Source organism: Rutidosis leptorrhynchoides, chromosome 1 (assembly GCF_046630445.1).
Source record: "Rutidosis leptorrhynchoides isolate AG116_Rl617_1_P2 chromosome 1, CSIRO_AGI_Rlap_v1, whole genome shotgun sequence".
In the NCBI taxonomy this organism is placed as follows: Eukaryota; Viridiplantae; Streptophyta; class Magnoliopsida; order Asterales; family Asteraceae; genus Rutidosis; species Rutidosis leptorrhynchoides.
Window position 1 is genome coordinate 176,008,590 of NC_092333.1, and position 72,089 is coordinate 176,080,678.

General features: G+C 32.8%; 2 protein-coding genes across 2 annotated transcripts; one reads left to right on the forward strand and one right to left on the reverse strand.

Moving 5' to 3' along the window:
* The first annotated feature begins 26,616 nt into the window (after nt 1–26,616).
* LOC139867151 (UDP-sugar pyrophosphorylase-like) lies at nt 26,617–33,644 on the forward strand. Its single transcript, XM_071855484.1, has 16 exons — nt 26,617–26,757; nt 26,854–26,958; nt 29,832–29,948; nt 30,040–30,180; nt 30,290–30,389; nt 30,996–31,195; nt 31,300–31,364; nt 31,530–31,590; nt 31,693–31,810; nt 31,897–32,021; nt 32,154–32,230; nt 32,342–32,447; nt 32,558–32,617; nt 32,727–32,807; nt 32,885–33,127; nt 33,232–33,644. The coding sequence occupies exons 1-16, from the start codon at nt 26,650–26,652 to the stop codon at nt 33,397–33,399; spliced, it is 1,875 nt and encodes a 624-aa protein (XP_071711585.1). The 5' UTR covers nt 26,617–26,649; the 3' UTR covers nt 33,400–33,644.
* Nucleotides 33,645–34,687: 1,043 nt separating this feature from the next.
* Nucleotides 34,688–39,024, reverse strand: LOC139867161 (uncharacterized). The gene is made up of 12 exons (XM_071855495.1): nt 38,898–39,024; nt 37,877–38,048; nt 37,719–37,781; nt 37,523–37,628; nt 37,350–37,454; nt 37,194–37,270; nt 36,979–37,108; nt 36,809–36,881; nt 36,119–36,310; nt 35,883–36,000; nt 35,295–35,519; nt 34,688–34,935 (listed from the first exon to the last, which is right to left on the reverse strand). Exons 1-12 carry the CDS (start codon nt 38,969–38,971, stop codon nt 34,882–34,884), a joined length of 1,389 nt encoding a protein of 462 aa, XP_071711596.1. The 5' UTR covers nt 38,972–39,024; the 3' UTR covers nt 34,688–34,881.
* Between the last annotated feature and the right edge of the window lie 33,065 nt (nt 39,025–72,089).

Sequence of the window (72,089 nt, forward strand, 5' to 3'; positions counted from 1 at the left end):
ATATCCTCAATATTTCTGAAGATATCTTCATAAATATTCTCGTCCGATATTAATTATCTCTCCGCACTATCTGTGATATATCATAAAGGAAACTATTTTAGTTTCTAAATTCTGAAAAATTCGAATTTAAATTTTGAATGATTTTGAAGTAGTGTTGGAAATTGATGCATGAGTTAGTATAATATAATGACACTTAATCAACGTTATTATATTACAGTAAGTCATGCTGAGTTTCTAATGGAACGTGATGATTCACAGACTATAACGTCATCATGTGCCATGTTACACAACTCTTACTTTCTATCTAATCTCCAAACATATCAAGAACATATTTTTCTGAAAATTCTATCTTTTCCCTTGAATTCCGGAATTCAACCAAGACAACGTCAAAAGTTAAGACGCACCTTATTTTCTAAATTCAACCATGACTAGTTAAAAGTTATGATGAAACTTGTCTTTCTCATTTCACTCTTTTGTGATAGCTTCATTCGTACTCTTCGAATAATCGAATTATTTCATCCTTATTACTCAATGATGATAAAACTCTATTTATCAACTTATATTCATCGTGAAAACATTTTTATTATTAGCCATGACCACCTCACTTAAATTTCGGGACGAAATTTCTTTAACGGGTAGGTACTGTGACTACTCGGGAATTTCTGACTAAATTTAAACTTAATCTTTATATGAATTCGACACGATAAGCAAAGTCTGTAAAGTTGAATCTCAAAATTTTTGAACTATTTCGTATATTTAATTGACCTTCGACCATTCTCGACGATTCACGAACCACTAATTGTAAATAGATACATAAATATTTAAACATATGAATATGAATATATATAATAACAATTTGAAATATAATTTGAAATATTATATGTTGTTGTTATTAAAGCTAATTATATAAAATAAAATAAAAATACGATATTATGATAATAAATATTTAAAAACATATCTATGTGTATAAATAATGTATATTAAAAATATATATTTTGTGATTTTGAATTTATTTCGTAAACGATGGTAAAGCTCAATTGTTATTAAATGAATAGTAAATGAGTTAAGAAGGAACTAGACAAATGTTCGTGAAGATTCCTACTTAAATTTCCTAAGTATGCTTTACAATAATTTCCTCGTGAATATTGATAAGTTAATTATTTAACTTTCATATATGTAAAAGTGAAATCAGATAAAGTAAATAATTTCGATAATGGGTGTCAACAAGATAAACCCATTTGACATGATACATTAAGATAATTTCGTACGTTTAACTATTCATGGGACTTAACCCTACGAGTCATGAAGAAATTGAAACTTAAAAACATGAAACCCGTGATACCTTATAGGTGATTTTACTTTCTTAAATAAAAAAAAAGTTTTATGTTATGACAATCTTTATTAAAACTTTTTAATAAAATGATTTTGAATAAATTGTTATTAATAGTAATATCATTACTTTCTTTATTATTATTAATGTTAATGTTAATATTAATATTAGCATTGGGATTACTAAAATTATTTTCTAACATAATATATATATATATATATATATATATATATATATATATATATATATATATATATATATATATATATATATATATATATATATATATATATATATATATATATATATATATATATATATATATATATATATATATATATATATATATATATATATATATATATATATATATATATGCATATGAAATTGAATAAATGTAACTTGTTATATCTTTTATATTACTTGTATTATTAGTTATTATCATTTAGAATCATTATAATTATTAATATAGATTATCATTATTATAAAAGTAATATAATTTATTAATATTATCATCAATAATATTGTTATTAACATTATTATTAACAATTATTATTATCTTTGTTATTAAAAGTATTATTATTATTATGACAATTATTATTAATATTAACTGCATTATTATTTTTTATTATTATTATTAATATATTATAAGTATTACTAATATTATTAATAATATTATTAATATTAATATTAATATTATTATTATTAATTACTAGTATAATTATTATTTGTAATATTATATTTATTATATAAAAAAAATAGATTTATCAAATATATACGCATATGCATATATCAGATATCTCACCTCCATTTTTATTTTATATTTCTTTCTATTCTGCTCGTGGGCGGCTGTCGACGGTTCTATACTACAAAACAAGTTTGATCATTTTTTTTGTTACTGTATTAATCATTCAAAACGCGTTTTATAGTTAACAGATTCTGCGAGTTTTAAAAAAAAAATAGAAAGGAACACCACCTATTTCTCTGTTCGTCACACTTGAAATCAAAAGCTAGAATTCGTATCAAATTTCAAATTCTGTTAATGAGGTCTTGTTAGTAATCCTTTGTTTAATCTATCTGTAAATTATTAGCCTTCAATTCCTCTTTATCAATTCAAATTTAAGAGTCAAAGTTAATTTATCAAAAAGTCAAACGAGTGTTCATAGAGAAATTCGAGCTCCGTTTGGTGTTTCCAGTTAAATTGAAGTTTTAGAAAGTTTCTAATAACTATTGTGAACAATTTTTATTTAGTAATCATAGTCTGTAACTACCTCAAATGTCGAATTCGATTTAAAGTAATATATGTTCTTATTTTGTTATTTCAGTTTTAATTTAAATAAATTTTCTACTATTTTAATCAGTCAAACACTTCTAATTGTTCTGTATAAAGTTTAAATCCTAAAATTTATTTACTAAATTCGTTGTTACTTGGATTATGCTCTCTGTTCGATTTAAGAAGATGATGAATGAGGGAAAACAAATTTAAATGGGTTAAGTAAATATAGATTCTGTTATAATCAGAAAAGGAGAATGGTTCAGACGGTTAGAGTGTTGTGTGGTTAGCAAGGGATCTCTGGTTCAATTCTGGACTGAGACATTATTTTTAGGAATCACACTTAAAGGTAGTAATTACATTTTATTTATTTTTTATTATTATTATTATTATTATTATTATTATTATTATTATTATTATTATTATTATTATGATTATGATTATTATTATTATTATTATTGTTATTAACATGATTATTATTATTATTATTATTGTTATTGATATTATAAATTGTTGTTATTATGTTAAAATTTATGTTATGATTATTATTATTATTATTATCATTTTAGTTGTTATTAAGTAATATCACTAAATATTATTATTATTATTATTATTATTATTATTATTATTATTATTATTATTATTATTATTATTAACATTATTATTTTCGTAAATATTAATAGTAGTGTCTTTTTATAGATAATAAAATTGTGAATATTAACATATGTATTATTATTGTATTATCAAGAATATTATTATTATGTAATTTCTAAGACTAGTATCATAACTACTATTAAGAGTAAAATTAATATTTTTACAAGTATTATTATTAATATCACTATTTTTATCATTAATAGAGTTATTATTAACATTATTACCTTTATTAGTTATATTAAATATTATCAATATTAACATTTTTACATGACAAATATTATTTAAGTATTATTATAATTAATAATTTCAACAGACAAAGGTTATATATACAAAAATATATTTAATATATATATATATATATATATATATATATATATATATATATATATATATATAACCTAACTATATCAATAATTGTATATATATATACAAAAGGAAAATATATATATAATGAAACTTATTAATTTATTATATATAAAATTACATCACTAATAATAACAATATATATATATATATATATATATATATATATATATATATATATATATATATTTGTTCGATTACAATTATGTGTGTTAATATATATACAAATGATATAGGTTCGTGAATCTGAGGCCAACCCTGCATTGTTCAGTATTGTCGTATGAATATTTTTACTACAAAATATTGTAGGGTGAGTTTCATTTGCCTTTTTACCCTTTATATTTTTGGGCTGAGAATACATGCGAAATCTTTATAAATGTTTTATGAAATAGACACAAGTAATCGAAACTACATTATATGGTTGAATGATCGAAGCCGAATATGCCCCTTTTGAAATGTCCCGTTCATATTGATTATAAACGTTCCATATTAATTGATTTCGTCGCAAGGTTTTGACCTCTATATGAGACGTTTTTCAAAGACTGCATTCATTTTTAAAACAATCATAACCTTTATTTTATCGATAAAGGTTTAAAAGCATTACGTAGATTATCAAATAATGATAATTTAAAATATACCGTTTACACACGACCATTACATAATAGTTTACAATAAGAATATATTACATCAAAAATAATTTTCTTGAATGCAGTTTTTACATAATATCATACAAGCATGGACTCCAAATCTTGTCCTTATTTTAGTATGCAACAGCGGAAGCTCTTAATAATCACCTGAGAATAAACATGCTTAAAACGTCAACAAAAATGTTGGTGAGTTATAGGTTTAACCTATATATTATCAAATCATAATAATAGACCACAAGATTTCATATTTCAATATACATCCCATACATAGAGATAAAAATCATTCATATGGTGAACACCTGGTAACCGAAATTAATAAGATGCATATATAAGAATATCCCCATCATTCCGGGACACCCTTCGGATATGATATAAATTTCGAAGTACTAAAGCATCCGGTACTTTGGATGGGGTTTGTTAGGCCCAATAGATCTATCTTTAGGATTCGCGTCAATTAGGGTGTCTGTTCCCTAATTCTTAGATTACCAGACTTAATTAAAAGGGGCATATTCGATTTCGATAATTCAACCATAGAATGTAGTTTCACGTACTTGTGTCTATTTTGTAAATCATTTATAAAACCTGCATGTATTCTCATCCCAAAAATATTAGATTTTAAAAGTGGGACTATAACTCACTTTCACATATTTTTACTTTATCGGGAAGTAAGACTTGGTCACTGGTCGATTCACGAACCTATAAAAATATGTACATATATATCAAAGTATATTCAAAATATATTTACAACACTTTTAATACATTTTGATGTTTTAAGTTTATTAAGTCAGCTGTCCTCGTTAGTAACCTATAACTAGTTGTCCAACGTTAGATGTACAGAAAAAAATTGATATATATTATCTTGAATCAATCCACGACCCAGTGTATACACGTCTCAGGCTAGATCACAACTCAAAGTATATATATTTTTTGGAATCAACCTCAACCTTGTATGCTAACTCCCACATTACTGCATATAGAGTATCTATGGTTGTTCCAAATAATATATACACATGGGTCGATATGATATGCTAAAATATTTACATATGTGTCTATGGTATCCCAAGATTACATAATATATTAGAATACATGTATAATACAATATAAGTTAGCTAGGATATGATTAATATAGATTTGTTACCAATTTTCACGTTGCTACAACAAGAAAAATTATCCAATCTTGTTTTACCCATAACTTCTTCATTTTAAATCCGTTTTGAGTGAATCAAATTGCTATGGTTTCATATTGAACTCTATTTTATGAATCTAAATAGAAAAAGTATAGGTTTATAGTCGGAAATATAAGTTACAAGTCGTTTTTGTAAAGGTAGTCATTTCAGTCGAAAGAACGACGTCTAGATGACCATTTTAGAAAACAAACTTCCACTTTGAGTTTAACCATGATTTTTGGATATAGTTTCATGTTCATAAGAAAAATCATTTTCCCATAATAACAACTTTTAAATCAAAGTTTATCATAGTTTTTAATTAACTAACCCAAAACAGCCCGCGGTGTTACTACGACGGCGTATGTCCGGTTTTACAGTGTTCTTCGTGTTTCCAGGTTTTAAATCATTAAGTTAGCATATCATATAGATATAGAACATGTGTTTAGTTGATTTTAAAAGTCAAGTTAGAAGGATTAACTTTTGTTTGCGAACAAGTTTAGAATTAACTAAACTATGTTCTAGTGATTACAAGTTTAAACCTTCGAATAAGATAGCTTTATATTTATGAATCGAATGATGTTATGAACATCATTACTACCTCAAGTATTCTGGATAAAGCTACTGGAAATGAGAAAAATGGATCTAGCTTCAAAGGATCCTTGGATGGCTTGAAAGTTCTTGAAACAGAATCATGACACGAAAACAAGTTCAAGTAAGATTTTCACTCGAAATAAGATTGTTATAGTTATAGAAATTGAATCAAAGTTTGAATATGAGTATTACCTTGTATTAGAAAGATATCTTACTGTAAATAATAAAGATTTCTTGAGGTTGGATGATCACTCTACAAGATTGGAAGTAAGCTAGCAAACTTGGAAGTATTCTTGATTTTATGAAACTAGAACTTGTAGAATTTATGAAGAACACTTAGAGCTTGAAGATAGAACTTGAGAGAGATTAATTAGATGAAGAAAATTGAAGAATGAAAGTGTTTGTAGGTGTTTTTGGTCGTTGGTATATGGATTAGATATAAAGGATGTGTAATTTTGTTTACATGTAAATAAGTCATGAATGATTACTCATATTTTTATAATTTTATGAGATATTTCATGCTAGTTGCCAAATGATGCTTCCCACATATGTTAGGTGACTCACATGGGCTACTAAGAGCTGATCATTGGAGTGTATATACCAATAATACATACATCTAAAAGCTGTGTATTGTACGAGTACGAATACGGGTGCATACGAGTAGAATTGTTGATGAAACTGAATGAGGATGTAATTTTAAGAATTTTTGTTAAGTAGAAGTATTTTGATAAGTGTATTGAAGTCTTTCAAAAGTGTATGAATACATATTAAAACACTACATTAATATGTATTCATACATTTTAACTGAGTCGTTAAGTCATCGTTAGTCGTTATATGTAAGTGTTGTTTTGAAACCTTTAGGTTAACGATCTTGTTAAATGTTGTTAACCCATTGTTTATTAAATCAAATGAGATGTTAAATTATTACATTATCATGATATCATGATGTATTAATATATCTTAATATGATATATATACATTAAATGTCGTTACAACGATAATCGTTACATATATGTCTCGTTTCAAAATCATTAAGTTAGTAGTCTTGTTTTTACATATGTAGTTCATTGTTAATATACTTAATGATATGTTTACTTATCATAATATCATGTTAACTATATATATATATATATATATATATATATATATATATATATATATATATATATATATATATATATATATATATATATATATATATATATATATCCATATATGTCATCATATAGTTTTTACAAGTTTTAACGTTCGTGAATCGCCGGTCAACTTGGGTGGTCAATTGTCTATATGAAACCTATTTCAATTAATCAAGTCTTAACAAGTTTGATTGCTTAACATGTTGGAAACATTTAATCATGTAAATATCAATTTCATTTAATATATAAAAACATGAAAAAGTTCGGGTCACTACAGTACCTACCCGTTAAATAAATTTCGTCCCGAAATTCTAAGCTGTTGAAAGTGTTGACGAATCTTCTGGAAATAGATGCGGGTATTTCTTCTTCATCTGATCTTCACGCTCCCAGGTGAACTCGGGTCCTCTACGAGCATTCCATCGAACCTTAACAATCGGTATCTTGTTTTGTTTAAGTCTCTTAACCTCACGATCCATTATTTCGACGGGTTCTTCAATGAATTTAAGTTTTTCATTGATTTAGATTTCGTCCAACGCAATAGTGAGATCTTCTTTAGTAAAACGTTTCTTCAAATTCGAGACGTGGAAAGTGTTATGTACATTCGCAAGTTATTGAGGTAACTCAAGTCGGTAAGCTACTGGTCCGACACGATCAATAATCTTGAATTGTCCAATATACCTTGGATTTAATTTCCCCCATTTACCAAATCGAACAACACCTTTCCAAGGTGCAACCTTAAGCATGACCATTTCTCCAATTTCAAATTCTATGTCTTTTCTTTTAATGTCGGCGTAGCTCTTTTGTCGACTTTGGGCGGTTTTCAACCGTTGTTAAATTTGGATGATCTTCTCGGTAGTTTCTTGTATTATCTCCGGACTCGTAATCTGTCTATCCCCCACTTCACTCCAACAAATCGGAGACCTGCACTTTCTACCATAAAGTGCTTCAAATGGCGCCATCTCAATGCTTGAATGATAGCTGTTGTTGTAGGAAAATTCTACTAACGGTAGATGTCGATCCCAACTGTTTCCGAAATCAATAACACATGCTCGTAGCATGTCTTCAAGCGTTTGTATCGTCCTTTCGCTCTGCCCATCAGTTTGTGGATGATAGGCAGTACTCATGTCTAGACGAGTTCCTAATGCTTGCTGTAATGTCTGCCAGAATCTTGAAATAAATCTGCCATCCCTATCAGAGATGATAGAGATTGGTATTCCATGTCTGGAGACGACTTCCTTCAAATATAGTCGTGCTAACTTCTCCATCTTGTCATCTTCTCTTATTGGCAGAAAGTGTGCTGACTTGGTGAGACGATCAACTATTACCCAAATAGTATCATAACCACTTGCAGTCCTTGGCAATTTAGTAATGAAATCCATGGTAATGTTTTCCCATTTCCATTCCGGGATTTCAGGTTGTTGTAGTAGACCTGATGGTTTCTGATGTTCAGCTTTGACCTTAGAATACGTCAAACATTCTCCTACATATTTAGCAATATCGGCTTTCATACCTGGCCACCAAAAATATTTCTTAAGATCCTTGTACATCTTCCCCGTTCCAGGATGTATTGAGTATCTGGTTTTATGAGCTTCTCTAAGTACCATTTCTCTCATATCTCCAAATTTTGGTACCCAAATTCTTTCAGCCCTATACCGGGTTCCGTCTTCCCGAATATTAAGATGCTTCTTCGATCCTTTGGGTATTTCATCCTTTAAATTTTCCTCTTTTAAAACTCCTTGTTGCGCCTCCTTTATTTGAGTAGTAAGGTTAGTGTGAATCATTATATTCATAGATTTTACTCGAATGGGTTCTCTGTCCTTTCTGCTCAAGGCGTCGGCTACCACATTTGCCTTCCCCGGGTGGTAACGAATCTTAAAGTCGTAATCATTCAACAATTCAATCCACCTACGCTGCCTCATATTCAGTTGTTTCTGATTAAATATGTGTTGAAGACTTTTGTGGTCGGTATATATAATACTTTTGACCCCATATAAGCAGTGCCTCCAAGTCTTTAATGCAAAAACAACCGCACCTAATTCCAAATCATGCGTCGTATAATTTTGCTCGTGAATCTTCAATTGTCTAGACTCATAAGCAATCACCTTCGTCCGTTGCATTAATACACAACCGAGACCTTGCTTTGATGCCTCACAATAAATCACAAAATCATCATTCCCTTCAGGAAATGACAATATAGGTGCCGTAGTTAGCTTTTTCTTCAATAATTGAAACGCCTTCTCTTGTTCATCCTTCCATTCAAATTTCTTCCCTTTATGCGTTAATGCAGTCAAGGGTTTTGCTATTTTGGAGAAATCTTGGATGAATCTTCTGTAGTAACCAGCCAATTCTAAAAATTGACGTATATGCTTCGGAGTTTTTGGAGTTTCCCACTTTTCAACGGTTTCGATCTTTGTCGGGTCCACCTGGATACCTTCTTTGTTCACTATGTGACCGAGGAATTGAACTTCTTCCAACCAAAATGCACACTTTGAAAACTTAGCGTACAGTTTTTCTTTCCTCAATACTTCTAGCACTTTTCTCAAATGTTCTTCGTGCTCTTGATCATTCTTTGAGTAAATAATTATGTCATCGATGAAAACAATGACAAACTTGTCAAGATATAGCCCACACACTCGGTTCATAAGGTCCATGAACACAGCTGGTGCGTTAGTCAATCCAAACGGCATAACCATAAACTCGTAATGACCATAACGCGTCCTAAAAGCAGTTTTTGAAGTATCATCCTCCTTTACTCGCATTTGATGATATCCAGAACGTAAATCAATCTTCGAATAAACCGACGAGCCTTGTAGTTGATCAAATAAGTCGTCAATTCTCGGCAGTGGATAACGGTTTTTGATGGTAACTTTGTTCAACTCTCTGTAGCCAATACATAACCTAAATGTACCATCCTTCTTCTTGACAAACAAAACAGGAGCTCCCCATGGTGATGTGCTTGGTTGAATGAAACCACATTCTAATAGTTCTTGCAGTTGGCTTTGCAGTTCTTTCATCTCACTGGGTGCGAGTCTATAAGGAGCACGAGCTATTGGTGCAGCTCCTGGTACAAGATCTATTTGAAATTCAACAGATCGATGTGGAGGTAGTCCCGGTAATTCTTTCGGAAATACATCGGGAAATTCTTTTGTGACGGGAACATCATTGATGCTCTTTTCTTTAGTTTGTACTTTCTCGACGTGTGCTAGAGTAGCATAGCAACCTTTTCTTATTAGTTTTTGTGCCTTCAAATTACTAATAAGATGTAGCTTCATGTTGCCCTTTTCTCCGTACACCATTAAGGGTTCTCCTTCTTCTCGTACAATGCGAATTGCATTTTTATAACATACAATCTCTGCTTTCACCTTCTTCAGCCAGTCCATGTCAACTATTACATCAAAACTCCCTAACTCTACTGGTATCAAATCAATCTTAAATATTTCGCTACCCCATTTAATTTCTCGATTCCGGTATATATTATCTGCTGAAATTAATTTACCGTTTGCTAATTCGAGTAAAAATTTACTATCCAACGGCGTCAATGGACAACTTAATTTAGCACAAAAATCTCTACTCATATAGCTTCTATCCGCACCCGAATCAAATAAAACGTAGGCAGATTTATTGTCAATAAGAAACGTACCCGTAACAAGCTCCGGGTCTTCCTGTGCCTCTGCCGCATTAATATTGAAAACTCTTCTGCGGCCTTGTCCATTCATGTTCTCCTGGTTCGGGTAATTTCTAATAATGTGGCTCGGTTTTCCACATTTATAACAAACTACATTGGCATAACTTGCTCCGACACTACTTGCTCCGCTATTACTCATTCCGACACCATTTGTTCCTTTCGTTCTGTTAACCCCTGGTCCGTAGACCTCACACTTCACCGCGCTATGACCATTTCTTTTATACTTGTTGCAAAATTTGGTGCAGAACCCCGAGTGATACTTTTCACACCTTTGGCATAGCTGCTTCTGATTGTTGTTGTTGTTGCGGTTGTTATTATTGTTGGGATGATTGTTGTAGTTGTTGTTGTTGTTGTTGTTGGGCCGTTTGTTGTAGTTGCGATTGATGTTGCGATTGTTGGGATAGTTGTTGCGATTATTGTTGTAATTGCTGTTGTTGTTGTATTGGTGATTCTTATCACCATTTTCCTCCCACTTTCTTTTGACTTGCTTCACATTGGCTTCTTCAGCAGCCTGTTCTTTAATTCTTTCCTCAATCTGGTTCACTAGTTTGTGAGCCATTCTACATGCCTATTGTATGGAGGCGGGCTCGTGTGAACTTATATCTTCTTGAATTCTTTCCGGTAGTCCTTTCACAAACGCGTCGATCTTCTCTTCCTCATCTTCGAACGCTCTCGGACACAATAGGTACAATTCTGTGAATCGTCTTTCGTACGTGGTAATATCAAATCCTTGGGTTCGTAACCCTCTAAGTTCTGTCTTGAGCTTATTGACCTCGGTTCTGGGACGGTACTTCTCGTTCATCAAGTGCTTGAATGCTGACCACGGTAGTGCGTAAGCATCATCTTGTCCCACTTGCTCTAGATAGGTATTCCACCATGTTAACGCAGTACCTGTGAAGGTATGCGTAGCGTACTTCACTTTGTCCTCTTCAGTACACTTACTTATGGAAAACACCGATTCGACCTTCTCGGTCCACCGTTTCAATCCGATCGGTCCTTCGGTTCCATCAAATTCCAAAAGTTTGCAGGCAGTGAATTCTTTGTAGGTGCATCCTACACGATTTCTTGCGCCGTTAGCTGCATTGCTAGATTCGGAGTTATTGTTGGTATGTAGCGCAGCCTGTACTGCGGCTATGTTTGAACCAAGAAAGGCACGAAATTCCTCTTCGCTCATATTTAAGGTGTGTCGAGTAGTCGGTGCCATTTCCTTCAAAATAGTCAAATGAAACAAGTTAATCATACAGAATATTAAGAGTAGTCAATAGTATCTCGTAGCATAATATGAACTCATTTATAAAAGCTTTTTCTTCATATTAGCGTTTTATACTCTTTAATTCGGGTAGTACCTACCCGTTAAGTTCATACTTAGTAGCTAACATACCATTTCAACTACTACAATTCTATATGAAAAACTAATCACAAAAAAAAAAATATCATATTCAAACCTTTATACAATAACTTGCAAACTTACAATACCGCTTTTTTTACATATAGCATGAAATATAGCACATAAAACTTTGATACAAAGTAGTTGCGAAGATAATTCTAGTTAATAAATAAGGCGTTCAGCAAAGGCAATAAAGACACATAATTCATACGTCCAGAAACAAGTCATGCATTCTAGTTTTACTAATACCACTTCCCATCCTTGGTTTTGTGGAACATAACCATTGTGACCGATAGTAAGACAATGTGTTGTAACGTCGTCAAAAGGATGAAGGTTACGTAATGACCAACAGTGTCGTAATAACCTAAAAACCTCATTTCTTACCCCAATTACCGACTCCGTCACTTGTGGGAACGTTTTGTTTAATAGTTGTAGCCCGATGTTCTTGTTCTCACTTTGGTGAGAAGCGAACATTACTAACCCGTAAGCATAACACGCTTCTTTATGTTGCATGTTAGCCGCTTTTTCTAAATCACGAAGTCCTATATTCGGATATATTGAGTCAAAATAATTTCTTAACCCGTTGCGTAAAATAGCATTTGGGTTCCCCGCAATATATGCGTCAAAGTAAACACATCGTAACTTATGGATTTCCCAATGTGATATCCCCCATCTTTCGAACGAAAGCCTTTTATAAATCAAGGCATTCTTGGAACGTTCTTCGAATGTCTTACAAACTGATCTCGCCTTAAATAGTTGTGCCGAGGAATTCTGACCGACTCTAGACAAGATTTCATCAATCATGTCTCCGGGTAGGTCTCTTAAAATATTGGGTTATCTATCCATTTTGTGTTTTTATACTGTAAAATAGACAAGAGTTAGATTCATAAAAAAATACTTATTAATACAAGCAATTTTTACATATATCATAAAGCATAAGCACACTATATTACATATATTACACCACACGAATACAACTATCTTATTCTGACTCGCTCGTTTCTTCTTCTTCGGTTTTGGTTCGTTTTGCCAAGTTTCTAGGGATATATGATGTTCCCCTAATACGAGCCGTCGTTTTTCACATTGGTTTAGAAAAACCTGGTAGTTTAGGGGTTCCCGGGTTATTGTCACAACTTAAGAAATACGGGTGTTGACGATACATATAAAGTTCATCGTGTTTGGAATCAAATTTCTCTATTTTTATGCCCTTTCCCTTATTGTTCTCTTTTGCCTTATTAAATTGTGTTGGGGTAATTTCTATAACATCATCGAAATCCTTGTCGGAATCCGATTCATCGGAGAATTGGTAATCCTCCCAATACTTTACTTCCTTGGCGGAAACACCATTGACCATAATTAACTTTGGTCGGTTGGTTGAGGATTTTCTTCTACTTAACCGTTTTATTATTTCCCCCACTGGTTTTATTTCTTCTTCCAGTTCCGATTCTTCTTCCGGTTCCTCTTCGGGAACTTGTGAATCAGTCCACGAATCATTCCAATTTACATTTGACTCTTCATTATTATTAGGTGAGTCAATGAGACTTGTTCTAGAGGTAGACATCTATCACATAATATCAAACACGTTAAGAGATTAATATATCACATAATATTCACATGTTAAAAATATATAGTTTCCAACAAAAATGTTAAGCAATCATTTTTAAAGAAAACACGGTCGAAGTCCAGACTCACTAATGCATCCTAACAAACTCGATAAGACATACTAATGCAAATTTTCTGGTTCTCTAAGACCAACGCTCTGATACCAACTGAAATGTCCCGTTCATATTGATTATAAACTTCCATATTAATTGATTTTGTAGCGAGGTTTTGACCTCTATATGAGACGTTTTTCAAAGACTGCATTCATTTTTAAAACAACCATAACCTTTATTTTATCGATAAAGGTTTAAAAGCATTACGTAGATTATCAAATAATGATAATCTAAAATATACCGTTTACACACGACCATTACATAATGGTTTACAATAAGAATATATTACATCAAAAATAATTTTCTTGAATGCAGTTTTTACATAATATCATACAAGCATGAACTCCAAATCTTGTCCTTATTTTAGTATGCAATAGCGGAAGCTCTTAATAATCACCTGAGAATAAACATGCTTAAAACGTCAACAAAAATGTTGGTGAGTTATAGGTTTAACCTATATATTATCAAATCATAATAATAGACCACAAGATTTCATATTTCAATATACATCCCATACATAGAGATAAAAATCATTCATATGGTGAACACCTGGTAATCGACATTAACAAGATGCATATATAAGAATATCCCCATCATTTCGGGACACCCTTCGGATATGATATAAATTTTGAAGTACTAAAGCATCCGGTACTTTGGATGGGGTTTGTTAGGCCCAATAGATATATCTTCAGAATTCGCGTCAATTAGGGTGTCTGTTCCCTAATTCTTAGATTACCAGACTTAAAAAAAAGGGGCATATTCGATTTCGATAATTCAACAATAGAATGTACTTTCACGTACTTGTGTCTATTTTGTAAATCATTTATAAAACCTGCATGTATTCTCATCCCAAAAATATTAGATTTTAAAAGTGGGACTATAACTCACTTTCACATATTTTTACTTCGTCGGGAAGTAAGACTTGGCCACTGGTCGATTCATGAACCTATAATAAATATGTACATATATATCAAAGTATATTCAAAATATATTTACAACACTTTTAATACATTTTGATGTTTTAAGTTTATTAAGTCAGCTGTCCTCGTTAGTAACCTACAACTAGTTGTCCACCGTTAGATGTACAGAAAAAAATTGATATATATTATCTTGAATCAATCCACGACCCAGTGTATACACATCTCAGGCTAGATCACAACTCAAAGTATATATATTTTTTGGAATCAACCTCAACCCTGTATAGCTAACTCCCACATTACTGCATATAGAGTGTCTATGGTTGTTCCAAATAATATATATACATGGGTTGATATGATATGTCAAAACATTTGCATACGTGTCTATGGTATCCCAAGATTACATAATATATTATAATACATGTATAATACAATATAAGTTAGCTAGGATATGATTAATATAGATTTGTTACCAATTTTCACGTTGCTACAATAAGAAAAATTATCCAATCTTGTTTTACCCATAACTTCTTCATTTTAAATCCGTTTTGAGTGAATCAAATTGCTATGGTTTCATATTGAACTCTATTTTATGAATCTAAACAGAAAAAGTATAGGTTTATAGTTAGAAATATAAGTTACAAGTCATTTTTGTAAAGGTAGTTATTTCAGTCGAAAGAACGACGTCTAGATGACCATTTTAGAAAACATACTTTCACTTTGAGTTTAACCATGATTTTTGGATATAGTTTCATGCTCATAAGAAAAATCATTTTCCCAGAAGAACAACTTTTAAATCAAAGTTTATCATAGCTTTTAATTAACTAACCCAAAATAGCCCGGGTTTTACTACGACGGCGTATGTCCGATTTTACAGTGTTCTTCGTGTTTCCATGATTTAAATCATTAAGTTAGCATATCATATAGATATAGAACATGTGTTTAGTTGATTTTAAAAGTCAAGTTATAAGGATTAACTTTTGTTTGCGAACAAGTTTAGAATTAACTAAACTATGTTCTAGTGATTACAAGTTTAAACCTTCGAATAAGATAGCTTTATATGTATGAATCGAATGATGTTATGAACATCATTACTACCTCAAGTTTTCTGGATAAAGCTACTGGAAATGAGAAAAATGGATCTAGCTTCAAAGGATCCTTGGATGGCTTGAAAGTTCTTGAAGCAGAATCATGACACGAAAACAAGTTCAAGTAAGATTTCCACTCGAAATAAGATTGTTATAGTTATAGAAATTGAATCAAAGTTTGAATATGAGTATTACCTTGTATTAGAAAGATATCTTACTGTAAATAATAAAGATTTCTTGAGGTTGGATGATCACTCTACAAGATTGGAAGTAAGCTAGCAAACTTGGAAGTATTCTTGATTTTATGAAACTAGAACTTGTAGAATTTATGAAGAACACTTAGAACTTGAAGATAGAACTTGAGAGAGATTAATTAGATGAAGAAAATTGAAGAATGAAAGTGTTTGTAGGTGTTTTTGGTCGTTGGTATATGGATTAGATATAAAGGATGTGTAATTTTGTTTACATGTAAATAAGTCATGAATGATTACTCATATTTTTGTAATTTTATGAGATATTTTATGCTAGTTGCCAAATGATGGTTCCCACATGTGTTAGGTGACTCACATGGGCTGCTAAGAGCTGATCATTGGAGTGTATATACCAATAGTACATACATCTAAAAGCTGTGTATTGTACGAGTACGAATACGGATGCATACGAGTAGAATTGTTGATGAAACTGAACGAGGATGTAATTATAAGCATTTTTATTAAGTAGAAGTATTTTGATAAGTGTCTTGAAGTCTTTCAAAAGTGTATGAATACATATTAAAACACTACATGTATATACATTTTAACTGAGTCGTTAAGTCATCGTTAGTCGTTATATGTAAGTGTTGTTTTGAAACCTTTAGGTTAACGATCTTGTTAAATATTGTTAACCCATTGTTTATTAAATCAAATGAGATGTTAAATTATTACATTATCATGATATCATGATGTATTAATATATCTTAATATGATATATATACATTAAATGTCGTTACAACGATAATCGTTACATATATGTCTCGTTTCAAAATCATTAAGTTAGTAGTCTTGTTTTTACATATGTAGTTCATTGTTAATATACTTAATGATATGTTTACTTATCATAATAACATGTTAACTATATATATATATATATATATATATATATATATATATATATATATATATATATATATATATATATATATATATATATATATATATCCATATATCTGTCATCATATAGTTTTTACAAGTTTTAACGTTCGTGAATCGTCGGTCAACTTGGGTGGTCAATTGTCTATATGAAACCATTTTCAATTAATCAAGTCTAAACAAGTTTGATTGCTTAACATGTTAGAAACATTTAATCATGTAAATATCAATTTCATTTAATATATAAAAATATGGAAAAGTTCGGGTCACTACACCTTTTAGCTTGGTAGCCTAAGAATTAGGGAACAGACCCCCTAATTGACGTGAATCCTAAAGATAGATCTATCGGGCCCAACAAGCCACATTCTGGAATTTGGAATGCTTTAGTACTTCAAAATTATCATGTCCGATGGGTGTCCCTGAATGATGGGGATATTCTATATGCATCTTGTTAATGTCGGTTACCAGGTGTTCAATCCATATGAATGATTTTATCTCTATGCATGGGACGTATACTGAAATATGAAATCTTGTGGTCTATTAAAATTATGAAATGATTATTATGATAAAGTAATGAACTCACCAACCTTTTGGTTGACACTTGAAAGCATGTTTATTCTCAGGTATGAAAGAAATCTTCCGCTGTGCATTTGCTCATTTTAGAGATATTACTTGGAGTCATTCATGATATATTTCAAAAGATGTTGCATTCGAGTCGTTGAGTTCATCAAGATTATTATTAAGTCATTCATAGTTTGGATATATTATGAAAGGATATGCATATCTGTCAACTTTCGATGTAATGGAAGTTTGTCTTTTAAAAACGAATGCAATGTTTGTAAAATGTATCATATAGAGGTCAAATACCTTGCGATGTAATCATATGTTATTGTATTCGTCCTTATGGATTAGGACGGGTCGCTTCAATCTTGGGATACCATAGACACGAATACAATGTTTTGACATATCATATCGACCCATCTATATATATATTTCGGAACAACCATAGACACTCTATATGCAGTAATGTTGGAGTTAGCTATACAGGGTTGAGGTTGATTCCAAAATATTATATATACTTTGAGTTGTGATCTAGCCTGAGGCTTGTATACACGAGGTCGTGGATTGATTCGAGATAATATATATTGCTTTATTTTCTGTACATCTAACTGTGGACAACTAGTTGTAGGTTACTAACGAGGACAGCTGACTTAATAAACTTAAAACATTAAAACGTATTAAAAATGTTGTAAATATATTTTGAACATACTTTGATATATATGTACATATTTGTTATAGGTTCGTGAATCGACCAGTGGCCAAGTCTTACTTCCCGACGAAGTAAAAATCTGTGAAAGTGAGTTATAGTCCCACTTTTAAAATCTAATATTTTGGGATGAGAATACATGCAGTTTTGAAAATGATTTACAAAATAGACACAAGTATTGAAACTACATTCTATGTTGAATCGTTATACCGGATATCGCCCTTGTTGAACTTGGTAACCTAAGAATTGGTGTTTATTATAATTGCCACCAATTGACGCGAATCCTAAAGATAGATCTATGGGCCATTGACAAGCCCCAGTCAGAGAATTTGAACTGCTTTAATACTTCGATATTTATATATGGGGATATTCTAGATGCATTTGTTAATGTCGGTTACCAGGTATTCAACCATACGAATGATTTTTATGCAGATTGCATGTTATTGAAAGATGAAATCTTGTGGTCTATTATTACAATTTGATATATAGGTTAAACCTATAACTCACCAACATTTTTATTGACGTTTAAAGCATGTTTATTTTCAGGTGATTATTAAGAGCTTCCGCTGTTGCATGCTAATATATGGACAAGATTTGGTGCCAGCATTCTTGTATAATATTGTTTAAAACTGCATTCGAGATTTACTTTGTTGTAACATATTAATATTGTAAACCAATATATATTGGTAGTGTGTAAGTGTGATATTTTTAGATTATCATTTCTGATAATCTAGGTGGTGTCCTTTTAACCTTGTCGATAAAATAAAGGTTATGGTTTATTTTAAAAACGAATGCAGTCTTTGAAAAACGTCTCATATAGAGGTCAAAACCTCGCAACGAAATCAATTAATATGGAACGTTTATAATCAATATGAACGGGACATTTCATGTTGGTATCAGAGCGTTGGTCTTAGAGAACCAGAAATTTGCATTAGTGTGTCTTATCGAGTTTGTTAGGATACATTAGTGAGTTTGGACTTCGACCGTGTTTTCTTTAAAAACGATTGCTTAACACTTTTGTTGGAAACTATATGTAATTATTATGTGATATATTAACCTCTTAATATGTTTGATATTGTGTGATAGATGTCTACCACTAGTACAAATCCCATCGACTCACCTAATAGTAATGAAGAGTCGAATATACTTTGGGAAGATTCACAAATTCCCGAAGAGGAACCAGAAGAGGAGGAACACTTCATGTTGGTACTTGATGACCATCTTAAGAATATCTAGATAAGTTTTAAGATCACAAGTTGTTGATTAACACTTATGTGTTATGCCTAATCATGGTGTGATGACCCGAAAATTTTCGACCAAATTTAAACTGAATCTTTATATTTTTCCGACACGATAAGCAAAGTCTGTAATGTTGAAGTCTCAAAAATTTTGAACCGTGTTCATATATTCAATTACCCTTCGACTGTTCTCAACGATTCACGAACAACTATTTGTAAATAGATATGTGTGTATATATATAAATAATAATTGGAAGTATAATTTGAAATATTAAATATTGTTGTTAAGAAATATGATATATTAATAATTATTATTTAAAACATATCTATATATACATAAAAGTATATTAAAAATAAATATTAAAAGATTGTAATACTCGTTTGATGTTCCGATTGATATTAGAGAAGTTTAATTCAAACTTATATGATTTTAAAATAAACGGCGATACGAAAATGAGTTTTATAAATTTTAGGCTTATTAATAATATATTTAAAAGTTGTTGTCAAATTTTAAAACTTTTTATATTTTACTTGGGGGATGAGAGTGAATAATTAATGTAATTTTTATTTAATAATTTATGATTGAATCTTATACCATAATGACTAAAATAAATAAAGATAGTCACTATAAAAATTTGAGATTTTTCCGAATACTTTTATTCGCCACTAATTATCAATGGAGCCCGATTTAACAGTCCCTACTAGAACCATCGGTATAAGAAAACAATTAGAGGGCGGCTTTACTATTATATACAGTTTTAATTGTTTGCTTTATGATAAAATATTAATATTATTAATCATTGTTAGTGTTATAATTTTATGATATATAATATCATATGCCTATAGCATATACACACACAAACCATCTCGTTGACATTACTATCTAGTTCAGTCTTGTTTATGATCGACACCATCTCCAAACTACCACCACAACCACCATTAAATCACCATCCTCTACCACCACAACAACCCCTCGTGATCTTGCTTCTGCTACTGATTGGCAGTATAAACTTCATCCCAAAATTTGAAACCAACATCACCTTAATCATTTTAATGATGCTCGAAAAACTACTACTTTTATGTCGAGAACACAACCAAACCAAAATCATCACAAGCTGCTGCTATACGGTTTAGTTTATCACTACAAACACCATTGAACCACCAACACAAACAATCTTAACCCATTTATTCGGTTTCGTTTTCCACCTGCAAAAACCCTCACTTCCATCACCAAAACAATCATCACCTTGATCTCATTGAACAACACCACTATGGTCTGCTACTATTGACAGCCATCAACCACCACCATCGATCACCCTTAAACCCATGCTGTTGTACGTATGTTCTCTACTCTGAAAACCCTTGCAAACCTGCTGCAAAGTCTTTGCTATTCGTTGCTGCTCCTGCTGCTGGTACCTGTTTCGATCAGACCAATTATACATTAGGTTATTGCTGCTTATTCATGATCACTGTTAGAACTATTATTTGATTCTTGATTGATAGAGTACAATCAAACCAAACACTATTGTTATAAATTTTTTCTTTCTTCTTCTCGAACTTGTACCTATTACTGCAGACCCGAGATCACAAAACCGAAACCCAGATGCAGTTCCAAGAAAATCACTATCAACACAAACTTGATGCACCTATAGCTGCTATGTGATTTGTTGTTATCTGAGAACCATTAACACCATTCTATTACCACAAAACAAACGTTACCTGATCAAACCGATTCAATTATATTATTAGTATTATCGTTCTGTTTTGATATAACAATCAAACACCTACTACTACTTGGGTTCAATAATTATTACTGCTCTGGATCTATTTTGACTCACCATTCGAACACCACTAATTCTCATCATTTTTCTCTCGATTATCATCATCAAACCCACCAAGAACATCATTAATTAATGATTTTGTTCAAATCAAATAAGAACACAGAAAATATAGAGGAATTAAAGAAATTAAGAGAACTTTATTGAACTGATTACTTACTCGATCAATTGATGGATGGATTTCTTAATCGATTGATGATGGTGACGATTAACGATGATGATAGAGACTGATGATGACATTGAACGATGATGATGATGATGAATCGATGGCCTACTAAACATTGATCGATTGTTTGATTGATGAATCGAAGAACACATGAACCATGATCTTTCTCCTGACGTGTTTGCTTCTGCTATCCTCGATCTACTTTTGGAGCCTACAACTGAAAGAGCACAATCTAACCTGTTAACCAGATTTTGTACTGGACTCTTGTTTGATTAGTTGTGCCGTGTTTATTGATGTAGTTGGGCCGAGTTTATCTTGGGCCGGAACAAGCCCAGTTCATTTAAAGAATAAGGGGAGAACAGGAAACAGATTTTATTTATTTGGGTTATGTGATTAATTCAGAAAAACTGAGATAGAGAGATGGTTAAGTGCGTTGTTGGGTTTCGAGAGGTCACGGGTTCAAGCCCTGGTAGAGGCGTTTAATTTTTTTTAAGGGCTACTTCTTTGAGGTAGTATTACTATTACCATTACTATTATTATTATCGTATCATTATTATTATTATTATTATTATTATTATTATTATTATTATTATTATTATTATTATTATTATTATTATTATTATTATTATTATTATTAATTTATCATTTTATGAATTAATAAAAATATGTATCATTATTATTTTATTATTATTATTATTATTATTATTATTATTATTATTATTATTATTATTATTATTATTATTAGTATTATTATTACTAAGTATTACGAATATTATTGTTATTATTATTATTAACATTACTATTAATATTATCATCATTATTACTTTTAGCATTAAAATTATTATTTTTTTACATTATTATTATTATTATTATCATTTTTATCAAAATCTATATTATTATTAGAATTATCATTTAGATTATTATTAGTATCAATATTATTATTATTATTAACAATATTATTATAACAAATAAATATTTTCTATATAAGAGTATATTATGTACAAACTACCTCAATACATCTAATTATATATATTAAGATTATTTATATAAATATTTACATATAACAAATTGTTGATTTTTGATATAATATTAATCATATGTATATATAAAACTATATAATCATTAACTATAATAAATATATACAAATTAAATATATAAGATATATAATTTAGGATATAATATATAAAATTTATTCGATTACGATGATATGTATTAATATACATATGAATGATATAGGTTCGTGAATCCAAGGCCAACCCTACACTTGTTCAATTGTCGTCATATGTATTTTTACTACAAAATACAGAATCGTGAGTTTCATTACTCCCTTTTTAAATGCTTTTGCAATATATATTTTTGGGACTGAGAATACATGCGCTGTTTTTATAACTGTTTTACGAAATAGACACAAGTAATTGAAATTACATTATATGGTTGAATGGATCGAAGCCGAATATGCCCCTTTTAGCCTGGTAATCTAAGAATTAGGGAACATCACTAATTTTGAGAATTAGTGCACCCCTAATTGACGCGAATCCTAAAGATAGATCTATTGGGCCCAACAAACCCCATCCGTTGTAGCGGATGCTTTAGTACTTCGAGTTTTTATATCATGTTCGAAGGATGTCCCGGAATGATGGGGATATTCTTATATGCATCTTGTTAATGTCGGTTACCAGGTGTTCAATCCATATGCATGATTTTTGTCTCTATGCATGGGACGTATATTTATGAGAAATGAAAATGAAAATCTTGTGGTCTATTAAAATGATGAAAATGATCGATTATGATAAACTAATGAACTCACCAATCTTTTGGTTGACACTTTTAAGCATGTTTATTCTCAGGTATGAAAGAAATCTTCCGCTGTGCATTTGCTCATTTTAGAGATATTACTTGGAGTCAGTCATGACATATTTCAAAGGACGTTGCATTCGAGTCGTTGAGTTCATCAAGATTATTATTAAGTCAATTATAGTTGGATATATTATGAAATGATATGCATGTCGTCAACTTTCGATGAAATGAAAGTTTGTCTTTTAAAAACGAATGCAATGTTTATAAAATGTATCATATAGAGGTCAAGTACCTCGCAATGTAATCATATGTTATTGTATTCGTTCTTATGGATTAGGACGGGTCTTTACACATGATTAGTTTGTCATTAAGATGTAATTAAGCGTAATTAACCAAGATTAGTGTTTTTATGACCAAAACTCAATTGAGTATGGAGAGGGCATCTATTATAAGCGTGTTAAGAAAGGTTTCATTAAGTATAGATGTCGGGAACTAGTCAAACTAAATTTGATCAAAAATGGTGACAGAGAAATCTGCGGTCGCACTGCGGTTGACCGTGGTGGCGACCGTGCAACTTGTTTTCACAAAACTACGTTGCAATTCAGTCTGGGCTTCTACGGCTGGGTATGCGGTCGACCGTACTTTGACCATGTACTTTGCTGATCTTTATTTTTAAGTTTTGTTTGACTTGGTCATTTGCAAGATCAAGTATGGATTAGTGACCTTGCGTGTTTTATGTTAAGATGTCGATCATCACTTATGCATATGTATGTGTCATCATCAAAACATATTCTTTAGTTAAGAATCATACTTAACTTTGTCGGTTAGTCCATTAACCAACATTCAACCAACAGATTCCAAAAAACCTAGCCCAATATCCGAAGAACCCCATTTGACTTCTCACCATCCTTATCTTGAACCGATAAGCAACCACGAGCAAATGTATCTTCTACCATTGGCCATTTTTTTTCTTGTCTAAAGTCGCTTTAATGTGATGCGAGGGAGCAACATGATGCACATTTGACCGAGAAACAGATGGGTAAAACAACTCCGGGCACGCACATTCAACATGATCATTTTCGATAACCACCAAATCAACTCGATCTAATAAAATATTAGGCAATTCCAAATCATCATCAACTTCTTTATTACGTAAATTGTGATTAATACCAACACCCTTATCTTTTATGTTTCCTTCCAAACTATTTCTTTTAACAACTAAATCATCAACGTCCTTTTTCAAATGAATTAAACCCAACAACACATTTATCTATTATCTTGTCTTGCAACTTATTACCTTAAGGACAGATTCATCAAAATCTTTATCAAATGAAATGGAACTAATAAAAACACCTTATTCGTTCTCATGCCTTCCAACTTGCAGGGCCGGGCCTAGTGCCGGGCGGAGTGGGCGGCGGCACCTGGCATCACTCATGCAGGGGGCATCAAGTGTGAGGTAGTCAAAATTGATATATAATATATCTGCCAATCGTGCCCAGTTTAACAAATCATGTGGTGTTTTTTTAGCGAAAATACTATGTTTTATATAATCTATAATCATTTTGTAGCAATTATAAAGGGAAAAATAACTCCGGTTTATTCGCAAAAATGGAGAACAATGTAGAATATGATCCAGATCTTTTTCTTGATAAAGAAGAAGACAAACATTTTTTTTTTTATCCTTACACCATATTAGAAAGTACAATTTCAACCCCCTGAGTGTTTAAAATTATTAATTCCTACCCGTATATATGTTTACCTTCAATCCGAAGGAAGAAATATGAAGCAATTAAATTATTATTCGGTAAAATCTTATTCACAACTTGTATTATATTTCACAAAAATAAATTTTTTAGCTTTGTTGAAATCGTTAGTTTAACCTTATAAAATTTTAATTTTAAAGTAAGGAAACTAACTAAAAGATTGTAAGCAAATAAATATAAACAAAAATTCTTGAGTGAAAGTTACAATTAAGGATGACATCGGGTCGGGTTTGGACCTAGTCTAGGTAATTCCGGACTCAAACCCCGGTTAAAAAACCTTGTCTCAAATCCGAACTCATATCCTTTGGATCCCCATTTACTTAATAACCGACGGGTTATCGGGTTTTCCCACGGGTTAACGGGATCTTGCTTTACTTACTAACCCTCGGGTTACCAAGATTTTCTTGTGAGTATCAAATACACCATTCATCTATTTCAATTTTTGTTTCAATAATGCTATTATGATGAGTACTAAAAAGTAAATGGCTACATATAAATATCGAACAATTGTACAATGACACATTATTGTAACTTATATTATTATTATTATTAAATTTATTAAAATTGTTATTAATGAAATTAAAATCCCCTTTGGGATGGGTATACGAGTATACGGGCCAGGTATGCGAGTTTGTATCTAACCATCCCCATACCCGAACCCTCAAAAAAAAAATTAAAACTATACCCATACCCGGCCCGTGACCCGAATACTCGAACCCACACCCGACCCAAAGTGTCGGGTTTCAGGTTTAACCATCGGGTACGGCTCCTTTTACCATCTATAGCACTTACAGTTATTATGTTGTGTATTAACTTAAGTGGGCATTTCATTATAATCTCGCCGAGGGCATCAAATACGTTCGGACCGGCCCTGCCAACTTGTAAGACCATACGTAACGATCAAATACCCACGACGTGAAAATCTATGTGGCACAAAAGTCACGGCTTAAAACCAAGTAACAAGGGGTGGGATTGGGTTTTGAGCGAGGTGTTAGTTTCTTTTCAACGGCTAAACTCACTAACGTTGTTTAATTTCATTCGTCAGTTTTTCTTTTTCCTTTCTATTTTTATCCAACTTTTTACTCAACTTTCAATTTCATCACATTACTACAATATTTTTCACACATAAATCAACCCATATCATTATTACTTCACATTTTAAACCCACAAACAACCTTTAGAAATATTCTAACATGTAACAACCACCTTCTAGGCATGCCACATTTTAATTTTAATGACCCGACCGTCTAATTAGCGTATCAATAGGAATATGCTTCTCAACCAAAACTAACCAAATCCAGAACAACGTACAACACTTAATTACATAAGGTACAACCAATAATTAACAACTATTCTGAAATTTAAAATTAGTTCTCTGTAAATAGTAAGAATGTTCCAGCATATAAATTCAGGATTCCAACCCCGTTCACTTCATCATCTTCTTCTTAGTTGTCCCCCCTGTCAAATTTTACTGTAACGAACATTGAGATCTATCGATTTGATGACGCCATCAGTAATTGATAAACTCGCAAATGTTCAAATCAATGAACTGGCCACATCATCTTCTCCAAATCTCCAGAAAAATCTTTCAATTTTATCTCCAGATCAGGTATGCGTGGATAATTTTTTGTCTTTCTATTTTATTTTATACAATAAATCTGTTTTAATTTGAACTATAAATGTACATAATTAATTTAATATACAGATTGAGCTAGCGAAAATGTTGTTGGAGATGGGACAAGATCACTTGTTTGAAAATTGGCGTGATCCTGGTGTTGAGGATAATGAGAAAATAGCGTTTTTAGATCAGGTGAACTCTTGATTTTTTTATTTTTATTTTTAATTTTAAGTGCGTTGTTTTTAATTCGTACTGTGAGATCATATAAATAATTGATGTGATATTAACTAGATTGACATGTTAATACTGAATTTTATTTGAACCTGCATTAGGTAAATGTGTAACTGTAAGTGAATTCTGTTAATTTGATTTTTAATTTCTGAGCGATTTTAAATTCTTTAGGGATCTGTTAAAAGTACAAAACCTTTTACAGACGTATTTATTAAAATAAAGTATCTGGCCAACCATGGTTTTTCGAATTGTGATCTAAAATACCTTCACAATTTGGATTATAGAATATGAAAGTTTGGAATTCAAGTGGAGTGTCCGGTTTCAAATTCGGGTATAATGCTAAAGCAGTCTCATATAGTTAATTACTTATTAATAAATGCTCACATGAAGGTTTTAGTTCCTGAGGTGAGCTAGATGTCCAATTTTTTTTTTTTTTTTTTTTTTTTTTTTTTTTTTTTTTTTTTTTTGGAAAAGCAATATATTCATATAGTAAAAACTCGAGTAGCAGTACATATGGGGCACTCTTTGTCACCCCATTCTCAAAACTACAATGCTAAGTTGCTAAGCTAGTAACTATACATTGTACGCACATAGATTTTATGTTCTAGTTCACGTTACAAAACTTCTCGGATTATGCAACCAAGTATGCCAATCGATGTTTTTTGTTTTGTATCTCTTCGCGATCCATTCAAAACTCGTAACTTGAATTTCGTTAAGTGCCACCGGAGGGTTCCATCGACTTTTGCGTTCCGATTTTTCCATATGAGATACCCACAAGTCCATTCAACCGCTTGCCAAATCTTCGTTCCTATTTCCGTCATTCTTACATTTGAGTTACCACGAAAGGCCTCGCCAATGCTTAAATTCGAAGCATTCCCGAATCCCCACCAACTATACACTTTATTCCATACTTCGTACGATACTTTACAAAGGATTAAGGAGTGATCCACCGACTCGAGATCGTCATCACAAATTGGACAACGAACGGAGTGGAGATCGATGCCCCCTTTTATCTAATTCCAATAACACCGGTAGTCGTTTCCTTCTAGCATGCCACATGAATACCTCAATCTTTTTGGGTACCGAGTTATTCCTCAAAGTTTCATTACAATTGGGGGACGGATGTAGTAGCTTCGAATCAATCTCATGTGCAAGTATTTTTGTAGTAAAAGGACCATTTGAATTTAGCCACCAGCACCATTTGTCTGGGATATCGACCACCAACTTGACCAAATTGATTAAGACAGCGAGCTCGCTGCTGTTCTGCCGGTTGGTGCTCGCAACCATTCCCACGTACCTGTACAAAACGATCCATTCCACCCTACTCGATCTTTAACTGTTGCCTGCGGGTTTGATTCCAAACGGGCCAAACGGTTGAATTTATTGCTAAGTATCCCACATGGAAGCCACGGTTCGCTCCAGAATAAAGTTGTTCCTCCGTTGCCTATTTCTATCGCAAACGAGTCTGTGAAGTTTAGTCCCATATCATCAATGCTTCGACCTGTTTTAACAATGTTTAACCGCGCACTATAACAAGAAGCCGCAAGTGAGTTGTCACCCAACCCCATCCCACCCTAAGACCCATAAATACTTGAGATAACTTTGACCCACAAGGAGGTGGGTTCGGTTTTAAACCTCCACCACCACTTGCCGTTCAAAGCTAAAATTTTTACTTTTCAATGAGCCCAAATTTAGTCCACCCTCCTCATAGGGGAGAAGGGTATCATCCCATTTAACCCACGACATTTTTTTATCGTTTCCCGCCCCGCCTCAAAAGAAGGAACGCCTTACACACTCAAGTTTTTCAAGGATACAAGGTGGAGCACGGAAGAGCGAGAAGTAATACAACGACAAACTATTTAACACTGATTTAACGAGAGTCAAGTGTCCACCAAAAGACATCGTACACGCCTTCCAATCCGCGAGTCTTTTTTCAAACTTATCCACAACCGGTTTCCAACTTTGTGATTTGTTCATATTCGCCCTGATTGGAAGTCCAAGATATGTGAATGGGAGCGAACCAACTTTACATCCGAATATACCAGCCGTCTGCTCAATCTCACATTTCTCGACCCCTATTCCAAATAAATTACTTTTGTTGTAATTCACTTTGAGACCGGACGTTTCCTCGAAAAATTTAAGAAGAAGCATGAGGTTGTTGATATTTTCCAAACTCCATGACCGAAAAAAAATCTTATCGTCCGCGTATTGGAGATGGGAAATAGGGATTTTGTCATTTCCCACTTCAATCCCTTTGAACATATTATGTCTAACCGCCGCTTTCGTTAATAAATTTAAGCCCTCTGCCGCTTGGATAAAAAGAAAGGGTGACAACGAGTCGCCTTGTCTCACCCCTCGTTGGAGTTTAAATTCATTAGTAGGCGAGCCGTTGAATATGGAGATGGTCGCGGATTCGAGACACGATGAGATCCATTTCCTCCATTTTGGACCGAACCCCATCATTTCCATTACTTCCGAAGAAAGTTCCAATTCAAGCAATCAAAGGCCTTCTCGAAATCTACCTTGAATGATAGGGCTTTTTATTCTCCAATATCTTAAATTAATAGTTGAGAATTTTTTGTGCAATTTGCCTTAAATTTATTTAAAACGTGAATACAGAATGAGAATGCATCAACGAGGATACTTATAATAACTAGTAGCTTGCATCATTAATTTAAAGGCTAAATATTTCACATTATCGTGTGGATCGTTGCTCATTTGCGCTCATATGGAGATAGCGGAAAGTTATAGGCCACTAACTGAAAGTTAGCGTATTTCCACGAAAAATTAATAAAAACATTTGAACATTTTTAACATGTGCATAGTTCTTTTAGGTTGCACTTTTAAATTCAAGCTATCCTGGTGGGTTGACATCATATATCAAGACTGCAAGAGAACTTTTAGCAGATTCAAAGGCCGGAAAGAATCCGTTTGATGGATTCAAACCTTCTGTAAGTTGCAACACTATCTTTGTTTTTCTCGATCTTTCACATATACTTGTATATATCTCCAGTTTGAAGTTTTTAAGCTTCACTTATGCAGGTCCCATCAGGTGAAAATTTGACATTTGGTGACGATAATTTTATCAAATACGAGGAAACTGGTGTCGAGCAAGTTCAAAAGGCTGTGTTTGTTCTTGTTGCAGGAGGGCTAGGGGAACGTCTTGGATACAATGGAATAAAGGTTTGGCACATTGTTAATACATGTATCTTTAATCTTTTGATATTTGATTATGTGATTATTTGTTAATTTTTTTAATAATACTTGATGATAAATTTCACCATTTTTGCAGGTAGCACTTCCATTGGAAATGACTACAGGAACGTGTTTCTTACAACATTACATCGAGTCCATCTTATGCTTAGCTGAAGCTAGCTGTAAACAGACTCAAGGTTTTTTACTTTCTTATGAAATTAAGGTTGAAAAACACTCGAGACGGAGACAGAGACGAGTCGGTCAGGACCTTGAAAAGTCGAGTCGAGATGGATGTTGACCAACGTTGACTTTTAAATAAAAAATACATAAACTATAAATATTTCAAAAATAAATGATTTACAAATAAGATGATATGGTGTTACTTCAAATGATATATTGGATTTTTATAATGTTTCTATAATTATAGTGTATTTATTAATTTATCTTCAAGGGATACTACGCAAGTCAGTGTTTTTCTCAGTTAATTTTTTAATCGGTTTGGATTTTTTCGTTTACACTAGAACAAGGCCAAACAAAAGTCGCATTTTGGCCAACGTTGACCGACTTTGACCCGTCTTTTAGTGTTGACCAACTAATTAGATGTTTTTGGGCGAAATAGTACGGGCTAGTCACCAAACCGCCACAACAATGTATATTGTAGAAACCAATAGAAAGTCGATGCTTTTAGGTTTTTATTTTATTTTATATTATGCAGTTGTAAGTCAAAATGAAGATATAAAAAACTGGAAAATTTGCTACATGGTCAATGAAGTCAATTTTCACCGGTAGTTTTTGAATTGCAGGTGAATGTCGTAGAGATGTACCTCTTGTGATAATGACTTCAGACGACACACATGCGCGCACGTTACAACTCCTGGAATCAAATGCTTATTTTGGAATGAAACCGACACAAGTAAAACTATTAAAACAGGAAAAAGTTGCTTGCTTGGCTGATAATGATGCTAGGCTTGCTTTAGACCCAAATAATATGTACAGAATACAGGTTAGCATTCTAAAGTACTAACGTATATAGTTTTGTAGTTTTAAATTTTCTTTTAATCTTACTCATGAATTGCTTATATTCTCAATTATAATGTCTTGTATCAGACAAAACCGCATGGCCATGGTGATGTTCATTCGCTTCTTTATTCAAGTGGCCTTCTTAAAGAATGGTATGTTGTGCCTATTCTCGGTCATGGTTTTTATTAGTATTTTTATTTTTAAATATTGTACTTTCACCCTTTCATGTTTATTTTTTAATTTATAATGTTATTTATTTTTTTGTTATTTATTTATGTATATCTTGGTTATGACGTTACTGGAACATTCATTTTCAGGAAAGATGCTGGTTTCAGATGGGTCACGTTTTTTCAAGATACGAATGGACTTCTTTTTAAGGTTCGTCATCAATATTATAATTTAAAGATTTTTAAATCCTAGAGAGATTTTGATATATATCTAAATATCTAAATTTTTATTTTATGATTTTTTAATTTTCAGGTAATTCCAGCAGCTTTAGGGGTTAGTGCAACTAAAAATTATCATGTTAATTCTCTTGCCGTTCCTCGCAAAGCCAAAGAAGCCATTGGAGGCATTACAAGGCTTACTCATGCTGATGGTACATTTTGTTAACCACTAAGGCACTAAATGATCTCATTATATTTTAATATATAGTTTTTAACTCCATAAAAATGTTACTTGCAGGTAGAGAAATGGTGATTAATGTGGAATATAATCAACTCGATCCTCTTCTTAGAGCGACAGGTCATCCTGATGGTGATGTTAACTGTGAAACTGGCTATTCCCCGTACCCTGGAAACATAAACCAAGTATAAAATTTTTTTTGCCACTTACAAATTTTTAATTTCCTTTTTATTTCATTACAAACTACAACATTGTTCTTGTATTGTGTTATTTTCCTTTTACGGTGTTGATTTTTAATGATTAAATTCCATTTTCAGTTAATTCTAGAGCTCGGTCCATATATTGATGAGTTATCAAAGACAGGTGGTGCTATAAAGGAATTCGTTAACCCCAAGTAAAAAAAATTCTTCAAAAAAGTTATTCATTCCATTTATCTTATTTATATCAATTTAATAGCATGAGATGTTGATAGTCTAGTTTTTTACTCACTTGTTTTGGATGAAAGATACAAGGATTCAACAAAAACTGCATTCAAGTCCTCTACTCGATTAGAATGTATGATGCAAGATTATCCTAAAACATTGCCCCCATCAGCCCGGGTTGGATTTACAGTAAGTACAGTTTCATTTGTTGTTGTTGTTAAGTGTGAACTACGCTTTAATTTTTCAGTTTTTTTAATCGGATACACACATTTGTTGTTAACCACCTTCTCACTTATTAGGTGACTGATCCATGGCTTGCATATGCACCTGTTAAGAACAATCCTGATGATGCTGCAAAGGTACATGTATAAATGGGTCGAAATAGCCACCTCTACTGAGTCCCAAATTCCAACTGTTTCTGCTAGGATCAATTTGTAATATATTTGCTAACCGTTTTATGAATTATAGGTACCCAAGGGAAACCCATATCACAGTGCCACTTCTGGAGAAACGGCAATATATCGATGTAACAGCATGATTCTAAGAAAGGTTAGTACAACTTTAAATCGAATGCGTCAGTATCATATATTCTAACCGGTTTAAGTATTTTTTTTGTTTGTGTCCAGGCGGGTGTTAAAATAGACGATCCAGTTTCAGAGGTATTTAACGGTCAAGAGGTGGAGGTTTGGTCCCGTGTTGTGTGGAAACCAAAGTGGGCTGCTACATATGCTGATGTTAAAAGAAAAGTGAGCGGAAACAACAACTATATTTCTCAGAAATCTACGTTAGTTATTAACGGTCGTGATGTTCATATCGAAGATTTCTCACTGGATGGAACCCTCGTTATCGATTCAGTAGATGATGCAGAGGTATGTTATATCTTTTACATTCATCCTTTGTAAAAAGTTTCTCTAATAATCAGTTAATAATTCCAGTAGAGGTGGCTATTTTGACCCATTCTTTGGTTATTCAGGTGAAAGTGGGAGGTTTGGTGCAAAATAACGGATGGACGATCGAAAGTGTGGACAAAGACGACACCACTTTGCCTGAGGAAGTGAGGATCAGGGGTTTCAAAATTAACAAGGTTGAGCAATTGGAAAAATGTTACAGCAAACCTGGAAAATACTCCTTGAATCCATGAATAAAGTTAAACCTCATGACGATGATTCAATTTGTTTATATCCAAAAAAATAAATTTTCAATTTCCATTTATTAATTTTAATATATATAATATAAATATATTATATATTATATATATAATATATAAATATAAGTTGTTAATTTATTACACAAACTAGAACTACTCTGGTCTTCTCATTTTGATGTCGAGTGGAGTTTCCTTGTAAGACTGGATCTTTTCGGTAGCTTTATGTGATGGTTGATCTAATGACATTCTTTTGATATGTTTTTGTTCGTATCGTTCTTGTTGCTGGACCATCTTAATGCATCTTGAAGTTTTCAATCTCAAACAAGTTCTCTTTTTTTGGTTCATGTTCTTGTGATCTGAATTTAGCTGACTGTCATCTCACACAACCTCTACATGCACAATGTTTGTTAGTTAATACATCAGTGCAGACTAGCACCTAGCATCGAGTTCCGTTTATCCTGGTTATTAGTTGATACTCCGTATGTATAATAATCTAAGTTAAGGCTGCAAACTAACTGCTAAACATAAAAACACAATTTGGTTTACACAATGACATGACATACAATTTGGTTTACTCATTTGACATGGTTCGCTGATATTTTTGAGTTATGCTACAATCACACGATAACTTTCACGCGGTGACATGGCATATACCAATAACCAATCAAATTCATTTTTTATCTCTCTCGTCATTATCATTTTGCAATTTATTGGTCCACCACATCATTGTGCAGTTAACTTTGTGTAAAAATTGTGTGAACATATCATTTCTCTTAATTTGACATGTTATAGATTAACCGCAAACCAAATCGACTTACGGCATAATCAGAGGGGTCATAAGTGCAGCCTCTAGTGCAACTCATTAACTAGTTCAATTCATATTTGTTTAGCTTTGTGTTTCGCTTGTTAGTGATTTCAAACTGCACGCCTCTACTCGTTAAAATTGGGCGTTGTTTGTTTCCTTCAGTTTCATTTCATGTATCACTTGAACTTTTCGTCTTTTGATGAAAAGTTCACATATTTATCTAATTTTCTTGTTTTTCAAAATATAAAAACTACAAAACGGTCAAATTGTATTCCTCTGTTAACTTTTTGTTCTCAACTAGTTTCAAAGGAGGAAATTGCTGCATAAATAAGAGGCACAAGTTAGTCATAAAAGAACTAAAGTTTTGATAATTAAACAAAAGACAAGCCTCTTGCTTTGTAACAAATACATTTTGATGCATATGTTTGCTTCCAGTTCGTTTAATGTAATTTTCTTTATATAATTCTCTCCGATTAAAAAGATCTCATTGTTGGCTTTTTGCAATCTACAAAATAAACAGGACACCATCAACGAGAATAAATCAACAACAAAGGTCAAACCATTTGCTAAATGCACGACAAAAACATACACAAACTAAGCGAGTTCAAGATCACAAACTAAACACACTTCAACAGATTAACACAAAGATTTTGTGCATGTGATGATTAAACCTAAAGTAATTTGTCACTGTTGCCTTGAAGTAGATAAGAAGCTTTGCTGCGGACCTGCATTTAGTACAACAAATCAGAATTTTAGGTATTTCATTCTAGGGGGAAAAAAACTTTTTTACTGGATTGAGTCGTTTCAAATAAATGTTCCAGTTAAAGTTCATATAGGTAAAACCGAAAAACACATCGAAAAGTCACCCAAAGTGCAAATTCAATGCATCAAACTCATATTGTTCTGTATTTAACTCAAACTTTTGTAAGAAAATTGGACCAAAAAGAATTTCAAGTCAACCCAAAGGTTTCAATGTTCAACCCATACCAAAACAAAATTTACTTTTTTACCCATATTGACCTGTTACGGACCTATGGTGTTACCACAACCCGTTATACCACCTCTAAGAAAGTTATGTACGCACCTTTGAAGCGTAAGACCTAGGGTCTGTAATGTTGATTTGGCAAGAGCAGTTGCGTAGGTACAGGGCCCACATTTCGTTTAGCAGAGGCCTGTCTTTTAATGCGGTGTTATATAAAAACCAGTTTTCGGTCAACACCAGGTAAACGTACACTTTGAAAAGATCACAGCTTTTGTCTTTTAAATTGATCAATGTAAGCTCCCTTATCACCTCTTCTTCATCCTCTACCTTCAAAAAAAAGAGTTTTTTTTTTTTTTTACCAAATATCATAAACAAGCTTATTGAATAATTACATAATCATACATTGTCACATTGATACAGAGTTAAAATAAAAAAACGTACCCAAAGTTGCAAAAATCGCTACTCAGGGAGTACTCGGTCGGCACTTTTTAGGGAGTACTCGGATGTTGACTAAGTTTGACTTTGACCAATTTTAGCCGACTTTGACCAATTTTGACTGATTTTTCGAGTTTTGACCGATTTCCCGAGTACTCGCGAGTGTTAGCCGGGTTTGACCGATTTTTGACTGAGTTTGACCAAGTTTGACTGAGTTTGACCAAGTAATTCCGAGTTCTGCAATACTGGACGTACCTTGTCAAAATAACGAAGAAGAATTTGGAAAGCGACTGCACTTCTGAGAGATTTGGTGGGCCCACAAACGGCAGGGATACACTCAACAGCTCTCAAGCTATTGATGTCCATAGGAATTCTGATTTCAGAAAGTAATGAAGAATTGGGGATTTGATTAGCAGTTACAAGCAACAGTTTTAAAGCAATATTAGTTAAGATTAATTGTGTGTAAAAAAGTAAAAAAAGGTAGTGAGGACCTTAAGGCAACAGATTTTGCTATTTTTGCACAGCTTGAACTCCATTCCTCATCTGTGAAGAAACTAAGTAATGATTGAATACATGCATTCAAATCTAGAGACAAGCCCAGTAGTTGTCGATCCAGTAACAGAGAGATTGTGATAATCACCAGCTCTTCGGCTTCAGATGTGGAGAAAATAACATGCATATTCCTATAAAATAAACAAACTTATCAAATTGTGCAGATTGCAGGAAATTGAAATGGGATGTTATTTTATGTTTTGGTAGAGGTGCATGGGCAAAAACGGGCTCAAGTTGAAATGGATCGTTTTGGTATGGATTGTAACAAGCCAGCCGGCCAGGTTGACTCAGACACCAATTTGTCCATTCATTGATGATTTTCCAATAGTTAGAGCATGGGGAAAATATATTCAATAACAATCTAAAAAGCTAAATTGAATGTTAAAAATTGTGTTAAAAGTACACTTTAGAAGATTTTCGAGTTTCTACCCCTTCAACCTGTTACAAAAAAAAAAAAAAAAAAAAAAAAAAAAAACATAGCCCAAATCAACCCATTCATAGGTCAATATGTTCCGGCTGACATCATGCAACAACAACATTACCCAATCCGGCTGACATCATGCCTGTTTATTAAAAGAAAAATGGATTTTTTAAAATTGCCACATCTAGTATATGCCATTTGAACTAACCCTGTTTGGCTACAAGCAGTCGCAAACTTGATCCACGCTCTAATATTTTGAGGCGGTCCCGAGCATTTAGAATCTGATAAAAGGTGTCAACGATTTAGGTAAGTAACCCAAATACAGTTAATAAGTGGAGGATAATCATGCAGCTAATGGAAGCATAACAGTCACATTACCATCACAAAACATCTCAGCATCAGAATAGTTTTTCATAGGAACATGCAATAAGAACCCATAAGTTTCAAGAGCACCTACGAGTTCCAAATAGCTCGGTAGCCAATCAATCTTTAACGACAATGAGTCTCCCTAATTAAGACATGCCAATAAACTCAATTAAGTAAATAAACAGGACACGATAACTTAATCCATAAATAACACAACGACATCACACCTCATTTTTCAGCAATAATATGCCACACCAAAATTCAACCGCAGCACTTCTTAACAGTTCCTTCGATGAGTATAGCACTGTAAACAACAAATACTGTCATAAAAAAACATAATATCAAATAATACTTTAGCAAATGATATGATATAGTCGACATACTCAAGTGAAATGTCCATTTTGCTATGAACTTATCTACTTTGCCGCATTTGCAGACCAATTTCAATAGCCACCCGTTGGTCAACAAACCTTCAAAGAACGTTTCTCCTACATAACAAAATCAGAATTCAATAAAGTGAATATAAAGAAAACCTTCTTTTAGAACAGACACTGACCTGATTCTGTACTAAGCTCAACCAATGAATTAACTTCATTGCACACAAAAGAATTAAAGAGTGAGCAGCTTGAAAGATCGCCAAATTCAAATGATGGAAAGGCTTTCTGTAAGTTTCAAAGGAAACAAAATGTGTTATAATGTTTAGTTAAAGTCAAGAGCTTTATCGACAATTGGTTGGTTAAAAAAAGGTAAACCTGGTTCCCAAAAACTTGAAGACCCCAACTGGATACATCATCCTCGTCACTTAGTTGAGTCATCTATAGATGACAGATCATTATAGGGCATGAAAATACAACTAATGTCCAAAATAAAAAAAAAAAAAAAATTAAAATAAAATAGTTATCATGTAAACCTTCTCGTGACAGTCATCCACATATTTAGACAGTTTAGCAACTCTGCCATCCTCTTCATCATCGGAAGTATAACTTTTTTTTGTTTTGCCCAATTCTGATTCCCGCTTGATTATTCTATTTTTCTCCTTGAAATGATCCAGTAGTAAATCATCCAAACCAATCACCTTTTTCCTGCAAAGTTACATGAAACTGCATTACATTTTAAGCAGAAGTATTTGTTAATTCTATACCATTCCCAAAGAGAACAAGTCACATATTCTGCTTAGCTGAAAGGAATAATCCCATATGAAAACCACATCTATTTCCATAAAAAGTCAATATGATGTGCATACTTATCTTCAATACACAATACACATGATCATTGATGTTATAGTTTTCGTTGGAGTGTGCTTTTATAAACTACTCAACTAGTGACCGTTATTCACATTAGAAAAAATACTACAGAGTATGTGGAAGCCACTATGATGCCACATGTGTACCAAACTGACACCTAGCATGTGATGCCGCCTGAATAACACACACACACACCTTGTCATCAAGAAAAAAAAACTATGTGACATGACGCCTAGACGCCACAGATGTGTCGTGTCATCGAAAAATCAAGTCGGGATAATGCATTGCACTTATCGACCAAAGCAGTTAATTTAATACTATGAGGACTGTAATAGATTTTTTGAGATTATGCTTTGCACTTATTGACCAAACTGCAATAGCCAAGATTAGATAATCACATTCAAAATAGTTAAAATCTGGTTCTGTTAAGACCAATATTCGACCTAATTTCAGAAATATTTATCCAATAGTCTATAATATATTAATTCTCAGCGAAATTAATACTATATCATAAGTTTTAACCTCAACCTTTAACCTAAGGAAATATAGAACAACAGTGCCCTAACAATTTAAATTAAGGTTACAAAAGCAACAGTTACGAAAATATAATATGAAACAAAAAGCATGACATAACTAAACAATTCGAAATTTAATCATAAAAGGAAATTAGGGTTTCAATGACGTCACCTTCGTTTAGGAGCGACAACTGGTGACGTTGCTAGTAAACTATCCGACTCGAAATCAAAAGGATCGTCTTCCATTTTCTGAAATATTTTGTATAATTTTATCTGATTTTCGAGTATATACTATTTATTTATCAACGGAATTGAAATTGAATTGAAATTAAAAAACAAGATATAATAATAGGTCATCCACCGCGCCAAATTTGGGGATGAAAACCTATTTGATTTGCTAGATTCAGATATTTTGACCCGAATACGAATAGGTCTGTCCTGTTAGATTGTTGGGCTTTAAGTCGTTAATTGGGCTTGCAGAGTGAAGCGATTTCACGCTTCATGGGCCTATGATTATTCAAAGTGAAGTAATACATGTTTGAGTTTGAAAAATGTAAAATTGATACTGATTATTAGTTTTTTTTTTTTTTTTTTACAGCAAAGAAACTTTATTATATATTGAATAACAATAAGACATTTACAAGCTCCATGTTCTATCAAAACGAGAAAATTACAATTAGAAAAACGATAAAACAAGATCTAACAGCTAAAAAACGAAAGATATAAGCTCACCATTATAGTAGGAAAACGCCTCGGTCCGTTCATTATCATTAAAGAGGAGATTTTACTTGAGAAGATTTGATGAGATGGAACGAAGCACAGTGTTGGCAATTCAACAACAAAGCAACCCGAACCATCCCAATTTCTCCCCTCCAAAATGACTACTCCGGGAGTGGGGCAAAAAACTTACATGGAGGGTATATCTATTAGCCAATACCGGATACATCCGGATTTGGAAAATCTACATGGAGGATATACCTATTAACCAATTTCAGAGCGCCTAAAAACATTCGCCAACGAGGAAAAGGGACATGAAACCTGTGATGACCCGGAAATTTCTGACCAAATTTAAACTTTATCTTTAAATGATTTAATGTTTTTGACACGATAAGCAAAGTTTGTAAAGTTGAATCTCAAAATTTTTGAACTATCCAATTACCTTTCGATTGTTCTCAACGATTCGCGAACAATTATAGGTAAATAGATACATATATATACCATAACTTGAAAACGTAACAAAGTGTTGAGTATATGATACTGTGCATTAAACTTATTGGTTTGATTATCTGATTGATATATTTAGATACAGAGTTAAAAGATTATGCCAAACGATTGAATTAAAAGATAATTATTGAGTCCCTTAAGGATTATGATATTATTACGGGTCTCTGTTGTAAGGTCCACGTTGATTTGGGAAATCATTCATTCTTAACGGTATTCGGAATAAATGGTAAAGTGTTTGTTTAAATAACGTAATTTGGACACATACAATAATAAGGAATATCAACTGATGGAATTAGGTATATGAATAACTTGCGATATGTATTTTAAAACGTGTTTATTAATATCGAAAATATATATTTAACAATACGATAAAATATAATATTAACTTGGTCATAAAAACAAATTGTTATTATATATATATTAACAAATAGCGAGACGATGATTTATAGAAGTAAATGATCAAAATACTCGAAAGTTTAAGATATACTTTGAGTGGTATAGTTTAGGGATAATTTAAGGCTATATTTTGACAAAGGTACGTGATACGAAATGTAAAATACAAGTTTTCTCAGCGTACGAAAGGACATTTGAAAAACCGGAACCGGGACATAAGTCAATGATGACGTACGACTTATCGGAACAAAAATTACAAGTCAACTATGCATGTGAATTTAATATAATATATAATTAATTATATAAATTAAATATATTATATATATTATATAAAATTATGTCGAAAAACAAAAAGTTAAAAGTTTGTGAGCTGGATCAGAGGGCCATGCGATCGCATGGCCTTGAAGCACAAATACCATGCGATCGCATGGGGTGCTTTTTCAGAAAAGGTACTATAAATTCAATTGTTTTGCTCGAACAATCACACACACTTACACAGATATAGATATATACTCCGTAATATTTATATTATTTATATTATTATTATTTAATTATTATTAATATTATTATTATAATTATTATAATTATTATTATTATTATTATTAAAGATTACTATTAATATTAATCTTATTATTATCAGTAGTATTAATATTATTTTTATTAGTATTATACATAAAATACTATGACGAGGTCATGTTCAAACGATTTCAAAAATGATTTTCGAGTGAATTAAAGCTAAGGATATTATGGGTTATTGCCAAGGAGGTTATGGGTAATGTTCGAGGGTATAATTGTGAATCAAACTTAGTGTTTATCATCTCCGTTACGTCTACGTACTTTTCTACAATATTGAATATCAATATTAATACGTAAGCATTTATATTTTATATTTTATAAATTAATAGTGTATACATACTAGTGCTCGAGTGTATATATTTATACATGCTTGTATGCTAAATTTCGTCGTTAAACAGTTTATAATAAATCACGAATTAAATACATATATTACGGGTAAAAGGTATATGATATACATGTTTTCAGAAAGCTGGCGAAAAATCAATAACTTTTCATTTAGATATCGAATAGTTTCGAGGAACGAATCAAAAGATATGGTCAACTGAATTATAATTGACATTAATTGGAATTGCTTTTTGAATCTGCAATTAATACTTAAACAACTTGTTTATGAGATTGATAAAATGGATTTTTGAATATTTCCAACCGAGTAAATGAATCCTTATATAAGGTACGTCTCGTTTGTTGAACTATTGTCAAAATTGACTTTTTGAAACAACTTTGAATAACTTTTGTATGTTAATTTCGAGCATTAGGATTGTGATACACTATGACCTGACCTAGCTTGATAGACATTTATTGACCAACATATGTTCTCTAGGTTGAGATCTACGATTATTTGATATACCGAGTTTCGGTCACATTACGATGAACAACTTTATGTGCTGCTAAGGTGAGTTTCATTGATCCCTTTTTAATTGCTTTTGCAATATATATTTTTGGACTGAGAATACATGCAATTTATTTTAAACACAATGGATACAAGTACATACTAAATTCTACACTGAGTTTGAACCGAAAATCCCTTAGCTTTGGTAACTAGTAACTGCCGGTTATAAGAACTGGTGGGCGCGAGTAGTAGTATATGGATCCATAGGGCTTGATATCCCCGTCCGAGCTAGAGCACTAGCCTTTTAACGGACGTATGCTATTTGAGAAGCGTACACGTTGGTTTGCGTGTATTATTAAGATGATTATACAAAGGGTACAAATTATATATACGTTAAGTTTAGTTACCAGGGTGCTCAATTTTGTAGAATATTTTGATAAACGTTTCTGGATGAAACAACTGAAATCTTGTGATCCATCTTTATATACAGATTATGTGAAACATACAAACTATGAAATCACCAACCTTTGTGTTGACACTTGTTAGCATGTTTATTCTCAGGTTCCCAAGAAGTCTTCCGCTGTTTGCTTAAATGTTAGACAAGCTATGTGCATGGAGTATTACATGGCATATTTTTTTCAAGGAAACGTTGCATTCACCAAATCATCACCATGTATCTTATTTTGACTGCATTGTCAACGAAAGTACTATTGTAAACTATTATTACGGTGATTATCTATGTGTAGAAATCATCAGATGTCGAAAACCTTTGATTTAAATATACATTTTTGGTATGCCTTTTCAAAAGAATGCAATGTTTACAAAACGTATCATATAGAGGTCAAATACCTCGCAATGAAATCGATGAATGGCGTATTGTCCATATGGATTTGGAGCGATCGTCACAGTTGGTATCAGAGCTGGTTTAAGCTGTGTCGTCGGCTTAATCGTAGAGGGGGTTCTCACAGTGTTACCTGTGATGAAGCATTGGCTCTTACTCCTCGCGGTCCGAATATGGTTGGCTTTGCCGAGAGGCATGGCCGTAAAATCAGTGTCTGAGGTACGCTCAGTGGTCACCAAGCGGTTAGCTGGGAAGGCACTGAGTGGGATGCTTCCCCAACTTTCAGTTGGTATCAGAGTGTTGGTCCTAGCGAACCAGGTCTTGCATGAGTGTGTCTAACTGATAGTTGTTAGGATGCATTAGTAAGTCTGGACTTCGACCGTGTCTGCATGTCAAAAGTTTTGCTTATCATTTTTTGTCAAAAATTACCTACTTATCATTCCTAGTCTAGACACGTTTTACTGCATTGATTGCATGAATAGTGTATAGACAAAATTCATATCTTAGCGTATCTGTTACTGTAAACTTTTCCTGACATCTTCCGAAAATTTCTCCGTGATTTATGGAATTTGGTATTATATATACATATGTAAATTATGTATTGAAGAATACCAAACTAAATTCTATAATCTAATTCATATCAAAAATCATCTCCCTAATTATACAAGATGGATCCCGTATCTAGTTCAAATTCCTTAAACTCTGACAGCTATTCCGATATGGATATTCACCTGAATTCTGAAGACAGTGTAACCAGAATGGATCAACCAATTAGCTATCATCTATTCTGGATGAATTGGGGATGGGTTCGTAGCCTGCTTAATTATTGGAGACAAGAAGAAGGTGATCCCTTCCATCCACCACATTGCCCTCTTGGTGAAGAACCTGAAGCACTTACCGGCGAACCTGTTCGTAATACCATTTTCTCTCTCATCTCTAGAATATCTCGTCATGACCATATACTCTCTCAAATTCTGGATCTTATTCATCCGCTAGTCCGAACCGCCAATCATCCTGGTGTAGTAGAAGAAGTCAACGAGCTTCGCGCTCGGGTAGTGGCTTTGGAGAATATGGTGCAAGGGTTACAAGCACCAGCAGAATCACCGGCATCAACAGTACCACCGACAACAACACCAACAGTACCATTACCACCACCAACAACATCCGCACCGCAAGCCTCAACATCACAATATGTACCTTGAACATCAACGTCATACGCATCGTAGTTACCAAGAAATACCAGCAACAATAACCGATGAAGTATTAACTCATTTTCCCTGAAGAACTTTTATGTATATTTAATATATATGAATTTTGAAATCAAAATAAATCTTTTCGTGCTAAGCTATTACGTGTGAATCTTAACTGGTAGGTACTACTTGGTTAGTTCATATTACTAGTATGCTATGATGTACATCCTTCGTTAATGACTTAACCATCGTTAACTACAATCTCTGTTTTCAACTCAATGAATTCCATTTCATAATAAACTAAGTATATTATTCAATTATATGGTTGATTTTATACTTTCATCTTCGATGTATTCGAAACTTTCTATAAAACATCATTCGTACCTTGCGAAGTTAGCAAGAGTTCCATGAGCACCAACATGATTCACTGAGAAAATATCAATAAAACTGAGTATTGATTACATTAGTGAAATACTCCGTAAAGATTATTAAATCTTTAATGTTTTAGAGATTATTCATTTCTAATTCAAGTCAAAAATCAAATGAGCTTAATATAATATTAACTCATCAAATCTGTATTACATCTGAAGAAAATATACATACATATATTTTCATAAAGACGGTAATAAAAATTCTTTTGTACAAAATATTACTTGTGAAATCTTTAACGGGTAGGTAATTCCCGGGAAATATATAAGTTCACAATTAATATGTTATACTGTACATTCTTCAACTTTGATTCAAAAATTATTAACTATGCTCACAGCGATATACAATCGTTTCCATACAAATTCAATTACATATTCTGATATTGACGGATCAGAATCCAAGTCAAGATTTAACGGGTGACATCATTCTTAGATCTCTACATCTTTCAAAGCTATACTTTGACTTCAAAAATGTGAAAGATCCTTTAGCATTGTTATTACTGAAAATAACCTTGCAATTTCTTTTCAAAGTATCCAGTATTATCAACCGTTCAACCAGTCAACGACGACCTTTCAGACTTGTAACTTTGGCATATACGTTTTTGTTATCGGGGAATCTTTCATGTTCCACCACATTAGCAGTAAATTTACCAACAACTTCATTGATCTTTGACCTTCCGAAAAATCCTTATACTCATTGAAACCGTATCATGTACTCATCCACATCTTTTAACGGCAATTGCCATACCAACTATCGGGAATTAGCAATCAGTATTTTGAAATCTTGTAGCACGTCTACGCCAACAGTTATATGTTTACATATAACGTTTACCTCCTGGACTTACATACTTCGAATGTGAAGTTTCTGAAAAACACCCCAAACTACGAAACTAGTTCTCTGAATTTTGAAAAAATGTTGATGAAGCAGCAAAAACTGTAAACGACCTTAACAGTCAAAAGTTTGAAGATAAAGAATAGTATGGTGGTAAAGCTGAGAAAAAGAGAAGGTTTGGAACTGGAAAACGGATTGAGCAGACCATGAAGGAGGCTGTGGACAAATCACAAAGACGAAATCTACCTTCAAAGAATCCAAATGATTCAGTGTCTGCTGAAACCATTAGTAAGAACCTTACTTCTTATTCTAAACCTTCGCAGACCGATTTTCCGCATCATCCTCTGATATTAGAAATTCTAAGATATCATCGTATCTTCCATTATAAATATCCTCCATATTTCTGAAGATATTTTCATAACTATTCTTATCTGAAATCATTTATCTCTTCACGCTATCTTTGTTACATCATAAAAGAAACTATTTTAGTTTCTAAAATCTGAAAAATTCGAAAAATGGATGTTTTGAAGTAATGTTGGGAACTGAAGCATGAATTAGTATAATATAATGACACTTGATCAACGTGATTATATTACAGTAAGTCATGCTGAGTTTCTAATGGAACGTGATAAAGGTTCACAGATCACACCCTCATCATGAACCATGTTACATAACTCTTTCATTCTATTTAATCTTTAAATATATCAAGAAAATACTTTTCTTGATGATTCGGTCTTTTCCAGATATTCTGGTAATTTGACAAATCAAGATCGTGTCATTTCAATTTCTTTCTTAGAACATTAACTATGTTCATTCCGAAATGTATAGCTACGAATTCTGGACCATTATCCGCTTGACTTAAGGTCGGGAAGAGAAAACGAAAGCATGAAGCTCCGAAATATAATGGAGAATATAAAGCCCGATAACAACCCCGAAATTACAAACCGTGTATATCAATGCGTATAGCAATATAAAGACACGGGAGAATGAAAAATACTATAACCCCAAGGTAATAGTAGAAGAAAATAACTTCCTCTGGTGGCAGATGAAAAAGAAGAATGAAGGATACGATAGCCAAGAAAATATCAAGAATCAGAACTGGATTAAGCATTTCACAATCTTTTGGAAGTATGAAATAAGGAAGAAGATGTAGGAGTGGTGAAAATAATGAAACGGAAGTGGTTAATTTATAGCGAAATATCAGACATAACAATCGAGGCAGATTACGCATTTAAAGGAAATCTTAATTTCCTTAAATTTCGAAGAATCAAATCTTATTTAGATTATAAAGATTTTCTATTCCTTAAATTCCGAAAATCAATCGTAACTACGTCAAAAGTTAAGATGAATCTCTATTTTTTCATTTCACTCTTTTACGATAACTTCTCTCATACGCTTCGAGAAATCGGATTGTTTTATCCATATTATTCAACGGTGATAAAATTCTATTTATCAACTCATATTCGTCATGAAAACATTTTTATTGTTAGCTATGATGACCTCACTTAAATTTCGGGACGACATTTCTTTAACGGGTAGGTACTGTGATGACCCGGAAATTTCTGACCAAATTTAAACTTTATCTTTAAATGATTTAATGTTTTTGACACGATAAGCAAAGTTTGTAAAGTTGAATCTCAAAATTTTTGAACTATCCAATTACCTTTCGATTGTTCTCAACGATTCGCGAACAATTATAGGTAAATAGATACATATATATACCATAACTTGAAAACGTAACAAAGTGTTGAGTATATGATACTGTGCATTAAACTTATTGGTTTGATTATCTGATTGATATATTTAGATACAGAGTTAAAAGATTATGCCAAACGATTGAATTAAAAGATAATTATTGAGTCCCTTAAGGATTATGATATTATTACGGGTCTCTGTTGTAAGGTCCACGTTGATTTGGAAAATCATTCATTCTTAACGGTATTCGGAATAAATGGCAAAGTGTTTGTTTAAATAACATAATTTGGACACATACAATAATAAGGAATATCAACTGCTGGAATTAGGTATATGAATAACTTGCGATATGTATTTTAAAACGTGTTTATTAATATCGAAAATATATATTTAACAATACGATAAAATATAATATTAACTTGGTCATAAAAACAAATTGTTATTATATATATATATTAACAAATAGCGAGACGATGATTTATAGAAGTAAATGATCAAAATACTCGAAAGTTTAAGATATACTTTGAGTGGTATAGTTTAGGGATAATTTAAGGCTATATTTTGACAAAGGTACGTGACACGAAATGTAAAATACAAGTTTTCTCAGCGTACGAAAGGACATTTGAAAAACCGGAACCGGGACATAAGTCGAATGATGACGTACGACTTATCGGAACAAAAATTACAAGTCAACTATGCATGTGAATTTAATATAATATATAATTAATTATATAAATTAAATATATTATATAAAATTATGTCGACAAACAAAAAGTTAAAAGTTTGTGAGCTGGATCAGAGGGCCATGCGATCGCATGGCCTTGAAGCACAAATACCATGCGATCGCATGGGGTGCTTTTTCAGAAAAGGTACTATAAATTCAATTGTTTTGCTCGAACAATCACACACACTTACACAGATATAGATATATACTCCGTAATATTTATATTATTTATATTATTATTATTTAATTATTATTAATATTATTATTATTATAATTATTATAATTATTATTATTAAAGATTAATATTAATATTAATCTTATTATTATCAGTAGTATTAATATTATTTTTATTAGTATTATACATAAAATACTACGACGAGGTCATGTTCAAACGATTTCAAAAATGATTTTCGAGTGAATTAAAGCTAAGGATATTATGGGTTATTGCCAAGGAGGTTATGGGTAATGTTCGGGGGTATAATTGTGAATCAAACTTAGTGTTTATCATCTCCGTTACGTCTACGTACTTGTCTACAATATTGAATCTCAATATTAATACGTAAGCATTTATATTTTATAAATTAATAGTGTATACATACTAGTGCTCGAGTGTATATATTTATACATGCTTGTATGCTAAATTTCGTCGTTAAACAGTTTATAATAAATCACGAATTAAATACATATATTACGGGTAAAAGGTATATGATATACATGTTTTCAGAAAGCTGGCGAAAAATCAATAACTTTTCATTTAGATATCGAATAGTTTCGAGGAACGAATCAAAAGATATGGTCAACTGAATTATAATTGACATTAATTGGAATTGCTTTTTGAATCTGCAATTAATACTTAAACAACTTGTTTATGAGATTGATAAAATAGATTTTTGAATATTTCCAACCGAGTAAATGAATCCTTATATAAGGTACGTCTCGTTTGTTGAACTATTGTCAAAATTGACTTTTTGAAACAACTTTGAATAACTTTTGTATGTTAATTTCGAGCATTAGGATTGTGATACACTATGACCTGACCTAGCTTGATAGACATTTATTGACCAACATATGTTCTCTAGGTTGAGATCTACGATTATTTGATATACCGAGTTTCGGTCACATTACGATGAACAACTTTATGTGCTGCTAAGGTGAGTTTCATTGATCCCTTTTTAATTGCTTTTGCAATATATATTTTTGGACTGAGAATACATGCAATTTATTTTAAACACAATGGATACAAGTACATACTAAATTCTACACTGAGTTTGAACCGAAAATCCCTTAGCTTTGGTAACTAGTAACTGCCGGTTATAAGAACTGGTGGGCGCGAGTAGTAGTATATGGATCCATAGGGCTTGATATCCCCGTCCGAGCTAGAGCACTAGCCTTTTAACGGACGTATGCTATTTGAGAAGCGTACACGTTGGTTTGCGTGTATTATTAAGATGATTATACAAATGGTACAAATTATATATACGTTAAGTTTAGTTACCAGGGTGCTCAATTTCGTAGAATATTTTGATAAACGTTTCTGGATGAAACAACTGAAATCTTGTGATCCATCTTTATATACAGATTATGTGAAACATGCAAACTATGAAATCACCAACCTTTGTGTTGACACTTGTTAGCATGTTTATTCTCAGGTTCCCAAGAAGTCTTCCGCTGTTTGCTTAAATGTTAGACAAGCTATGTGCATGGAGTATTACATGGCATATTTTTTTCAAGGAAACGTTGCATTCACCAAATCATCACCATGTATCTTATTTTGACTGCATTGTCAACGAAAGTACTATTGTAAACTATTATTACGGTGATTATCTATGTGTAGAAATCATCAGATGTCGAAAACCTTTGATTTAAATATACATTTTTGGTATGCCTTTTCAAAAGAATGCAATGTTTACAAAACGTATCATATAGAGGTCAAATACCTCACAATGAAATCGATGAATGACGTATTGTCCATATGGATTTGGAGCGATCGTCACAAAACCCAACGATCCCACTCAAGATTGATGTACTTACATCTGTTAGATATCCAATCGAAGCTTTTGAGCTGAATTTCTTTGAAGACTAAATCACTAATGAGCTTGGATTTTGAGAAATTGCAATTATTTCGATTTTCTCCAAATCATGTAACCCGTGATCCATTCCGTTGCTTGCCAAAGTTGTTTACTTTATGGGTGGGAAAACGCGTGGCCTGGCCACCATGGCCTAAAAACACATCCGCCAAATTCGTGAAGGAGGCGGGATAAAACCCCACCACTTTAAGACAAGAGACCAAATATCATTGGCCACTTTGCAAGAAATGATCGAATGTTCAACCGTCTCCAAACCATCATCACGGATTGGACACCGAATCGAACCTAAATCAATACCGCGTTTGTCTAGTTCCACTATCGCTAGGAGCCGATTATGTCTAGCTCGCCACACAAACAGTTCAACTTTTAAAGGTACTAGACGGTTACGAATAGTTGAGACAGTATGGGGTAAAGTAGCCAAATCTGCGCGTGTGAGGAGGTCCGTGAGCTTTTTAACCGAGAAAACGCCGTTGAGGCTTAGCGACCAATACCAGCCTTCGGTACCTGAGCTGCAAGGGACAAAACTAGCCAAAACATTAGTAAGATTGGTGATGTCTCCTAGCAATCTCGCTGAGATGCTACGAGACCAACACCAATTAGTTTTAATTTTAATTTGATGCAATTGTTCTCTATGAATTTCTGTAAACTTATCCCTTACAATTATCCTTAACACATAAAGATATTATACAAAACAATACATACAATATACAATACAATATACAATTAAATAATTGTCACAATAAAATTAATATGTTCAATAATACTTCACACATGTTAATGACCATTCTAATGCTGTTTCTAAAAATCAAAAAGTAATAATGAAAAAAAAAAAGTCAAACAATAAGCACGAATCTTTTTAATGAGAGAGTTATACCAGAACTATGTTGTTTACTCGAATTTTATAACTTGGTAAATAATTGATGTATTGTTGATTATTGAAAAGTTTATACCACAATATTTCATTTCTTAGATCCTAGCAATTTCTTAGGTATGGTTCCATCCTAGACACGACACATGGTATTATTGCATGTGCCCGTGATTTTATTCTGTCTACACACAAATTCTTGTTTTTTTTCCTTGATTGAGTCCGATGAAACCGTGAACAATATTACTTCAAATGGCTATATTTAAATCTGCTTATTATTTTCTAACATTTCATCTCAAATTGATTATACCCCCATAAACAAGATACTCAAACTTAAGATCGTGTACGAACACACTTAATTCGATGGTTGGTTCAAGATTACGCATCATCGACAAATACTAATGTACCGAAAGTTTCTATATGGGCAGATCGCAAAACTCGTCTTGTACATAAGTTCTCTTGAATTTGCTGTCCTCATTATGAATTCCATAAGTAATGTTTTATGAACTATCATTGAAGAATTAAATGGTGTATGTATATATGTATATGTATATGTATGTATTGGTTCTTAGGAACCAAGTTTATGCAAACTTTTTGTCAAGTGTCAAGAATATACATACACAAGGGGACATGACTCACATGAGGCTTAATAATGCACAACAACAAGTCATGTGCTTTCACAGCTCATGTAAGTAGAGTCAATGTCTGCATAACTCTAACTTTAGGACACCCTTTATGGGGTACCCTTTGGCCTGACCATTTGTGCCCACTTTTGTGCCTTTTATTGATTAAGTGTTGGGAAAAGGACATGAGACCCTACTTGGCCAGCTTGGTCATTCTGATGTGGCAACAATTATTAATACAAAGTTAATGTTGAAGAAATTTTGTTTGATAAAACTAGGCCTACCCACCAAAAGGAATGAAATCATTGGCTAAATAGGACAATCACAAAGAGGCCTTGTGTGTTTCTTAAAGTTTTTTGGCTCTCTTGTGGCTTATTTTTCATAGGATAGGTTGTACTGCATCCACTTTATGTTTGAGTTACTTATTATAAGTACTAGAGTATATAATTAAAAGTGTATTTGTAAAAATAAAAAGTGTTGTAATGATAATTATGTGTGATATTAATTGTCTAATCATTAACATTAGGGGTTAAGTTTGCTATCTCATATGGAAAAACCGCAATCAAAAGGTTTTTGCAAATAAGACTTGGAATGCACCGGTTGCCTTAAACAAGATTCAAGTTAAAAGTTACGAGTGGATCGCGAAGAGGAGCAAAGACAAAGCTATCGATTGACACAATTGGATCCATTATCCTCATACTTTTTTATAGATTTTGTGTGTTGCATGGTTAAGTTGCCATCTTGTCACCTTAGCCTTGCTTGGTTGTAATGTATATTAGAATTCGCGAATTGTGTGCTTGAGAACAATTTTGTACTTGTGATATTTGAGATCAATAAAACTTTACTGCTTTTCAAAAAAAAAAAAAAAAAAAAACAAAAAAAACATTATGTTGGTTTATTTTGGCTAGTAGAAGATATGTGTATCCCACATAGGTGGGAGGAAGATGTGAGGGGTGAGTGACTTGGTTATATAAGAGGGGCTAAGTCTTCATTCCAAATCGCACCAATCAATACACTTTAAGTATTTGATTATTTCTTTCTTTCTTACCCTTGTTTGAGAGTTGTATTAGTTAAATATTTTGGAGAGTGTAGTTGGCTTAAGAGAGTCGTCTATATCATTGTAACAATTTGTGATATAGTGTATTTTCTCTTTTTGGGGGCCGGTGGTTTTTCTCCTGTTTTGGAGTTTCCACGTTAAATCTTGTGTTGTGTATTGTTCTTATTTCTTTACTATTATTGTTGGGCTGGGTGGTGGGAATTAGTGAGACCGTAATTTCCCAACAACTGGTATCAGAGCGTCAGGTTTGACGGGGGTCTCGGTTATAGGAGTCGGAGTATGCTCTGTGGTTGCCACGGGAGTGGATCGTCCACATCAGAAACGAGTTCTATTGATCGTATAGAGTATCTGGTTAGACAATATTTTTTCTGATTCGTAGTAATAGTTGGATTTATTAGTGGCGAGTTGTGGATTTCCGATTTAAAGGGTCCTGGCTACCTGCTACATCTTTTGGCTATTCGAAACGTGAGCAAAATCAGAGAAAGTGTTGTTTATAGGATACGTATACGATGTCGAAGTTCAGTCCAATGAGGTTTGATGTAGAGAAATTTGATGGGAGGATCAATTTTGGCTTATGGCAGGTTCAAGTCAAGGATGTGTTGATTCAGTCCGGGTTACACAAGGCATTGAAAGGTAAACCCACCTTTGTTTCCGGCAGTGATTCTAGCAGTAAGTTCGATGAAGAAGAATGGGATGATATGGATTTGAGGGCAGCAAGTGCGATTCGTTTGTGTCTTGCAAAGAACGTGCTTGCAAATGTGCACGGGTTATCAACGGCAAAGGAGCTTTGGGTTAAACTAGAGCAGTTGTACCAGGGCAAGGGCATCTCAAATCGGTTGTGTCTTAAAGAACAATTTCATACTCTGCGTATGGATGGGGGTTCAAAGATTTCAGATCATCTAAGTATTCTTAACGGTATTGTTTCGGAACTGGATGCTATTGGAGTTAAAACGGATGATGAAGATAAAGCTTTGAGGTTGATATTATCTTTATCATCGTCCTATGAGCACATGAAACCTATTCTAATGTACGGGAAAGAAACGTTGAAGTTTGAAGATGTTACTAGCAAGCTCCTATCCGAGGAGAAAAGATTGGAAGGTAACGGGGTCTCGTCATCAGAAGCTACGGTACTGTTGTGTTCGGATAGGCAGAAGAGAAACTCTAGAAAGAATCTGACATGCTGGAAGTGCGGGAAGACTGGGCATGTAAGGGTTAATTGTCCCGGTGGAGCTAATCCGGCAAATGGCTCCAAAGATGCTAACATTGTCTCCGTTGTTACAGAGAGTGACGAATTCCTCTGAAGTCACGTCATCCTCATGGTGTGTCCGCGCCACCATGGAAAGGGATGTTTGTTAGCGGTTCCACAATTACACATGGGCATTGGTTTGGCATTTATGCAGGTTGTGTGGTGGAAACTGATGTTGTAGCTGATGGGACTTTCGGGAAAGCCAAACAGGGAAGTTGCACCATAAAGTTTCAGCTGGTTGTTCAACAACATGTGCCGAGGTGAAATGCTTGGAATGTGATATTCTAAGTGCTATACTCTTAATGGTGGAGTATGATAATTCTGTTAAGAGTTATGATTGTCTGTGATGACAATGATTGTCGGGTATTGACAATGTTTGATGAAGATGCAAATTTTATTTCTTGGGTTAGAGATAATGTCAACGGCATGAAGATGAGGATCTTGAAGTTGTCGTCGAGGAAGCATCTACGTCGGTTATCTTCGCAATGTGGAAGTATGGTTATCTTCTTCTATCCAAAAGGTGGAGATTTGTTGGTTTATTTTGGCTAGTAGAAGTTATGTGTATCCCACATAGGTGGGAGGAAGATGTGAGGGGTGAGTGACTTGGTTATATAAGAGGGGCTAAGTCTTCATTCCAAATCGCACCAATCAATACACTTTAAGTATTTGATTATTTCTTTCTTTCTTACCCTTGTTTGAGAGTTGTATTAGTTAAATATTTTGGAGAGTGTAGTTGGCTTAAGAGAGTCGTCTATATCATTGTAACAATTTGTGATATAGTGTATTTTCTCTCTTTGGGGGCCGGTGGTTTTTCTCCTGTTTTGAAGTTTCCACGTTAAATCTTGTGTTGTGTATTGTTCTTATTTCTTTACTATTATTGTTGGGCTGGGTGGTGAGAATTAGTGAGACCGTAATTTCCCAACACATTAGGGGTTAAGTATTTACTTGCTACGTTATATGAAGAACATACATGTTTGACTCGGATCTACGCAACGTGTTGAAGTATTCTCATTACCGCTTTCAAATTCAATTGTGACATCGCTTTCAAATTCATTTGTGACTATTGAATTTCAACCCTAACTATTGTGAGAAAATTATTTCCATGAAACTTCTGTTTATCTTTTAAGACAAGATATGTGCACTTATAAAAGTTATGTTCAAGCTATGGTAATCATCATATCGTTCGGTTTTTCTAACATATACTAACTTCGTATAAGTGTTTACTATTAATTTTTAAAAATATTTAATTATCAACTTTGACTGTAAATATTTTTTATTTATGTTATATAATATTTAATAAAAAATATATGAATGAATTGAGTTTTAAATATATTTGCATTCGTATAATTTTCATCAAATATTATTAAACACAAATAATAATATTTACAATCAAAGTTGATAAAAAAATTTTGAAAGTTAATGATGAACACTTATAGTGAGATGGAGTGAGTAACTCACAACAGTTAACTTATTTTCAAATATTGAATATTTGTGTTTTAGGGTGCGTTTGATAAAACTGAATAATTTAGCGCTGAATGGTTCATAATCTGAATGATTCAAAGTCTCTGAATAAAGTTTGTTCTGAATGAAAATATGTTGTTTGATAATCATTTAGAATGAATGATATAAATTGAGTAAAAGTACCTTATCAAAGTGTAACATGAATAAAATATTCAATATACTTGTTAGTTAAGTGTTCAGAATATGATTTGAGGAGAAAATTACAGAAAATTTAGGCTCTTCATGGTTAAGAGAGTGTTTCATCTCTGAATGGTTCAGCAGTGAATTCTGAACCATTCAGCATCATATGTCATTCAGAGGTCAGAAACAAACGCACTGAATGCTGAATGGTTCAGCATTCAGCACTGAACCATTCCATTAAGAGGCAAACAAACGCACCCTTAGTTATGAAAGAAAACACTTCAATCAATGATTCAATTTTCGAATGTAAAAGCTTTTTGTTATTCGGCCAAATGTCATATATGTAATTTCTATGGGAGTTGATCCGTACACCACCTTGTTTTTGCCATACACCACCAAAATAATTATTTAGACAGTTTTACCCTTCCTTTGAGAAGTTAAGGGGAGTTGGTGGTGAACAAAAGGAAGGGTATAAATGTCCAAAAAATTTATTTAGTGGTGTATGGCAAAATAGAGGTGGTGTATGGATCACCTCCCAATTTCTATTACGACTTTGCATTAAAATAGAAAAGTAAGAGACCCCTATGACCTCCATTGTCCAATAATATTAAGACACTTTTATCACAAAGCTATGTAAGTGGTGGTAACATTTGACAATTATATACAAAAATAACTATAGAAGGTGATATACTTTAAAAAGAGTACTCACCCAGCCAAACAAAGTTCCCAATCCTATTCAAACTCATGTGCGACTAAAATTGAAAGAGACGGTTTTTTTTACATATATAAATTTTATTTTATGTTGTTAACTCAAAAATCCTACATATGAATATTTTAACTTAAATGTATATCTAGGATCTAATTGTGCTATCTTGTACGTTTGATTTTTATTATCTTTTTTATTATTATTATTATTTTTTTTTTTACAATTACCTTGGAGAAGATTGTAATATATTACTCCGCAATTGACTAAATATGTCTATCTAATTTTAATTTTAGTTTATATTAAAGGTATGTGTCTATATATACTTCATTAATTTAATTTTTTTATTAGTTATTCTTCTGGTATATAGTTTCTATAATAAACTAATAAAACTTCATATGTACCTATGTATACATGAGTTTTAAGAGTGGTTATAAGTACATAAAGTAGAGACGACGTAAGTTCTAGAATAAAATATACCGAGTATGACATTAATTAGAACAAATAAAATGATATTAGGTTAGAGTCAGTGACGAGGATCTACTTGTACTCCATATATCATCATTTATCATTTATAATAATATATACTAATATATTTATATTTATTGTCATTTAGTACAGAAAAACAATCAAAGTTGATACGTAAAGGGTTCATTTGGCCTTTTTTATGTCCCATCTGAAACGAGGTTTTTGAGCACGCGTGATCGCCAAATTTGTATTTCGTAATTAATTGTTTTATATCAGTACAATACCTATTGATCTTTATGTATTTTATTATTGTTACTAATATAAAAAAAGGTTAAAAGGCAGCCACGTACCTACACAAATAATCCGTATGTAGTAACCGTACTAGTAATAAACATATAAAAATGGGTAGTGATATATACACAGCCAATTTTTACAAATACACAACCAAACATGTTTTACAGTGTTGTACTGTACAACACTGTAAAGCATATTTGATTGTGTATTTGTAAAAATTTGTTGTGTATATATCATCACCCTATAAAAATAGGTCGAATAATTTGAGATATTGGGTCTGTAGATTTATGTCTATGTCATTGTCATTACCTAAATGAATGTGTTTGATGAATGAATAATAAAGGTGAAGACTTGCTTAAGTTTTAAGATAAATATATTTTTGTGTATCCTGAAAGCTTAAAATAAACATTTTTTCTTAAACAATTAAATAGTGCATGTCTATCCATGTGAATTAATGATCAAATACGTCTTTGATAACAAAATAAATTTAGCTCTTTTGGTCATCATAAAGTACGAGTAATAATTTTTTTATAGAAATGTAAAAACAAATTGCTTAAAGCGAGAAACATTTTTTAGCAGAAAATTGCTTAAAGCGAGAAACATTTTTTAGCAACCACCGCATCCGAATTAGCGTCTGTGAAACAACCTATTGTATCTGGAATAAAGGGCCGCACATCACCTATCCATATTGTTATATAATATATAAATTCGAGACATACCGAATACGAGCAGCGGAAACGAGTAGGATCGACGTTTAGATCACCGGTCGGGAAAGCGATCACCAATAGGAAGGCTTTCTAGTTTCACGGCCTAAGTTCCTTCTACGGTTTGCAATGTTCCACTTGAACAACTATACTTACAATTTTACTACTTACTAGTGTATGATTTTCTCAATGATTTGTTGTGTGTTACTTGTGTTTTTTTGTGTGTCTTACAAGAAGAGTTTAACTCTCTATTTATAGATACAAAGAGAGTACTTATTACCATGTACTACCAAAAGTACATAGTACTTATTACCTTTGTAAGTGTACTATCAAAGGATAAATTGTACTTATTACCATTTGTGTACTATCAAAGGGTAAACGGTACTTATTACCATTAGTGTACTACTCATTAATAGTGGGTCAAACACAATGAGTTTGTGGGTGTACCACAAATAATTTCCAACATCTCCCACTCGCACACAAACGAATTTTGATATACTCATATATCTTGAAAAACATACCGTGTAGTACGCAAACCATTCATACTAGGAACTAGGCTGTGCGACCGGCATACTTTGAGAGCTCAATTACTATACATCTGTTAGGAATATATAGCATCTCAATAATCTTGGAAAGAGTAGATTTAGTATGCAATGTCCTAGATCATTAATCACATTAGTAACTCGCATGATCTCAGTTTTACTCATAAAACCCTTTTGTATTCACAATTATCATTTATCACTAAGACTTGTCACTAAAACAAAAGATAATTGGTCGACCGGTGAATACAAGTTAGTGTGAACTTCAAATGATCTTCCCTTCTCTTAGAATCCATTGGCCTTAGCTCAACTTGCTTTTCTAAGAACGTCCAGTCAGGTTGAATCACTCATAACCCTTAAGCAACGCCTTAAGATAGCAAACATTAAACTAAGCTTCAAGAGGTAAGAAAAGGTCATAAGGATATTAATTGAGGTTACTAATACCTCAAGGGACTCACATAACATAGAAGTAGAGATCGTTTCTTCTATTTCCCTTTTTTGGTCGTCTTGATCACATGTGGTATGAATCACATGCTGCAACATTTCTGCTTCACAATGGAGGTATGTCTTCAAATCAATGTTGCACAGATGATAGTTCAAACATACACAATGTTCAAAACTCGAGTTCACTTATCTACTCATAAAACTCTGAAGAACTCACATCTGGATACTCATGACAGATAAGGTGAATTGTGAAAATTCACATAATATTTGTACACTTACAAATGTGGCGTCTAATTATCTCAATCTTGAGCTCTCAATTGTCACTAAAACAATATACTTAATATACACCACTTTTCCATTTGTCACATGAAATGGAATTGATTGCCCATGTGAGTGGGCTAATCTTATATCTGTCCGACATTCTTTTCTCGATTCGCAGCACAAAGAGCGAACAATAAAACAATGATTTAAAAGGAAACTTATTGCATTGGATATAAACTTAAACTTGTAAGTACATTTATTAAAATAGTACATTCATTACAATCTACGCAATCCTTGAGACCTAACATGCTTAATAAATGCATCTCTAGGTATAGGTTTTGTCAAAGGATCTGCTACCATATCATGCGTAGATATGTACTCCATACTTACTTTCTTTCTTGCAACCTTGTCCTTCATATAATTGAACTTTATGTCAATGTGCTTTGTTTTACAATGGAACTTGGGGTCTTTTGAATATGCAATGGCAGCCTCATTATCAGAGTATATCAATGCTCAATCAATGGTATTGCCAACAACCCCCAAACTACTCAAAAATCGATTAAGCCACACAGCTTCTTGTACAGCAGCTGAAAATGCCACAAATTCAGCTTCCATTGTAGACAATGCTATACATGATTGCTTCTTGCTACTCCAAGATATAGCACCTTTGTTTAACAGAAAAACAAAACCAGAGGTGGATTTTCTTTCATCCATATCTCTTCCCCAATCAGCATCAGTATAGCCTCTCATTTGCAGATCATTTCCTTCGTAGCACAAAGAGTAATGACTAGTACCCTTAAGATACCTAAGTATCCTTTTCACGGCTTTCCAATGGGTTAAACCTGGATTGGATTGGTATCGGCTTACCATGCCAACAGCAAAGCAGATATCCGGTCTCGTACACATCATAGCATACATGAGACTTCCAACCGCTCTAGCATAAGGAACATTTTTCATTTTCTGTTTCTCTTGTGGAGTTTGCGGACACTCTCTAATGCTCAACATATCACCAATCGCCATAGGAGTGTCTATGGGGTTACATTTATTCATGTTAAAACGTTCAAGAATTTTGTTGATATAAGTCTCTTGAGAAAGAGCCAACAATTTCCTTGAACGATCCCTTGAAATCTTAACTCCAAGGATATATTCAGCTTCACCCATATCCTTCATTTCAAAGTTAGATGATAACCTTCTTTTAACCTTGAAAACATACTCCTTGTCATTTCCAGCAATTAATATATCATCAACATATAATGACAATATGACTAGTTTTCCTTTAGACCTTTTGGTATAAACGCAATTATCTTCATTGACTGCATTGAAGCCATGTGAAGTGATCACATTGTGAAAATGTATATACCATTGTCTTGATGACTGCTTGAGGCCATATATTGATTTAAGCAATCTACAAACCTTATGTTCGTGACCTTCTTTAATGAAACCCGTCGGCTGTTCTATATAGATTTCTTCATCTAAATTTCCATTGAGAAAAGCAGTCTTTACATCCATTTGATGTAATTCAAGGTTCATACTTGTCACTATTGCTAGAATCAAACGAATTGATGTGAGTCTTACAACAGGTGAAAATGTTTCCTCATAGTCAATCCCTTCCTGTTGATTATAGCCTTTTGCCACAAGTCGAGCTTTGTATCTTTCAATACTACCATCAGCTTTACGCTTTATTTTGAGAATCCACTTACTCCCAATGGCTTTTCTTCCTTCTAGAAGCTCAACCAATTCCTAAACGTTGTTGGATCTCATAGATTTCATCTCTTCTTCCATTGCTTTGAACCATTCATTCTTTGCAGGACAAGTGAGAGCTTCATTTATATTTCTTGGTTCATCCTCTTCTAGTTGAACCATAAAAGTATAACCATCTTCGATCTCATACCGAAGTGGAGGTTTACTTTGAGGACTACTTCGTCGTGGTTGGTTATCCATTGAAACAGATTCTTGGTTTACCAAATTGCTCCCACTTGGATCAGAATTATGCTCGGTAGCAACGGGTTGAGATTCTTCAGAAACATGTTCTTGGTTTGCTATATTGCTCCTACTCGGATCAGAATTATCTTCATTCGCAATAGGTTGAGGAGTTATATCCAAAGAAACAAATTCTTCATCTTCACTCCTCAAATTTCTCCCACTCGAATGAGGTAATTCTGTAGTCTCAAATAAAGACCAATCTTTATCAAGATCCCCTTATTTTGGAAACTCATTTTCCAAGAATGTAACATCTTGAGATTCAAATTCAGTTATGCTCCCACTTTCGTGTTCACCCAAAAACACATAAACTTTTGATTGTTCAGAGTATCTTATGAAAACAGATTTCTTTCCTCTTGGACCTAATTTTCCATATTTGTGTGAGGAATCCAAAGTATACGCTGCACAACCCCAAGGTCTTAACATATTCAAGTCAGGTTTGCGACCTCTCCATAACTCATATGGTGTGGAAGTTACTGATTTTGTAGGCACACGATTAAGTACAAATGTGGCAGTTAACAAAGCATCACCCCAAAAGGTGATAGGTAAATTTGCTTGTGCCATCATTGACCTAACCATTTCAAGAAGCGTTCTATTCCGCCTTTCTGCAACACCATTTTGTTGCGGAGTCCTAGGAGTAGTTAATTGACGTTGAATACCTTTAGCATCACATAGAGCTTTGAACGAATCAGATAGGTACTCACGTCCTCGATCGGTTCTTATTGCTTTAATCTTACGTTCTAATTGATTCTCAACAAAATTCATATAACTTTAAAAACAATCTAACGCTTCGGATTTGTGAGAGATCAAGTAGACGTAACCGAATCGAGAATAATCATCAATGAATGTGATGAAATAATACGCTCCATGCCTTGCTTGGACGTTCATAGGACCACATATATCCGAATGTATTAGTTGCAATGGATAATCAGCACGAGTTCCTTTTCCAAATGGTTTTCTCGCAGTTTTTCCTGCCAGACAGTGCTCACAAGTGGACAATTCCACTTTATCAATATTAGCCAGTAAACCATCTCTAGCTAATCTATTCATTCTTTGTTGGCCGATATGACCAAGTCTAGCATGCCAATTGTTTACATCATTATCAAACTTATTAGAAGATGCAACTAAGGAAAAACATGGTTTATTATCAACATAATCAACATCCATTACGATAAAACCGTTAAGGACATAACCAAAACCATAAGAGTTTGTTCCCAAAGACAACTCAATAACATTATCATGAAAGTACCAATGAAAACCAAGTCTTAACAAAACCAAAACAGAAATCAAATTTCGACGAATTTGAGGAGCATATAAAACATCATGTAGGATTAGGGTTCGTCCTTCACGCATGACTAACTTGCATGACCCAATCCCTTCAACTGGAACTCTTGAGTTGTTTCCTACATAAATCCACATAGCTCCATGAGAAACTCGCCGAAATTCTACAAAGGTGTCTTTATCCTTAGCTACATGGTCTGTTGCTCCTGAGTCTACAATCCACAAAGGTTGAGATTCAGTTAAGAAAACAGAACTAGCAACACAAAGTTTGCTAACATAAGCATCGTAAGAATATACCTTTTTAGGCTGAGGACAATCACGAGCAAAATGCCCTTTGTTGCTACAATTGTAGCATTTTACCTTTGCAATGTTTACTTTCTTGGAGGGACGTGTTCCCTTACCACGATGATTGGTGTTTGGCCTTTTGTTAGACTTATAAGTTTCTTTACCCTTATGGTGATGAAACTTGCGCTTATGCCCAAAAGCATTTTTAGAGCTTGTTGCCATATTCACCTCAGTGATTGACCTACCGGCCTCAATCCGATCTTCTTCTAGCTCTAAATGGCGTGCACAGTCCTCAAAAGTCTTGATGTTCTCATTGTGTGTGAGATGCATTTTCATTTGCTCCCAACTTTGAGGCAAGGAACGGATCATCATCAGTAAGAACATGACCTGCGTTTCTCAATTCACTTATCATGCTTGACATTTGTCTGACATGCTTTTTCATGGTATGATCAGACTTCTTTTTATATTGGTCAAACTTGATAGTGAGAGATCTTAGTTTGGTCACCGAGGTTGCACCAAACTTGTCAGCCAATGCTTTCCACATATCTTTTGCTAGTTCATACTTGCAAAAATCACGCATGATGTCATCATCCATGCTGCTCAGCAACGTAATGCGAGCAATGGTGTTCTTATGTTTCCAAGCGATGTACACTTCAGCATCCTTTTTATGTTGTTCTGTATCACCCACCTCAGGTACTTCCATTGATTGAGTAAGAGCAACAAGAGCCTCTTGCTCTTCCAACACATATTTGAGTTTCATGCTCCATATTTCGTAGTTGTCACCATTCAACTTAACACCCTTGTTAAGTTCAGCAACAATGTTCTTTGATGCGGAAGCCATGATTGAATACTAAGTCATTATTAAAGATAATTATGCAAGGTTAGTTATATCCGTCCAAATATGCAATCGTCTTTCTACTATATTATTTTATTAATAATAGGTCATCATAGGCTATAGAGAAAAAGGGCACTATGTTTCCAATTATCATCTATAAAACCTATTTATGAAACTATCACTAACGCAATAATATATATAAGATTATAAATTCCTATAAATCCGAATTGGCACTACTTTTTGGTACAACAAAATGTAAGAAAAAATCAATTCAAATCAGTGTTCTCATAAACATTGATGTATGCAATAAATAATACATACTTCTTCATAGAAATATACTTATGCACATATAAAAGTGTAGTACAAGATATTTATGACATAGTGATTATTATTATTATTAATTTTTTTTTATCTAAGACATGTGTAATGTGATGTTCCAAAAAAAAAAATCATTAACAGTGTGCAATATTAATTAATCAAGTCCCAAAAGTAAAACATGTACGCATGCATTTCAGTTAGGAATGAGAATATTAAAGATAATCATATATTAATATCTTAATTAAATTAATATATTAGGCCAAATGTTTTTGACAAACAAAAAAATATTTGTCTTTTCATGAGAAAATAAATGGTATGTGCATATCTTATTTCATGTATCAAGTGTCGGTTACATATTATCATCAAAAAGGCATCTCATTAAAAAACCATTTTTATACTAATGATCATTCATTCACCAAATCAAAAAAAAATTACACTAACAGATGCATATCGAATATGATTATTTCTTTTAAATTGGAAGATCATGAATACAAAACTCAAGAAGTCCATATGAATTAATTAAAATTGACAGTAGTATATTCCCAACAATTAAACAACACTACTCTTATATATACACACAAATTTTTTTTAGCACTGATCATAATCTATTTCCAACTAAAATAATTAAATCATGCATTCTTTATCATAAAATAGTTAAATCATGATATTATCAATAAAAGTTTATGGTTGTCAAACCGAAAATTTGATACAGAATTCGAAACAATATATAATACACATGTTATATATTAAATATTTTTAAACACTTGATTGAACCATGTATAAACTTCCGATAATGATAATGATTTAACTATATAAAAGAAATATAAATATAATTCATGCAACATCAAGTACCATGAAAGGAAACTTAGCATGTTAACCGGAAAATAAACTTCAAGGCTCTTGATGCCAATGTTATATAATATATAAATTCGCGACATACCGAATACGAGCAGCGGAAACGAGTAGGATCTACGTTTAGATCACCGGTCGGGAAAGCGATCACCAATAGGAAGGCTTTCTAGTTTCACGGCCTAAGTTCCTTTTACGGTTTGCAATGTTCCACTTGAACAACTATACTTACAATTTTACTACTTACTAGTGTATGATTTTCTCAATGATTTGTTGTGTGTTACTTGTGTTTTTTTGTGTGTCTTACAAGAAGAGTTTAACTCTCTATTTATAGATACAAAGAGAGTACTTATTACCATGTACTACCAAAAGTACATAGTACTTATTACCTTTGTAAGTGTACTATAAAAGGGTAAATGGTACTTATTAACATTAGTGTACTATCAAAGGGTAAACGGTACTTATTACCATTAGTGTACTACTCATTAATAGTGGGTCAAACACAATGAGTTTGTGGGTGTACCACAAATAATTTCCAACACATATATCACGCCAAAACCGAATTAACTTGAGTTTATGGTCTTCATATAACTTAAAGATCTAAGCTTTATGCTTCAAGGTCTTCAAGAACACTAAAGGTTCAAGCTTTCTAGCTTTGTGACCTTATAACTTGTGTGAAAAGGATCCAAGCTCTCTAGCTTAGGGTTTCATCACTTCATTTAACTTAGATTATGTTCATACTTGCTTGATTGAAGTAAAGTTTGTAGCTTTAGTTGTAAATGCAACTTGTAATTGTGTTAAGACTAAGGATATGATGTAACCTTGGTTCATCATCCATCTAAGACTCTTAAATGATTTGTTTTCTTACTTGGTCTTAACATATTGTGTGTTGATGGTAGAATCTTGGTCAAGGTGATGCTAACCCATCAATGAGTTGTACACTTGAAACTACAAGCATCAAGGATGAGAACCGTGATGAGCATCAAGCACTAAGAATCCCACCGGAGCACCTTGCTTACTGTTTTCGGGATCTGATCAGACCACCTGGGCTACTGGAAAGTTAATTTTCAGTTAGTTCGGCTCTAGTAGATAATTTTCCGTTTAGACCTCGTCTTAATCCGAGTTACGGTTTAGGATTTATGGCCTTCCGAAAGTCACTACACCCTATTAACGTTGTGCTGAAATTTATGACCTACTCGCACTTAAACCGTCACCACGGTTAAACAAAGATGAGTTTGGTTCTGGAAATTGTTCAGAAACTAGAGGACTCCCATACGAAGCCATGGCCACTGATTACGCGTCTTTTCGATTTACGTAGAGGCCGTAGCAGCTGATCAAAGTTAGCCTATTGTTTCGACCTCTATACATGTTAAACTTACTTAACTTTTACAATGATAAATGATGATGATGATGACACTTAAACTTATTTTATGCACTATTAGAACTTATGAGGACAACCTACTGACCTAGTAACCTTTGACTTAGGTTGACGACCTTTCGGACCGACTTACTACTTGCATACTTTCATTATCGACTTTACCGCTCTTATCACTGTGAGTTATAGCATCCCTTTTTTACTTTAACTATTTTGGGACTGAGAATACATGCGCTTTTTACGTTTTACATACTAGGCATGAGTACTTAAACTTTATATATGTGTGGGTTATACAATGGCATAAACTTTCCCCTTAGCTCGGTAATGTTTTGTCATTGGTTTTTGAACCGGTGAACACGAATCTTAGATATGGATCCATAGGATTTGACATCCCCACTCGGGCTAGTCGCGCTAGCATTTAAAGGGTGTTTAATACTTCGTAAACATACGCACTCGCCAAGTGTACTTTTAGGGGGTTATAAACGTTAAGTTAGTTACCAAGTGCCCACGGTTAAACATGTACTTTTCATACTGTTTTGAAACACTGAAATCTCGTGGCCTACCTTACATTACTGTTACAACTTAAACTATAGCTCACCAACATTATTGTTGACGTTTTTAAGCATGTTTTCTCAGGTGTTTAGAGGTTTGTCGCTTCCGCTGTTTAGACTTGCTGTCTTGGTATTAGACTTGCTGTTAAGGACCTGCTGTGCTAGAATTCCGCTGCATTACTTAGAGATGTGTCAATCATGGAACTTTTCTTTTGCATTCGTAATTTATGTTATTTTCAAATAATGACTTTGTAACGACCTTTGTGTCACGTTATCTTTTGTAAACGCTATCTTTTTATGAATGCAAAACTGGTTTTCAAACAGTATATAGTGTTTGACCTTGTAATGATCCTGTTGTTGATGATCCGTACACGATGGTTTTGTACGGGGCGTCACATTAAATGCGTTTAAACTCCAAATGTTAAATGCCATGTTGCTAATAGACTTGAAAATGACCAAAGGGTTTGGTGTTGGAATCGAGTCGATATTGGTTGCCGAAATTCTTCTATGCTAGAAAACTTCCTAGCCGATTTTATGATGTGCAACTTTTCCAACATGAATATTATTGGAGGTGGTCACTACCCGGTGATGGGATGTTTTCGGTTCGATCTACTCTTGAACACTTAAATCGGCTCTTGTTACCCTCGATCACACAAGCTGCATTTTGGAAGGGTTTTTCTTCCAGTAAAAATTAATATTTTTTTTTGGCCATTCATCATTATAGATTAAACCTTTCGAGAAGGGGTTTAGATATCGAATCTATCTGTTGTGCTATTTTCCAACTAGGTGTGGAGAGTAGCGTTGGTAATGGATTGAATATGGATCGGGTGATGCCGTTTCCATATCCTTATTCATTTAATTTTGTTCATCCATATCCATATCCATATCCATTTAATTTCAGTTCGTCCATCCATATCCATATCCATATCCATATCCATATCCATATCCATATCTGAAGTTAAAGCGAAGGGGTATAAAATACTATTAATTTTTACAAGGAAATACTATTAAATATGATACAATTTTACACAAGTTATTTAATTATTTATAGAGTGGATATACCTAAACCTTGCTACAACACTTATAGGCAGTGTACCTAATCGTTCAGTAGTGTAGTTTTTAGTAAGTCCGGTTCGTTCCACAGGGATCTTAGCCAAGTTTAACGCCATATTAGTTTTAACTTATAATTGTAAAAATACAAATATATATAAGTAGTATTATTATTATAAAAAGGGTTTTTTTACCGTTTAATGACCGGTTTGTCGATTTTAAAACTTTAGTTGCAGTTAAAACCTAATGTAAAATATTAGAAATAAATATAACTTAATTTAAAGCGTAAAGTAAATAACGATAATGAAATTGCGATAAATAAAAGTGCGATAAAATAAAATTGCGATAATTAAAGAGAACGATAATTAAAAGTGCAATTAAATAAAATGACAATAAATAAAAGTGCGATAATTAGAAGTGCAATTAAATATGAAAATAAAGGAATTATGCTTATTTAAACTTCCGTAATCATGATGTTTGACGTGTTGATTTTAGTTTATTACCATGGGTTAATTGTCCTTTGTCCTGGATTATTCAATATGTCCGTCTGGTTTTTGTCCATAACAGTCCATCAGTCCTAAATATAAAGTGCGAGTGTTCTCGTCAAATTATCCTTATATCCGAAGTCAAATATTCCAACTAATTAGGGATTTAAACTGTAACAAGGTCTTAATACTTTGTTTAATAATTACACCAGGATATCGACTGCGTGTAACCCAAGGTTTTAATACTTTGTTAACAATTACGCCAAGTGTCCTTGTACATAATTCACCCCTGTTTTAATAAGTCTATTAACTATTAATCCATTCTCGTGTCCGGTTAAATGAACGATTATTCGTACATATAAATATCCCGCCCATCGTGTCCGATCGAGTGTATGTGGTTATTTATAGGTACGTCCAATTGTAAATCTTTATATTAAATTAACAAACTATCATTTAATTAAACAAATATAAAGCCCATTAATAGCCCATAGTCTAAATTCCACAAGTGTCGTTCTTTTGTCCAAACCCCAATTGTGGTACAAAGCCCAATTACCCCGTTTTAATATTTTAGCCCAATATCATGATTACTTCGTCTTAAATAAGCATAATAATAACTTAGCTACGAGACATTAATTTAAAAAGGTTGAACATAACTTACAATGATTAATAATAGCGTAGCGTTACACGGACAGAATTTCAACTTACACCCTTACAACATTCGCTAACATACCCTTATTATTAGAATTTAAAATTAAAATTACAATATATATATATATATATATATATATATATATATATATATATATATATATATATATATATATATATTACGAGTGAGAGATAGATAGATTCAATTAGAAAAAGGTCCAGAATTCGAGCAGAATGCATGGCCTTTTATAGGCACACAAACTCCGCGAGTGTGGAGTTTTTATGCCTTCAAACTCCGCGAGTGCAGAGCCTCCAGTTTCAGCTAACATTCTTGGATCCTTTTGACTGCCGACGGTTTTAATTATATAAATATAATATATATATAATTTATATAATTAATTATATATTATATTATATTTATATACATAATTAATTTGTAACTTTCGGTCCATTGCGTCGAGCGTTGAGAGTTGGTTCATGTCTTGGTTCCGGATTTTCGAACGTCCTTGCGTACAATTTAATATCTTGTACTTTGCGTTTTGCTTTTTGTACTCTTGTAATTTTGAGACGTTTCTTATCAATAATTGGAACCACTTTGATTGTACTTTGTACTTTTGAGCTTTTTAGTTATTCGCGTCTTCAATTCGTTGAATCTGTCTTCTGTCTTCACCTTTTATTATTTAAACGAATATCACTTGTAAATAGAACAATTGCAACTAAAAGCTTGTCTTTCTTGAGGGATAATGCTATGAAATATATGTTCATTTTCAGCATTTACAAATTTTCCCACACTTGAGCGTTGCTTGTCCTCAAGCAATATAGTCTTGAAATAAAAATACTAGAATCACTTCTTTCTTCTTCATACTTTGTACATCAGTGATTTCTATACGGCGGTATGAACAATGGTAGTAACGATGTGGTTTACAGTCCCACATGACTATAAAAATTTAGATCCTTAAGGAAATTGGATCTTTATGAAAACATTTGATCTTTTTGAAAATTCAATCTAGCTTTTACCCTAGATAAGTTTTCCGGAATAACCCTTCACCGGTGTTTGCAAAATCTTTTTGTGGGTTTTGTGGGTTTCAGATTTGAAAATTTTAGCTCAAAACTTGCAGTTTTGTGTCACCCACTTGCTAACCTTGTATTAGGAAAGCAACACGTCCAGTTTACTTGTCCCGTATATTACCTTTCGGTAAACTACCGTCCAGTTGTAAAGGAAAGCGTTGAACAAGCAACTGTTAAGGCAATGTCCCCTGACATGCTTTTAATTATGGTCTATAACGTGTCAGATGCAATTACTATCCTTGGTAGGAGCAATAGTAAAGCTCACCCTTATGATTTTTCGGTCTGGCACAAGGTCCTGTCTTCGACCATGCTATGCAACCACTGTTCTTACGGTTGACACCCGATTTGGTTCAGGTGACCTAATGAATTCCAGGTGAATTCCTAGGATTTTACATTCAATAGTAATGAACGCATTGAAAATGGGTTTTCAGAAAACAAATCAGTTTGTAATTTTGATCAAAATATTTTCTCGTTCAAGCGCGAGTTTAGATATCATCGAATTCCACGAGTTTGTAATTCTCAATCTTTAAAGTCAATCTCAAGGATTGAGAAATATCAGTCTTAAAAGCTGATTTTTGATCTTTTAAGGAGATTATCCTTTCTGGGGGTCTGATTCATTAGTCTTATCCAGCTAATTTGCACGACGTCCTCCCCATTTTACGAGACAGATCCTCTCATGGTTAGGATAAGTCTAACCACTTGGCGACCCTATTTGATGCTGAGGTCCGTGAATTTCCTGCTGATTTTAGAGATGACTTTTCTAGATTTTTCGTCAACCTACAGCTGGTCTGGACGACAACTTCCTGACCTAAATCAAGAAGCGCGTTTCTTTTTCGGAAGAATTTACTTCCTTTTAATGATGGAATTGATTCATCGTGTAGATCTATCTTTCTTTCAAATATATTACAGTAAATTGGGTAAAACAGATTAGTTTAGTCCAAAGCAAAAATATCTTCATTTATTTGTTACAAAAATATGTGACATATGTTTTAAATAACTTGGCAAATTTTCCCACACTTGGCTTTTATTTTCTTTTATTTGCCTTTTTATTGTCCTCTATTCAATTTTAAATGAATTTTAACATTTTAGGTTGTTTCTCAATTTATGTCCTTTCCGAGGTAACAATAATTTCGGTGTTAACACCTAGTTTTATCGTTCATTAATATGTATAAACATGATTTTGAATTCATTTAATTGAAAATTTTGAAAATTTTACTAGAATTGGGTAGTCAGTATATAAGACTAGAGCTGTTCTTTATTATCAGAGAGCACTAGATTCTAATACAACTACTGCGTTACTAGTATTTTTAATGGTAACCAAGTGTTTAAGTCAAAAAATTTTAAAAATCCGAAAGAATTAAACCCCTTCCCACACTTAAGATCTTGCAATGCCCTCATTTGCAAGAAATCAGTAACAATTTAAATTATTGAGGGTGATTAGCGTAGAAAAATGATTAAATTTTACCAAAGTTTCCAAACATATTGGCGTTTAAAAGCAAAGATTTTTGGTTTTTTTTTTTTTTTTTTTTTTTTTTTTAATGTTTTTGGCATACTTTAATTCAATAAGATTAAAAATAATGATAATAAAATTTCTCGTCCCGCCCTCGGGTAAAGCAATTTTGGTTCAACGACCTAGTCTTCAACTCATGACGAATTATAAATATCAAATTTTAACTTAGTGAAATAAAGTAAATTTTTGTTTTTAAATTCACACCAAACTAATATTTAAAATGCATAAAATTAAAAATTAATATAAATATCATTAATATTTTTAGTTTTACAAACTTATATTGAAAATATTAATTTTTAAAATATTTACAAACTTAATTATATCGATTTATAAAAATTTACAATATTAGTTTAATATTTATATATTAATTTTAAACACAAGGTAAAAATAAAATAGAATTAAAAATCTTTTTGATCTTTTATCTCACTTTAATCAATCAAATATTATCAAAAATATACGCCCCTCTTTTCGGTAAAGTAATTTCGGTTCCATAACCTAGTTTAACTCATGACGAATTTTTGAAATATTTTGGGTTGATTGATTAAAGATATTTATACCTTAAGAATAAATGGTAAATTTCACAGTGATGTAATAAATTTTTGTATGATATTAATAATTTCGGTCGCAAAACCTAATTTTATTGAATACCAATTTAATACTTTATAGCGAATGATTTAGCGTTTATTATCAAAAGGTTAATAATAAAAATAAGAACTGTACATACTTACCTGTGAGATAGAATTCTCAGTGACCTGCTTTAGCCCACTCATAAGATAGTCGGACTAATTGGTTTTCCATAGCTACATAGGCGTAACCTCGAGCATACAACAATTTTTCTTCTAAACATATGAACGGTCCATCTCTGCATAAAGTAACGAATTCGGTATTGGAATATGTCTGATTCGTTGAGCATTTTCCTTCGTGTGACCATTTTCCGCATTTGTGACATCTTTCAAGGTGTCGTGCTCTTCTTTTCGCTGCGAATTTTGATTTTCTTTTACCAAATTGTAACTTATTATTTTCGTTCCTGGATTCTTTTCTTACTCTATCCAATTTGGCTCTTATTACTGATACCAGGTCACTCGGGAGTGTGTCATTATTACGTTTAGTGATCAAAGCGTGTAGCATTAGACCATGGTTTAGTTCACAGGAAGTCTTCATCTCGTAAAACCTAAAAAAAATAAAAATTCAGAATGGGGGGAGAAGACTAGTTCTTTAGTGTCTGCTAGGGAAAGACCATTCGGATTCCATTCTCGAGAACTACACGAAAACAGAAAATCTAACTCTAACAGAAATACATATTATTCTTAAAAGATTCGAACCTCCCCACACTTAGTTAGCTGTGGTGTTGAAATTGCGATTAACTTCGTTGTCAACTTCCATTGGATTATCTATGTAATGTTTAACTCTGTGACCATTAACTTTAAATTCAATCCCATTTGAATTTATTAATTCTACCGTTCCG

Coding starts and splice junctions, on each gene's coding strand:
- LOC139867151 (XM_071855484.1), top strand. CDS start 26,650: ATGACGCCATCAGTAATTGATAAACTCGCAAATGTTCAAATCAATGAA. Junction 30,181..30,289: donor TTGGATACAATGGAATAAAG/GTTTGGCACATT, acceptor CCATTTTTGCAG/GTAGCACTTCCATTGGAAAT. Junction 33,128..33,231: donor ATTCAGTAGATGATGCAGAG/GTATGTTATATC, acceptor TTGGTTATTCAG/GTGAAAGTGGGAGGTTTGGT.
- LOC139867161 (XM_071855495.1), bottom strand. CDS start 38,971: ATGGAAGACGATCCTTTTGATTTCGAGTCGGATAGTTTACTAGCAACG. Junction 37,629..37,718: donor TTCAAGTTTTTGGGAACCAG/GTTTACCTTTTT, acceptor TGAAACTTACAG/AAAGCCTTTCCATCATTTGA. Junction 34,936..35,294: donor CTAGGTCTTACGCTTCAAAG/GTGCGTACATAA, acceptor TACTAAATGCAG/GTCCGCAGCAAAGCTTCTTA.